This window comes from Scyliorhinus torazame, chromosome 5, assembly GCF_047496885.1.
Source record: "Scyliorhinus torazame isolate Kashiwa2021f chromosome 5, sScyTor2.1, whole genome shotgun sequence".
In the NCBI taxonomy this organism is placed as follows: domain Eukaryota; kingdom Metazoa; phylum Chordata; class Chondrichthyes; order Carcharhiniformes; family Scyliorhinidae; genus Scyliorhinus; species Scyliorhinus torazame.
In genome coordinates this window covers 20,125,575-20,197,663 of record NC_092711.1, presented here as the reverse complement: position 1 = coordinate 20,197,663, position 72,089 = coordinate 20,125,575, and positions in this window count along the sequence as shown.

Sequence of the window (72,089 nt, the reverse complement as noted above, 5' to 3'; positions counted from 1 at the left end):
ACAGCCAGCACTGTCAGTGCTCCCCCACAGAACCAGCACTGTCAGAGCTCCCCCACACAGCCAGCACTGTCAGTCCTCCCCGCACACAGCCAGCGCTGTCTGTGCTCCCACCACACAGCCAGAACTGTCAGTGCTCCCACCACACAGCCAGCACTGTCAGTGCTCCCCCACACAGCCAGCCCTGTCAGTGCTAACCCACACAGCCAGCACTGTCAGTGCTCCCACCAGACACCCAGCACTGTCAGTGCTCCCCCACACAGTCAGCACTGTCAGTGCTCCCACCACACAGCCAGCACTGTCAGTGCTCCCCCCACACAGCCAGCACTGCCCGTGCTCCCACCACACAGCCAGCACTGTCAGTGCTCCCACCACACAGCCAGCACTGTCAGTGCTCCCACCACACAGCCAGCACTGTCAGTGCTCCCACCACACAGCCAGCACTGTCAGTGCTCCCACCACACAGCCAGCACTGTCAGTGCTCCCACCACACAGCCAGCACAGTCAGTGCTCCCCCCACACAGCCAGCACTGTCAGTGCTCCCACCACACAGCCAGCACTGTCAGTGCTCCCACCACACAGCCAGCACTGTCAGTGCTCCCACCACACAGCCAGCACAGTCAGTGCTCCCCCCACACAGCCAGCACTGTCAGTGCTCCCCCACACAGCCAGCCCTGTCAGTGATCCCCGCACACAGCCAGCACTGTCAGTGCTCCCACAACACAGCCAGCACTGTCAGTGCTCCCCCACACAGCCAGCACTCTCAGTGCTCCCCCCACACAGCCAGCACTGTCAGTGCTCCCCCCACACAGCCAGCACTTATCAGTGCTCCCCCCACAAAGCCAGCACTGTCAGTGCTCCCCCACACAACCAGAACTGTCAGTGCTCCCCCACAGAACCAGCACTGTCAGAGCTCCCCCCACACAGCCAGCACTGTCAGTCCTCCCCCACACAGCCAGCACTGTCAGTGCTCCCCCACTGAACCAGAACTGACAGTGCTCCCACCACACAGCCAGCACTGTCAGTGCTCCCCACACAGTCAGCACTGTCAGTGTTCCCACCACACAACCAGCACTGCCGGTGCTACCCCCACACAGCCAGCACTGTCAGTGCTCCCACCAGACACCAGCACTGTCAGTGCTCCCCCACACAGTCAGCACTGTCGGTGCTCCCACCACACAGCCAGCACTGCCGGTGCTCCCCCCACAGAGCCAGCACTGTCAGTGCTCCCACCACAAAGCCAGCACTGTCAGTGCTCCCACCACACAGCCAGCACTGTCAGTGCTTCCACCACACAGCCAGCACTGTCAGTGCTCCCACCACACAGTCAGCACTGTCAGTGCTCCCACCACACAGCCAGCATTGTCAGTGCTCCCCCACACAGCCAGCACTGTCAGTGCTCTCCCACACAGCCAGCACTGACAGTGCTCACCCCACACAGCCAGCACTGTCAGTGATCCCCCCACACAGCCAGCACTGTCAGTGCTCCCACCACACAGCCAGCACTGTCAGTGCTCCCACCACAAAGCTAGCACTGTCAGTGCTCCCACCACACAGCCAGCACTATCACTGCTCCCCCACACAGCCAGCACTCTCAGTGCTCCCCCCACACAGCCAGCACTGTCAGTGCTCCCACCACGCAGCCAGCACTGTCAGTTCTGCCTCCACACAGCCAGCACTGTCAGTGCTCCCCCACACAGCCAGCACTGTCAGTGCTCCCACCACACAGCCAGCACTGTCAGTGCTCCCACCACACAGTCAGCACTGTCAGTGCTCCCACCACACAGTCAGCACTGTCAGTGCTCCCCCCACACAGCCAGCACTGCCAGCGCTCCCCCACACAGCCAGCACTGTCAGTGCTCCCCCACACAGCCAGCACTGTCAGAGCTCCCCCACACAGCCAGCACTGTCAGAGCTCCCCCCACACAGCCAGCACTGTCAGTCCTCCCCCCACACAGCCAGCACTGTCAGTGCTCCAACCACACAGCCAGCACTGTCAGTGCTCCCCCACACAGCCAGCACTGTCAGTCCTCCCCCCACACAACTAGCACTGTCAGTGCTCCCACCACACAGCCAGCACTGTCAGTGCTCCCTACACAGCCAGCACTGTCAGTGCTCCCCCACACAGCCAGCACTGTCAGTGCTCCCCCACAGAGCTGGCACTGTCAGAGCTCCCCCCACACAGCCAGCACTGTCAGTCCTCCCCCCACACAGCCAGCACTGTCAGTGCTCCCACCACACAGCCAGCAATGTCAGTGCTCTCCCACACAGCCAGCACTGTCAGTGCTCCCCCACACAGCCAACACAGTCAGTGCTCCTACCAGACAGTCGGCACTGTCAGTGCTACCCCACACAGTCAGCATTGTCAGTGCTCACACCACACAGCCAGCACTGTCAGTGCCCCCCTCCCACACACAGCCAGCACTGCCAGTGCTCCCACCATACAGCCAGCACTGTCAGTGCTCCCCCCACACAGCCAGCCCTGTCAGTGCTCCCCCCACACAGACAGCACTGACAGGGCTCCCCCCACACAGCCAGCACTGTCAGTGCTCCCTCCACACTGCCAGCACTGTCAGTGCTCCCCCCACACAGACAGCACTGACAGGGCTCCCCCCACACAGCCAGCACTGTCAGTGCTCCCTCCACACAGCCAGCACTGTCAGTGCTCCCTCCACACAGCCAGCACTGTCAGTGCTCTCCCACACAGCCAGCACTGTCAGTGCTCCCCCACACAGCCAACACAGTCAGTGCTCCCACCACACAGCCAGCACTATCAGTGCTCCCCTACACAGCCAGCACTGTCAGTGCTCCCACCACACAGCCAGCACTGTCAGTGCTCCCACCACACAGCCAGCACTGTCAGTGCCCCCCCCCCCCACACACACACACAGCCAGCACTGCCAGTGCTCCCACGATACAGCCAGCACTGTCAGTGCTCCCCCCACACAGCCAGCACTGTCCGTGCTCCCCCCACACAGACAGCACTGACAGGGCTCCCCCTACACAGCCAGCACTGTCAGTGCTCCCTCCACACAGCCAGCACTGTCAGTGTTCCCCACACACTGCCAGCACTGACAGGGCTCCCCCACACAGTCAGCACTGTCAGTGCTCCCCCACACAGCCATCACTGTCAGTGCTCCCCCACACAGCCAGCACTGTCAGTGCTCCCACCCACACAGCCAGCACTGTCAGTGCTCCCCCCCACACGCTCATCACTGTCAGTGCTCCCTCACACAACCAGCACTGTCAGTGCTCCCCCACACAGTCAGCATTGTCCAGAGCAGCCCTTTGGATTTCGGCGGCAGCAGTGCGCAGGGGCCTTCTGGGAGGTGAGTAGTGTATTTAAAACCACTTACCTTTACAGGAGCAGCCCTTTGGATTTCGGCGGCAGCAGTGCGCAGGGGCCTTCTTGGAGGTGAGTAGCGACTTTAAAACCACTTACCTTTACAGGAGCAGCCCTTTGGATTTCGGCGGCAGCAGTGCGCAGGGTCTTCTGGGAGGTGAGTAGCGACTTTAAAACCACTTACCTTTACAGGAGCAGCCCTCTGAATTTCGGCGGCAGCGGTGCGCAGGGGCCTTCTGGGAGGTGAGTAGCGACTTTAAAACCACTTACCTTTACAGGAGCAGCCCTTTGGATTTCGGCGGCAGCAGTGCGCAGGGGCCTTCTGGGAGGTGAGTAGTGTATTTAAAACCACTTACCTTTACAGGAGCAGCCCTTTGGATTTCGGCGGCAGCGGTGCGCAGGGGCCTTCTGGGAGGTGAGTAGCGACTTTAAAACCACTTACCTTTACAGGAGCAGGCTTTTGGATTTCGGCGGCAGCGGTGCGCAGGGGCCTTCTTGGAGGTGAGTAGCGACTTTAAAACCACTTACCTTTACAGGAGCACCCCTTTGGATTTCGGCGGCAGCAGTGCGCAGGGGCCTTCTGGGAGGTGAGTAGTGTATTTAAAACCACTTACCTTTACAGGAGCAGCCCTTTGGATTTCGGCGGCAGCAGTGCGCAGGGGCCTTCTGGGAGGTGAGTAGTGTATTTAAAACCACTTACCTTTACAGGAGCAGCCCTTTGGACTTCGGCGGCAGCAGTGCGCAGGGGCCTTCTTGGAGGTGAGTAGCGACTTTAAAACCACTTACCTTTACAGGAGCAGCCCTTTGGATTTCGGCGGCAGCGGTGCGCAGGGGCCTTCTGGGAGGTGAGTAGCGACTTTAAAACCACTTACCTTTACAGGAGCAGCCCTTTGGATTTCGGCGGCAGCAGTGCGCAGGGGCCTTCTGGGAGGTGAGTAGTGTATTTAAAACCACTTACCTTTACAGGAGCAGGCCTTTGGATTTCGGCGGCAGCGGTGCGCAGGGGCCTTCTTGGAGGTGAGTAGCGACTTTAAAACCACTTACCTTTACAGGAGCAGCCCTTTGGATTTCGGCGGCAGCAGTGCGCAGGGGCCTTCTGGGAGGTGAGTAGCGAATTAAAACCACTTACCTTTACAGGAGCAGCCCTTTGGATTTCGGCGGCAGCAGTGCGCAGGGGCCTTCTTGGAGGTGAGTAGCGACTTTAAAACCACTTACCTTTACAGGAGCAGCCCTTTGGATTTCGGCGGCAGCAGTGCGCAGGGGCCTTCTGGGAGGTGAGTAGTGTATTTAAAACCACTTACCTTTACAGGAGCAGCCCTTTGGATTTCGGCGGCAGCGGTGCGCAGGGGCCTTCTGGGAGGTGAGTAGCGACTTTAAAACCACTTACCTTTACAGGAGCAGCCCTTTGGATTTCGGCGGCAGCAGTGCGCAGGGGCCTTCTGGTAGGTGAGTAGTGTATTTAAAACCACTTACCTTTACAGGAGCAGCCCTTTGGATTTCGGCGGCAGCAGTGCGCAGGGGCCTTCTGGGAGGTGAGTAGTGTATTTAAAACCACTTACCTTTACAGGAGCAGCCCTTTGGATTTCGGCGGCAGCGGTGCGCAGGGGCCTTCTGGGAGGTGAGTTGCGAATTAATACCACTTACCTTTACAGGAGCAGCCCTTTGGATTTCGGCGGCAGCGGTGCGCAGGGGCCTTCTTGGAGGTGAGTAGCGACTTTAAAACCACTTACCTTTACAGGAGCAGCCCTTTGGATTTCGGCGGCAGCAGTGCGCAGGGGCCTTCTGGGAGGTGAGTAGCGACTTTAAAACCACTTACCTTTACAGGAGCACCCCTTTGGATTTCGGCGGCAGCAGTGCGCAGGGGCCTTCTGGGAGGTGAGTAGTGTATTTAAAACCACTTACCTTTACAGGAGCAGCCCTTTGGATTTCGGCGGCAGCAGTGCGCAGGGGCCTTCTGGGAGGTGAGTAGTGTATTTAAAACCACTTCCCTTTACAGGAGCAGCCCTTTGGACTTCGGCGGCAGCAGTGCGCAGGGGCCTTCTTGGAGGTGAGTAGCGACTTTAAAACCACTTACCTTTACAGGAGCAGCCCTTTGGATTTCGGCGGCAGCGGTGCGCAGGGGCCTTCTGGGAGGTGAGTAGCGACTTTAAAACCACTTACCTTTACAGGAGCAGCCCTTTGGATTTCGGCGGCAGCAGTGCGCAGGGGCCTTCTGGGAGGTGAGTAGTGTATTTAAAACCACTTACCTTTACAGGAGCAGGCCTTTGGATTTCGGCGGCAGCGGTGCGCAGGGGCCTTCTTGGAGGTGAGTAGCGACTTTAAAACCACTTACCTTTACAGGAGCAGCCCTTTGGATTTCGGCGGCAGCAGTGCGCAGGGGCCTTCTGGGAGGTGAGTAGCGAATTAAAACCACTTACCTTTACAGGAGCAGCCCTTTGGATTTCGGCGGCAGCAGTGCGCAGGGGCCTTCTTGGAGGTGAGTAGCGACTTTAAAACCACTTACCTTTACAGGAGCAGCCCTTTGGATTTCGGCGGCAGCAGTGCGCAGGGGCCTTCTGGGAGGTGAGTAGTGTATTTAAAACCACTTACCTTTACAGGAGCAGCCCTTTGGATTTCGGCGGCAGCGGTGCGCAGGGGCCTTCTGGGAGGTGAGTAGCGACTTTAAAACCACTTACCTTTACAGGAGCAGCCCTTTGGATTTCGGCGGCAGCAGTGCGCAGGGGCCTTCTGGGAGGTGAGTAGTGTATTTAAAACCACTTACCTTTACAGGAGCAGCCCTTTGGATTTCGGCGGCAGCAGTGCGCAGGGGCCTTCTGGGAGGTGAGTAGTGTATTTAAAACCACTTACCTTTACAGGAGCAGCCCTTTGGATTTCGGCGGCAGCGGTGCGCAGGGGCCTTCTTGGAGGTGAGTAGCGAATTAAAACCACTTACCTTTACAGGAGCAGCCCTTTTGATTTCGGCGGCAGCAGTGCGCAGGGGCCTTCTGGGAGGTGAGTAGTGTATTTAAAACCACTTACCTTTACAGGAGCAGCCCTTTGCATTTAGGCGGCAGCAGTGCGCAGCGGCCTTCTTGGAGGTGAGTAGCGACATTAAAACCACTTACCTTTACAGGAGCAGCCCTTTGGATTTCGGCGGCAGCAGTGCGCAGGGGCCTTCTGGGAGGTTAGTTGCGAATTAAAACCACTTACCTTTACAGGAGCAGCCCTTTGGATTTCGGCGGCAGCAGTGCGCAGGGGCCTTCTGGGAGGTGAGTAGCGACTTTAAAACCACTTACCTTTACAGGAGCAGCCCTTTGGATTTCGGCGGCAGCAGTGCGCAGGGGCCTTCTGGGAGGTGAGTAGTGTATTTAAAACCACTTACCTTTACAGGAGCAGCCCTTTGGATTTCGGCGGCAGCAGTGCGCAGGGGCCTTCTGGGAGGTGAGTAGTGTATTTAAAACCACTTACCTTTACAGGAGCAGCCCTTTGGATTTCGGCGGCAGCGGTGTGCAGGGGCCTTCTTGGAGGTGAGTAGCGACTTTAAAACCACTTACCTTTACAGGAGCAGCCCTTTGGATTTCGGCGGCAGCAGTGCGCAGGGGCCTTCTCGGAGGTGAGGAGTGTATTTAAAACCACTTACCTTTACAGGAGCAGCCCTTTGGATTTCGGCGGCAGCGGTGCGCAGGGGCCTTCTTGGAGGTGAGTAGTGACTTTAAAACCACTTACCTTTACAGGAGCAGCCCTTTGGATTTCGGCGGCAGCAGTGCGCAGGGGCCTTCTGGAAGGTGAGTAGTGTATTTAAAACCACTTACCTTTACAGGAGCAGCCCTTTGGATTTCGGCGGCAGCGGTGTGCAGGGGCCTTCTGGGAGGTGAGTAGCGACTTTAAAACCACTTACCTTTACAGGAGCAGCCCTTTGGATTTCGGCGGCAGCAGTGCGCAGGGGCCTTCTGGGAGGTGAGTAGTGTATTTAAAACCACTTACCTTTACAGGAGCAGCCCTTTGGATTTCGGCGGCAGCGGTGCGCAGGGGCCTTCTGGGAGGTGAGTAGCGACTTTAAAACCACGTACCTTTCCAGGAGCAGCCCTTTGGATTTCGGCGGCAGCAGTGCGCAGGGGCCTTCTCGGAGGTGAGTAGTGTATTTAAAACCACTTACCTTTACAGGAGCAGCCCTTTGGATTTCGGCGGCAGCGGTGCGCAGGGGCCTTCTTGGAGGTGAGTAGTGACTTTAAAACCACTTACCTTTACAGGAGCAGCCCTTTGGATTTCGGCGGCAGCAGTGCGCAGGGGCCTTCTGGGAGGTGAGTAGTGTATTTAAAACCACTTACCTTTACAGGAGCAGCCCTTTGGATTTCGGCGGCAGCGGTGTGCAGGGGCCTTCTTGGAGGTGAGTAGCGACTTTAAAACCACTTACCTTTACAGGAGCAGCCCTTTGGATTTCGGCGGCAGCAGTGCGCAGGGGCCTTCTTGGAGGTGAGTAGCGACTTTAAAACCACTTACCTTTACAGGAGCAGCCCTTTGGATTTCGGCGGCAGCAGTGCGCAGGGGCCTTCTGGGAGGTGAGTAGTGTATTTAAAACCACTTACCTTTACAGGAGCAGCCCTTTGGATTTCGGCGGCAGCGGTGCGCAGGGGCCTTCTGGGAGGTGAGTAGTGTATTTAAAACCACTTACCTTTACAGGAGCAACCCTTTGGATTTCGGCGGCAGCGGTGCGCAGGGGCCTTCTGGGAGGTGAGTAGCGACTTTAAAACCACTTACCTTTACAGGAGCAGCCCTTTGGATTTCGGCGGCAGCAGTGCGCAGGGGCCTTCTGGGAGGTGAGTAGTGTATTTAAAACCACTTACCTTCACAGGAGCAGCCCTTTCGATTTCGGCGGCAGCGGTGCGCAGGGGCCTTCTTGGAGGTGAGTAGCGACTTTAAAACCACTTACCTTTACAGGAGCAGCCCTTTGGATTTCGGCGGCAGCAGTGCGCAGGGGCCTTCTGGGAGGTGAGTAGCGAATTAAAACCACTTACCTTTCCAGGAGCAGCCCTTTGGATTTCGGCGGCAGCAGTGCGCAGGGGCCTTCTTGGAGGTGAGTAGCGACTTTAAAACCACTTACCTTTACAGGAGCAGCCCTTTGGATTTCGGCGGCAGCAGTGCGCAGGGGCCTTCTGGGAGGTGAGTAGTGTATTTAAAACCACTTACCTTTACAGGAGCAGCCTTTTGGATTTCGGCGGCAGCGGTGCGCAGGGGCCTTCTGGGAGGTGAGTAGCGACTTTAAAACCACTTACCTTTACAGGAGCAGCCCTTTGAATTTCGGCGGCAGCAGTGCGCAGGGGCCTTCTGGGAGGTGAGTAGTGTATTTAAAACCACTTACCTTTACAGGAGCAGCCCTTTGGATTTCGGCGGCAGCGGTGCGCAGGGGCCTTCTTGGAGGTGAGTAGCGAATTAAAACCACTTACCTTCACAGGAGCAGCCCTTTTGATTTCGGCGGCAGCAGTGCGCAGGGGCTCTGGGAGGTGAGTAGTGTATTTAAAACCACTTACCTTTACAGGAGCAGCCTTTTGGATTTCGGCGGCAGCGGTGCGCAGGGGCCTTCTGGGAGGTGAGTAGCGACTTTAAAACCACTTACCTTTACAGGAGCAGCCCTTTGGATTTCGGCGGCAGCAGTGCGCAGGGGCCTTCTGGGAGGTGAGTAGTGTATTTAAAACCACTTACCTTTACAGGAGCAGCCCTTTGGATTTCGGCGGCAGCGGTGCGCAGGGGCCTTCTTGGAGGTGAGTAGCGAATTAAAACCACTTACCTTCACAGGAGCAGCCCTTTTGATTTCGGCGGCAGCAGTGCGCAGGGGCTCTGGGAGGTGAGTAGTGTATTTAAAACCACTTACCTTTACAGGAGCAGCCCTTTGGATTTCGGCGGCAGCAGTGCGCAGGGGCCTTCTGGGAGGTGAGTAGCGAATTAAAACCACTTACCTTTCCAGGAGCAGCCCTTTGGATTTCGGCGGCAGCAGTGCGCAGGGGCCTTCTTGGAGGTGAGTAGCGACTTTAAAACCACTTACCTTTACAGGAGCAGCCCTTTGGATTTCGGCGGCAGCAGTGCGCAGGGGCCTTCTGGGAGGTGAGTAGTGTATTTAAAACCACTTACCTTTACAGGAGCAGCCTTTTGGATTTCGGCGGCAGCGGTGCGCAGGGGCCTTCTGGGAGGTGAGTAGCGACTTTAAAACCACTTACCTTTACAGGAGCAGCCCTTTGGATTTCGGCGGCAGCAGTGCGCAGGGGCCTTCTGGGAGGTGAGTAGTGTATTTAAAACCACTTACCTTTACAGGAGCAGCCCTTTGGATTTCGGCGGCAGCGGTGCGCAGGGGCCTTCTTGGAGGTGAGTAGCGAATTAAAACCACTTACCTTCACAGGAGCAGCCCTTTTGATTTCGGCGGCAGCAGTGCGCAGGGGCTCTGGGAGGTGAGTAGTGTATTTAAAACCACTTACCTTTACAGGAGCAGCCCTTTGGATTTAGGCGGCAGCAGTGCGCAGCGGCCTTCTTGGAGGTGAGTAGCGACTTTAAAACCACTTACCTTTACAGGAGCAGCCCTTTGGATTTCGGCGGCAGCAATGCGCAGGGGCCTTCTGGGAGGTGAGTTGCGAATTAATACCACTTACCTTTACAGGAGCAGCCCTTTGGATTTCGGCGGCAGCGGTGCGCAGGGGCCTTCTTGGAGGTGAGTAGCGACTTTAAAACCACTTACCTTTACAGGAGCAGCCCTTTGGATTTCGGCGGCAGCAGTGCGCAGGGGCCTTCTGGGAGGTGAGTAGCGACTTTAAAACCACTTACCTTTACAGGAGCCGCCCTTTGGATTTCGGCGGCAGCAGTGCGCAGGGGCCTTCTGGGAGGTGAGTAGTGTATTTAAAACCACTTACCTTTACAGGAGCAGCCCTTTGGATTTCGGCGGCAGCGGTGTGCAGGGGCCTTCTTGGAGGTGAGTAGCGACTTTAAAACCACTTACCTTTACAGGAGCAGCCCTTTGGATTTCGGCGGCAGCAGTGCGCAGGGGCCTTCTCGGAGGTGAGTAGTGTATTTAAAACCACTTACCTTTACAGGAGCAGCCCTTTGGATTTCGGCGGCAGCGGTGCGCAGGGGCCTTCTCGGAGTGAGTAGCGACTTTAAAACCACTTACCTTTACAGGAGCAGCCCTTTGGATTTCGGCGGCAGCAGTGCGCAGGGGTCTTCTGGGAGGTGAGTAGTGTATTTAAAACCACTTACCTTTACAGGAGCAGCCCTTTGGATTTCGGCGGCAGCGGTGCGCAGGGGCCTTCTGGGAGGTGAGTAGCGACTTTAAAACCACTTACCTTTACAGGAGCAGCACTTTGGATTTCGGCGGCAGCAGTGCGCAGGGGCCTTCTGGGAGGTGAGCAGTGTATTTAAAACCACTTACCTTTACAGGAGCAGCCCTTTGGATTTCGGCGGCACCGGTGCGCCGGGGCCTTCTTGGAGGTGAGTAGCGACTTTAAAACCACTTACCTTTACAGGAGCAGCCCTTTGGATTTCGGCGGCAGCAGTGCGCAGGGGCCTTCTGGGAGGGGAGTAGTGTATTTAAAACCACTTACCTTTACAGGAGCAGCCCTTTGGATTTCGGCGGCAGCGGTGCGCAGGGGCCTTCTTGGAGGTGAGTAGTGAGTTTAAAACCACTTACCTTTACAGGAGCAGCCCTTTGGATTTCGGCGGCAGCGGTGCGCAGGGGCCTTCTTGGAGGTGAGTAGCGACTTTAAAACCACTTACCTTTACAGGAGCAGCCCTTTGGATTTCGGCGGCAGCAGTGCGCAGGGGCCTTCTGGGAGGTGAGTAGTGTATTTAAAACCACTTACCTTTACAGGAGCAGCCCTTTGGATTTCGGCGGCAGCGGTGCGCAGGGGCCTTCTGGGAGGTGAGTAGCGACTTTAAAACCACTTACCTTTACAGGAGCAGCCCTTTGGATTTCGGCGGCAGCAGTGCGCAGGGGCCTTCTGGGAGGTGAGTAGTGTATTTAAAACCACTTACCTTTACAGGAGCAGCCCTTTGGATTTTGGCGGCAGCGGTGCGCAGGGGCCTTCTTGGAGGTGAGTAGCGACTTTAAAACCACTTACCTTTACAGGAGCAGCCCTTTGGATTTCGGCGGCAGCAGTGCGCAGGGGCCTTCTGGGAGGTGAGTAGTGTATTTAAAACCACTTACCTTTACAGGAGCAGCCCTTTGGATTTCGGCGGCAGCGGTGCGCAGGGGCCTTCTTGGAGGTGAGTAGCGACTTTAAAACCACTTACCTTTACAGGAGCAGCCCTTTGGATTTCGGCGGCAGCAGTGCGCAGGGGCCTTCTGGGAGGTGAGTTGCGAATTAAAACCACTTACCTTTACAGGAGCAGCCCTTTGGATTTCGGCGGCAGCGGTGCGCAGGGGCCTTCTCGGAGGTGAGTAGCGACTTTAAAACCACTTACCTTTACAGGAGCAGCCCTTTGGATTTCGGCGGCAGCAGTGCGCAGGGGTCTTCTGGGAGGTGAGTAGTGTATTTAAAACCACTTACCTTTACAGGAGCAGCACTTTGGATTTCGGCGGCAGCAGTGCGCAGGGGCCTTCTGGGAGGTGAGCAGTGTATTTAAAACCACTTACCTTTACAGGAGCAGCCCTTTGGATTTCGGCGGCACCGGTGCGCCGGGGCCTTCTTGGAGGTGAGTAGCGACTTTAAAACCACTTACCTTTACAGGAGCAGCCCTTTGGATTTCGGCGGCAGCAGTGCGCAGGGGCCTTCTGGGAGGTGAGTAGTGTATTTAAAACCACTTACCTTTACAGGAGCAGCCCTTTGGATTTCGGCGGCAGCGGTGCGCAGGGGCCTTCTTGGAGGTGAGTAGTGAGTTTAAAACCACTTACCTTTACAGGAGCAGCCCTTTGGATTTCGGCGGCAGCGGTGCGCAGGGGCCTTCTTGGAGGTGAGTAGCGACTTTAAAACCACTTACCTTTACAGGAGCAGCCCTTTGGATTTCGGCGGCAGCAGTGCGCAGGGGCCTTCTGGGAGGTGAGTAGTGTATTTAAAACCACTTACCTTTACAGGAGCAGCCCTTTGGATTTCGGCGGCAGCGGTGCGCAGGGGCCTTCTGGGAGGTGAGTAGCGACTTTAAAACCACTTACCTTTACAGGAGCAGCCCTTTGGATTTCGGCGGCAGCAGTGCGCAGGGGCCTTCTGGGAGGTGAGTAGTGTATTTAAAACCACTTACCTTTACAGGAGCAGCCCTTTGGATTTTGGCGGCAGCGGTGCGCAGGGGCCTTCTTGGAGGTGAGTAGCGACTTTAAAACCACTTACCTTTACAGGAGCAGCCCTTTGGATTTCGGCGGCAGCAGTGCGCAGGGGCCTTCTGGGAGGTGAGTAGTGTATTTAAAACCACTTACCTTTACAGGAGCAGCCCTTTGGATTTCGGCGGCAGCGGTGCGCAGGGGCCTTCTTGGAGGTGAGTAGCGACTTTAAAACCACTTACCTTTACAGGAGCAGCCCTTTGGATTTCGGCGGCAGCAGTGCGCAGGGGCCTTCTGGGAGGTGAGTTGCGAATTAAAACCACTTACCTTTCCAGGAGCAGCCCTTTGGATTTCGGCGGCAGCAGTGCGCAGGGGCCTTCTTGGAGGTGAGTAGCGACTTTAAAACCACTTACCTTTACAGGAGCAGCCCTTTGGATTTCGGCGGCAGCAGTGCGCAGGGGCCTTCTGGGAGGTGAGTAGTGTATTTAAAACCACTTACCTTTACAGGAGCAGCCCTTTGGATTTAGGCGGCAGCGGTGCGCAGGGGCCTTCTGGGAGGTGAGTAGCGACTTTAAAACCACTTACCTTTACAGGAGCAGCCCTTTGGATTTCGGCGGCAGCAGTGCGCAGGGGCCTTCTGGGAGGCGAGTAGTGTATTTAAAACCACTTACCTTTACAGGAGCAGCCCTTTGGATTTCGGCGGCAGCGGTGCGCAGGGGCCTTCTTGGAAGTGAGTAGCGACTTTAAAACCACTTACCTTTACAGGAGCAGCACTTTGGATTTCGGCGGCAGCAGTGCGCAGGGGCCTTCTGGGAGGTGAGTAGTGTATTTAAAACCACTTGCCTTTACAGGAGCAGCCCTTTGGATTTCGGCGGCAGCGGTGCGCAGGGGCCTTCTGGGAGGTGAGTAGCGACTTTAAAACCACTTACCTTTACAGGAGCAGCCCTTTGGATTTCGGCGGCAGCAGTGCGCAGGGGCCTTCTGGGAGGTGAGTAGTGTATTTAAAACCACTTACCTTTACAGGAGCAGCCCTTTGGATTTCGGCGGCAGCGGTGCGCAGGGGCCTTCTTGGAGGTGAGTAGCGAATTAAAACCACTTACCTTCACAGGAGCAGCCCTTTTGATTTCGGCGGCAGCAGTGCGCAGGGGCTCTGGGAGGTGAGTAGTGTATTTAAAACCACTTACCTTTACAGGAGCAGCCCTTTGGATTTCGGCGGCAGCAGTGCGCAGGGGCCTTCTGGGAGGTGAGTTGCGAATTAAAACCACTTACCTTTACAGGAGCAGCCCTTTGGATTTCGGCGGCAGCGGTGCGCAGGGCCCTTCTTGGAGGTGAGTAGCGACTTTAAAACCACTTACCTTTACAGGAGCAGCCCTTTGGATTTCGGCGGCAGCAATGCGCAGGGGCCTTCTGGGAGGTGAGTTGCGAATTAATACCACTTACCTTTACAGGAGCAGCCCTTTGGATTTCGGCGGCAGCGGTGCGCAGGGGCCTTCTTGGAGGTGAGTAGCGACTTTAAAACCACTTACCTTTACAGGAGCAGCCCTTTGGATTTCGGCGGCAGCAGTGCGCAGGGGCCTTCTGGGAGGTGAGTAGCGACTTTAAAACCACTTACCTTTACAGGAGCAGCCCTTTGGATTTCGGCGGCAGCAGTGCGCAGGGGCCTTCTGGGAGGTGAGTAGTGTATTTAAAACCACTTACCTTTACAGGAGCCGCCCTTTGGATTTCGGCGGCAGCAGTGCGTAGGGGCCTTCTGGGAGGTGAGTAGTGTATTTAAAACCACTTACCTTTACAGGAGCAGCCCTTTGGATTTCGGCGGCAGCGGTGTGCAGGGGCCTTCTTGGAGGTGAGTAGCGACTTTAAAACCACTTACCATTACAGGAGCAGCCCTTTGGATTTCGGCGGCAGCAGTGCGCAGGGGCCTTCTCGGAGGTGAGTAGTGTATTTAAAACCACTTACCTTTACAGGAGCAGCCCTTTGGATTTCGGCGGCAGCGGTGCGCAGGGGCCTTCTTGGAGGTTAGTAGCGACTTTAAAACCACTTACCTTTACAGGAGCAGCCCTTTGGATTTCGGCGGCAGCAGTGCGCAGGGGTCTTCTGGGAGGTGAGTAGTGTATTTAAAACCACTTACCTTTACAGGAGCCGCCCTTTGGATTTCGGCGGCAGCAGTGCGTAGGGGCCTTCTGGGAGGTGAGTAGTGTATTTAAAACCACTTACCTTTACAGGAGCAGCCCTTTGGATTTCGGCGGCAGCGGTGTGCAGGGGCCTTCTTGGAGGTGAGTAGCGACTTTAAAACCACTTACCATTACAGGAGCAGCCCTTTGGATTTCGGCGGCAGCAGTGCGCAGGGGCCTTCTGGGAGGTGAGTAGTGTATTTAAAACCACTTACCTTTACAGGAGCAGCCCTTTGGATTTCGGCGGCAGCGGTGCGCAGGGGCCTTCTTGGAGGTGAGTAGCGACTTTAAAACCACTTACCTTTACAGGAGCAGCCCTTTGGATTTCGGCGGCAGCAGTGCGCAGGGGTCTTCTGGGAGGTGAGTAGTGTATTTAAAACCACTTACCTTTACAGGAGCAGCCCTTTGGATTTCGGCGGCAGCGGTGCGCAGGGGCCTTCTGGGAGGTGAGTAGCGACTTTAAAACCACTTACCTTTACAGGAGCAGCACTTTGGATTTCGGCGGCAGCAATGCGCAGGGGCCTTCTGGGAGGTGAGCAGTGTATTTAAAACCACTTACCTTTACAGGAGCAGCCCTTTGGATTTCGGCGGCACCGGTGCGCAGGGGCCTTCTTGGAGGTGAGTAGCGACTTTAAAACCACTTACCTTTACAGGAGCAGCCCTTTGGATTTCGGCGGCAGCAGTGCGCAGGGGCCTTCTGGGAGGTGAGTAGTGTATTTAAAACCACTTACCTTTACAGGAGCAGCCCTTTGGACTTCGGCGGCAGCGGTGCGCAGGGGCCTTCTGGGAGGTGAGTAGCGACTTTAAAACCACTTACCTTTACAGGAGCAGCCCTTTGGATTTCGGCGGCAGCAGTGCGCAGAGGCCTTCTGGGAGGTGAGTAGTGTACTTAAAACCACTTACCTTTACAGGAGCAGCCCTTTGGATTTCGGCGGCAGCAGTGAGCAGGGGCCTTCTGGGAGGTGAGTAGTGTATTTAAAACCACTTACCTTTACAGGAGCAGCCCTTTGGATTTCGGCGGCAGCGGTGCGCAGGGGCCTTCTGGGAGGTGAGTAGCGACTTTAAAACCACTTACCTTTACAGGAGCAGCCCTTTGGATTTCGGCGGCAGCAGTGCGCAGGGGCCTTCTGGGAGGTGAGTAGTGTATTTAAAACCACTTACCTTTACAGGAGCAGCCCTTTGGATTTCGGCGGCAGCGGTGCGCAGGGGCCTTCTTGGAGGTGAGTAGCGACTTTAAAACCACTTACCTTTACAGGAGCAGCCCTTTGGATTTCGGCGGCAGCAGTGCGCAGGGGCCTTCTGGGAGGTGAGTAGTGTATTTAAAACCACTTACCTTTACAGGAGCAGCCCTTTGGATTTCGGCGGCAGCGGTGCGCAGGGGCCTTCTTGGAGGTGAGTAGCGACTTTAAAACCACTTACCTTTACAGGAGCAGCCCTTTGGATTTCGGCGGGAACCGGAAGTTCGACCTCTGGCAAGTCCCCCCCCCCCCCCCCCCCCCAACCAATAAATTCTGGTGGAGAGGAAACCCGAGACACTACACGTGTAGTGTCTCGCACCCACCCTCCTCCTCTAACCTAATAATAAGACCCATTGGTGTAAGGTAAGTGCCATATTATATTATTATATTATTAGCATTGTGCAGGTCAAGGGTTGGAGGTGGAGGAGCAGTCTCTGTCAGCGAGAGAATCTGAGAACATCTCAGAAGGTAAGCAAGTGATTTTTACTGTTATACCTTTTTTTCAAATTGTGTGTCGGGGGGAAACTGAAGTGACATCACAGAAAAGCTGTGACCTGAGTGGCTGGTTGGGATTCTAACCTAAATTTTTTTGAGTATTTCGGAACTAATTAAACATAATAATTTAATTATAATTTAGAGGATATCTAAGCCAGAGATCGGAGAATATTACAGTTAGCTATCGCATTTCTATTAGAAATCTAGTGCTAGGAAACAGATAGTTGACAGTAACTTTGCAATTTAAAAAAAAAAGTATTAAAAAAAAAAAAAAGACAAATTTTAATTTTAATTAATTGACGCAATGTCAGTTAGAGGGGTGCTGTGCTCTGACTGTGAGATGTGGCAGGTCCGGGAGGCTTCCAGCGTCCCGGATGGCTTCATCTGCAGAAAGTGCACCCAACTGCAGCTCCTCACAGACCGCATGGTTCGGTTGGAGCAGCAATTGGATGCACTTAGGAGCATGCAGGTGGCGGAAAGCGTCATAGATCGCAGTTATGTAAATGTGGTCACACCCAAGGTGCAGGCAGAGAAATGGGTGACCACCAGAAAGGGCAGGCAGTCAGTGCAGGAATCGCCTGTGGTTATCCCCCTCTCGAACAGATATACCCCTTTGGATACTGTCGGGGGGGGGGATAGCCTATCAGGGGAAAACAGCAGCAGCCAGAGCAGTGGCACCACGGCTGGCTCTGATGTTCAGAAGAGAGGGTCAAAGCGCAGAAGAGTAATAGTAAAAGGGGACTCTATAGTCAGGGGCACAGATAGGCGCTTCTGTGGACGTGAAAGAGACTCCAGGATGGTATGTTGCCTCCCTGGTGCCAGGGTCCAGGATGTCTCCAAACGGGTAGAGGGAATCCTGAAGGGGGAGGGCAAACAGGCAGAGGTCGTTGTACATATTGGTACTAACGACATAGGCAGGAAGGGGCATGAGGTCCTGCAGCAGGAGTTCAGGGAGCTAGGCAGAAAGTTAAAAGACAGGACCTCGAGGGTTGTAATCTCGGGATTACTCCCTGTGCCACGTGCCAGTGAGGCTAGAAATAGGAAGATAGAGCAGACAAACACGTGGCTAAACAGCTGGTGTAGGAGGGAGGGTTTCTGTTATCTGGACCACTGGGAGCTCTTCCGGGGCAGGTGTGACCTGTATAAGATGGACGGGTTGCATCTAAACCGGAGAGGCATAAATATCCTGGCCGCGAGGTTTGCTAGTGTCACACGGGAGGGTTTAAACTAGTATGGCAGGGGGGTGGGCACGGGAGCAAAAGGTCAGAAGGTGAGAGCATTGAGGGAGAACTAGGGAATAGGGACAGTGTGGCTCTGAGGCAGAGCAGACGGGGAGAAGTTGCTGAACACAGCGGGTCTGGTGGCCTGAAGTGCATATGTTTTAATGCAAGGAGCATTACGGGTAAGGCATATGAACTTAGAGCTTGGATTACTACTTGGAACTATGATGTTGTTGCCATTACAGAGACCTGGTTGAGGGAAGGGCAGGATTGGCAGCTAAACGTTCCAGGATTTAGATGTTTCAGGCGGGATAGAGGGGGATGTAAAAGGGGAGGCGGAGTTGCGCTACTTGTTCGGGAGAGTATCACAGCTATACAGCGAGAGGACACCTCAGAGGGCAGTGAGGCTATATGGGTAGAGATCAGGAATAAGAAGGGTGCAGTCACAATGTTGGGGGTATACTACAGGCCTCCCAACAGCCAGCGGGAGATAGAGGACCAGATAGGTAGACAGATTTTGGAAAAGAGTAAAAACAACAGGGTTGTGGTGATGGGAGACTTCAACTTCCCCAATATTGAATGGGACTCACTTAGTGCCAGGGGCTTAGACGGGGCAGAGTTTGTAAGGAGCATCCAGGAGGGCTTCTTAAAACAATATGTAAACAGTCCAACTCGGGAAGGGGCGGTACTGGACCTGGTATTGGGGAATGAGCCCGGCCAGGTGGTAGATGTTTCAGTAGGGGAGCATTTCGGTAACAGTGACCACAATTCATTAAGTTTTAAAGTACTGGTGGACAAGGATAAGAGTGGTCCGAGGATGAATGTGCTAAATTGGGGGAAGGCTAATTATAACAATATTAGGCGGGAACTGAAGAACATAGATTGGGGGCGGATGTTTGAGGGCAAATCAACATCTGACATGTGGGAGGCTTTCAAGTGTCAGTTGAAAGGAATACAGGACAGGCATGTTCCTGTGAGGAAGAAAGATAAATACGGCAATTTTCGGGAACCTTGGATGACGAGTGATATTGTCGGCCTCGTCAAAAAGAAAAAGGAGGCATTTGTCAGGGCTAAAAGGCTGGGAACAGACGAAGCCTGTGTGGCATATAAGGAAAGTAGGAAGGAACTTAAGCAAGGAGTCAGGAGGGCTAGAAGGGGTCATGAAAAGTCATTGGCAAATAGGGTTAAGGAAAATCCCAAGGCTTTTTACACGTACATAAAAAGCAAGAGGGTAGCCAGGGAAAGGGTTGGCCCACTGAAGGATAGGCAAGGGAATCTATGTGTGGAGCCAGAGGAAATGGGCGAGGTACTAAATGAATACTTTGCATCAGTATTCACCAAAGAGAAGGAATTGGTAGATGTTGAGTCTGGAGAAGGGGGTGTAGATAGCCTGGGTCACATTGTGATCCAAAAAGACGAGGTGTTGGGTGTCTTAAAAAATATTAAGGTAGATAAGTCCCCAGGGCCGGATGGGATCTACCCCAGAATACTGAAGGAGGCTAGAGAGGAAATTGCTGAGGCCTTGACAGAAATCTTTGGATCCTCACTGTCTTCAGGGGATGTCCCGGAGGACTGGAGAATAGCCAATGTTGTTCCTCTGTTTAAGAAGGGTGGCAGGGATAATCCCGGGAACTACAGGCCGGTGAGCCTTACTTCAGTGGTAGGGAAATTACTGAAGAGAATTCTTCGAGACAGGATCTACTCCCATTTGGAAGCAAATGGATGTATTAGTGAGAGGCAGCACGGTTTTGTGAAGGGGAGGTCGTGTCTCACTAACTTGATAGAGTTTTTCGAGGAGGTCACTAAGATGATTGATGCAGATAGGGCAGTAGATGTTGTCTATGTGGACTTCAGTAAGGCCTTTGACAAGGTCCCTCATGGTAGACTAGTACAAAAGGTGAAGTCACACGGGATCAGGGGTGAACTGGCAAGGTGGATCCAGAACTGGCTGGGCCATAGAAGGCAGAGGGCAGCAATGGAGGGATGCTTTTCTAATTGGAGGGCTGTGACCAGTGGTGTTCCACAGGGATCAGTGCTGGGACCTTTGCTCTTTGTAGTATATATAAATGATTTGGAGGAAAATGTAACTGGTCTGATTAGTAAGTTTGCAGACGACACAAAGGTTGGTGGAATTGCAGATAGCGATGAGGACTAGAACATAGAACATAGAACATAGAACAATACAGCGCAGTACAGGCCCTTCGGCCCACGATGTTGCACCGAAACAAAAGCCATCTAACCTACACTATGCCATTATCATCCATATGTTTATCCAATAAACTTTTAAATGCCCTCAATGTTGGCGAGTTCACTACTATAGCAGGTAGGGCATTCCACGGCCTCACTACTCTTTGCGTAAAGAACCTACCTCTGACCTCTGTCCTATATCTATTACCCCTCAGTTTAAAGTTATGTCCCCTCGTGCCAGCCATATCCATCCGCGGGAGAAGGCTCTCACTGTCCACCCTATCCAACCCCCTGATCATTTTGTATGCCTCTATTAAGTCTCCTCTTAACCTTCTTCTCTCCAACGAAAACAACCTCAAGTCCGTCAGCCTTTCCTCATAAGATTTTCCCTCCATACCAGGCAACATCCTGGTAAATCTCCTCTGCACCCGCTCCAAAGCCTCCACGTCCTTCCTATAATGCGGTGACCAGAACTGTACGCAATACTCCAAATGCGGCCGGACCAGAGTTCTTACAGCTGCAACATGACCTCCCGACTCCGGAACTCAATCCCTCTACCAATAAAGGCCAACACTCCATAGGCCTTCTTCACAACCCTATCAACCTGGGTGGCAACTTTCAGGGATCTATGTACATGGACACCTAGATCCCTCTGCTCAGCCACACTTTCAAGAACTTTACCATTAGCCAAATATTCCGCATTCCTGTTATTCATTCCAAAGTGAATCACCTCACACTTCTCTACATTAAACTCCATTTGCCACTTCTCAGCCCAGCTCTGCAGCTTATCTATATCCCTCTGTAACCTGCTACATCCTTCCACACTATCGACAACACCACCGACTTTAGTATCGTCTGCAAATTTACTCACCCACCCTTCTGCGCCTTCCTCTAGGTCATTGATAAAAATGACAAACAGCAACGGCCCCAGAACAGATCCTTGTGGTACTCCACTTGTGACTGTACTCCATTCTGAACATTTCCCATCAACCACCACCCTCTGTCTTCTTTCAGCTAGCCAATTTCTGATCCACATCTCTAAATCACCCTCAATCCCCAGCCTCCGTATTTTTTGCAATAGCCTACCGTGGGGAACCTTATCAAACGCTTTGCTGAAATCCATATACACCACATCAACTGCTCTACCCTCGTCTACCTGTTCAGTCACCTTCTCAAAGAACTCAATAAGGTTTGTGAGGCATGACCTACCCTTCACAAAGCCATGCTGACTATCCCTGATCATATTATTCCTATCTAGATGATTATAAATCTTGTCCCTTATAATCCCCTCCAAGACTTTACCCACTACAGACGTGAGGCTCACCGGTCTATAGTTGCCGGGGTTGTCTCTGCTCCCCTTTTTGAACAAAGGGACCACATTTAGGACTGTCTGAGGATACAGCAGGATTTAGATTGTCTGGAGACTTGGGCGGAGAGATGGCAGATGGAGTTTAACCTGGACAAATGTGAGGTAATGCATTTTTGAAGGGCTAATGCAGGTAGGGAATATACAGTGAATGGTAGAACACTCAAGAGTATTGAAAGTCAAAGAGATCTGGGAGTACAGGTCCACAGATCACTGAAAGGGGCTACACAGGTGGAGAAGGTAGTCAAGAAGGCATACGGCATGCTTGCCTTCATTGGCCGGGGCATTGAGTATAAGAATTGGCAAGTCATGTTGCAGCTGTATAGAACCTTAGTTAGGCCACACTTGGAGTATAGTGTTCAATTCTGGTCGCCACACTACCAGAAGGATGTGGAGGCTTTAGAGAGGGTGCAGAAGAGATTTACCAGAATGTTGCCTGGTATGGAGGGCATAAGCTATGAGGAGCGATTGAATAAACTCGGTTTGTTCTCACTGGAACGAAGGAGGTTGAGGGGCGACCTGATAGAGGTATACAAAATTATGAGGGGCATAGACAGAGTGGATAGTCAGAGGCTTTTCCCCAGGGTAGAGGGGTCAATTACTAGGGGGCATAGGTTTAAGGTGAGAGGGGCAAAGTTTAGAGTAGATGTACGAGGCAAGTTTTTTACGCAGAGGGTAGTGGGTGCCTGGAACTCACTACCGGAGGAGGTAGTGGAAGCAGGGACGATAGGGACATTTAAGGGGCATCTTGACAAATATATGAATAGGATGGGAATAGAAGGATACGGACCCAGGAAGTGTAGAAGATTGTAGTTTAGTCGGGCAGTATGGTCGGCACGGGCTTGGAGGGCCGAAGGGCCTGTTCCTGTGCTGTACATTTCTTTGTTCTTTGTTCTTTGTCAGTGCTCCCACCACACAGCCAGCACTGTCAGTGCTCCCACCACACAGCCAGCACTGTCAGTGCTCCCACCACACAGCCAGCACTGTCAGTGCTCAACCACACAGCCAGCACTCTCAGTGCTCCCACCACACAGCCAGCACTATCAGTGCTCCCACCACACAGCCAGCCGTGTCAGTGCTCCCTCCACACAGCCAGCACTGTCAGTGCTCCCACCACACAGCCAGCAATGTCAGTTCTCCCACCACACAGCCAGCACTGTCAGTGCTCCCCCACACAGCCAGCACTGTCATTGCTCCCACCACAGAGCCAGCACTGTAAGTGCGCCCCCACACAGCCAGCACTGTCAGTGCTCCCACCACAAAGCCAGCACTGTCAGTGCTCCCACCACACAGCCAGCACTGTCAGTGCTCCCACATCACAGCCAGCACTGTCAGTGCTCCCACCGCACAGCCAGCACTGTCAGTGCTCCCCCACACAGCCAGCACTGTCAGTGCTCCCCCCACACATCCAGCATTGTCAGTGCTCCCCCCACACAGCCAGCACTGTCAGTGCTCCCACCAAACAACCAGCACTGTCAGTGCTCCCAACACACAGCCAGCACTGTCAGTGCTCCCACCACACAGCCAGCAGTGTCAGTGCTCCCCCACACAGCCAGCACTGTCAGTGCTCCCACCACACAGCCAGCCCTGTCAGTGCTCCCACAACACAGCCAGCACTGTCAGTGCTCACACCACACAGCCAGCACTCTCAGTGCTCCCACCACACAGCCAGCATTGTCAGTGCTCCCCCACACAGCCAGCACTGTCAGTGCTCCCACAACACAGCCAGCACTGTCAGTGATCCCACCACACAGCCAGCACTGTCAGTGCTCCCACCACACAGCCAGCACCGTCAGTGCTCCCCCACACAGCTAGCACTGTCAGTGCTCCCCCCCACACAGCCAGCACTGTCAGTGCTCCCCCCACACAGTCAGCACTGTCATTGCTCCCCCACACAGCCAGCACTGTCAGTGCACCCACCGCACAGCCAGCAATGTCAGTTCTCCCACCACACAGCCAGCACTGTCAGTGCTCCCCCACACAGCCAGCACTGTCAGTGCTCCCACCACAGAGCCAGCAGTGTAAGTGCGCCCCCACACAGCCAGCACTGTCAGTGCTCCCAACACACAGCCAGCACTGTCAGTGCTCCCACCACACAGCCAGCACTGTCAGTGATCCCACATCACAGCCAGCACTGTCAGTGCTCCCACCACACAGCCAGCACTGTCAGTGCTCCCCCACACAGCCAGCACTGTCAGTGCTCCCCCCACACAGCCAGCATTGTCAGTGCTCCCCCCACACAGCCAGCACTGTCAGTGCTCCCACCAAACAACCAGCACTGTCAGTGCTCCCCACACACAGCCAGCACTGTCAGTGCTGCCACCACACAGCCAGCAGTGTCAGTGCACCCCCACACAGCCAGCACTGTCAGTGCTCCCACCACACAGCCAGCCCTGTCAGTGCTCCCACAACACAGCCAGCACTGTCAGTGCTCACACCACACAGCCAGCACTCTCAGTGCTCCCACCACACAGCAAGCACTGTCAGTGCTCCCACCACACAGCCAGCACTGTCAGTGCTCCTCCACAAAGCCAGCACTGTCAGTGCTCCCACCACACAGCCAGCACTTTCAGTGCTCCCACCACACAGCCAGCACGGCCAGTGCTCACACCACACAGCCAGCACTCTCAGTGCTCCCACCACACAGCAAGCACTGTCAGTGCTCCCACCACACAGCCAGCACTGTCAGTGCTCCTCCACACAGCCAGCCGTGTCAGTGCTCCCTCCACACAGCCAGCACTGTCAGTGCTCCCACCACACAGCCAGCAATGTCAGTTCTCCCACCACACAGCCAGCACTGTCAGTGCTCCCCCACACAGCCAGCACTGTCAGTGCTCCCACCACAGAGCCAGCAGTGTAAGTGCGCCCCCACACAGCCAGCACTGTCAGTGCTCCCACCACACAGCCAGCACTGTCAGTGCTCCCACCACACAGCCAGCACTGTCAGTGCTCCCACATCACAGCCAGCACTGTCAGTGCTCCCACCGCACAGCCAGCACTGTCAGTGCTCCCCCACACAGCCAGCACTGTCAGTGCTCCCCCCACACAGCCAGCATTGTCAGTGCTCCCCCCACACAGCCAGCACTGTCAGTGCTCCCACCAAACAACCAGCACTGTCAGTGCTCCCCACACACAGCCAGCACTGTCAGTGCACCCACCGCACAGCCAGCACCGTCAGTGCTCCCACCAAACAACCAGCACTGTCATTGCTCCCCCACACAGCCAGCACTGTCAGTGCACCCACCGCACAGCCAGCACCGTCAGTGCTCCCACCACACAACCAGCACTGTCAGTGCTCCCACCACACAGCCAGCACTGTCAGTGCTCCCCCACACAGCCAGCACTGTCAGTGCTCCCACCCCACAGCCAGCACTATCAGTGCTCCCACCACACAGCCAGCCGTGTCAGTGCTCCCTCCACACAGCCAGCACTGTCAGTGCTCCCACCACACAGCCAGCAATGTCAGTTCTCCCACCACACAGCCAGCACTGTCAGTGCTCCCCCACACAGCCAGCACTGTCAGTGCTCCCACCACAGAGCCAGCAGTGTACGTGCGCCCCCACACAGCCAGCTCTGTCAGTGCTCCCACCACACAGCCAGCACTGTCAGTGCTCCCACCACACAGCCAGCACTGTCAGTGATCCCACATCACAGCCAGCACTGTCAGTGCTCCCACCACACAGCCAGCACTGTCAGTGCTCCCCCACACAGCCAACACTGTCAGTGCTCCCCCACACAGCCAGCATTGTCAGTGCTCCCCCCACACAGCCAGCACTGTCAGTGCTCCCACCAAACAAGCAGCACTGTCAGTGCTCCCCACACACAGCCAGCACTGTCAGTGCTCCCACCACACAGCCAGCAGTGTCAGTGCTCCCCCACACAGCAAGCACTGTCAGTGCTCCCACCACACAGCCAGCCCTGTCAGTGCTCCCACAACACTGCCAGCACTGTCAGTGCTCACACCACACAGCCAGCACTCTCAGTGCTCCCACCACACAGCCAGCATTGTCAGTGCTCCCCCACACAGCCAGCACTGTCAGTGCTCCCACAACACAGCCAGCACTGTCAGTGATCCCACCACACAGCCAGCACTGTCAGTGCTCCCACCACACAGCCAGCACCGTCAGTGCTCCCCCACACAGCTAGCACTGTCAGTGCTCCCACCCACACAGCCAGCACTGTCAGTGCTCCCCCACACAGTCAGCACTGTCAGTGCTCCCACCACACAGCGAGCACTGTGATTGCTCCCGCACACAGCAAGCACTGTCAGTGCTCCCCCCACACAGTCAGCACTGCCGGTGCCCCCCCTCCCCCCGCCCAGCCAGCACTGTCAGTGCTCCCACCCCACACAGCCAGCACTGTCTGTGCTCCCCCCACACAGCCAGCACTGTCAGTGCTCCCCCACACAGCCAGCACTGTCAGTGCTCCCACCAAACAGCCAACTCTGTCCGTGCTCCCCCACACAGCCAGCACTGTCAGTGCTCCCACCACACAGCCAGCACTGTCAGTGCTCCCACCACACAGCCAGCACTGTCAGTGCTCCCACCACACAGCCAGCACTGTGAGTGCCCCCTCCCCCCACACAGCAAGCACTGTCAGTGCTCCCCCCACACAGTCAGCACTGCCGGTGCCCCCACCCCCACACAGCACGCACTGTCACTGCTCCCCCCACCCAGTCAGCACTGCCGGTGCCCCCAACCCCACACAGCCAGCACTGTCAGTGCTCCCAACCCACACAGCCAGAAACGTCTGTGCTCCCCCACACAACCAGCACTGTCAGTGCTCCCCCACACAGCCAGCACTGTCAGTGCTCCCCCACACAGCCAGCTCTGTCAGTGCTCCCCACACAGCCAGCACTGTCAGTGCTCCCCAACACAGCCAGCACTGTCAGTGCTCCCACCACACAGACAGCACTGTCAGTGCTCCCACAACACAGCCAGCACTGTCAGTGCTCCCACCACACAGCCAGCATTGTCAGTGCTCCGCCACACAGCCAGCACTGTCAGTGCACCCATCACACAGCCAGCACTGTGAGTGCCCCCCCCACACAGCAAGCACTGTCAGTGCTCCCCCCACACAGTCAGCACTGACGGTGACCCCCCCCCACACAGCCAGCACTGTCAGTGCTCCCAACCCACACAGCCAGAAACGTCTGTGCTCCCCCACACAACCAGCACTGTCAGTGCTCCCCCACACAGCCAGCACTGTCAGTGCTCCCCCACACAGCCAGCACTGTCAGTGCTCCCCCACACAGCCAGCACTGTCAGTGCTCCCCCACACAGCCAGCACTGTCAGTGCTCCCCCACACAGCCAGCACTGTCAGTGCTCCCCCACACAGCCAGCACTGTCAGCGCACCCCCCGCACAGCCAGCACCGACAGTGCTCCCACCACACAACCAGCACTGTCAGTGCTCCCACCACACAGCCAGCACTGTCAGTGCTCCCACCACACAGCCAGCACTGTCAGTGCTCCCCCACACAGCCAGCACTGTCAGTGCTCCCACCACACAGCCAGCACTATCAGTGCTCCCACCACACAGCCAGCCGTGTCAGTGCTCCCTCCACACAGCCAGCACTGTCAGTGCTCCCACCACACAGCCAGCAATGTCAGTTCTCCCACCACACAGCCAGCACTGTCAGTGCTCCCCCACACAGCCAGCACTGTCAGTGCTCCCACCACAGAGCCAGCAGTGTAAGTGCGCCCCCACACCATCAGCACTGTCAGTGCTCCCACCACACAGCCAGCACTGTCAGTGCTCCCACCACACAGCCAGCACTGTCAGTGCTCCCACATCACAGCCAGCACTGTCAGTGCTCCCACCACACAGCCAGCACTGTTAGTGCTCCCCCACACAGCCAGCACTGTCAGTGCTCCCCCCACACAGCCAGCACTGTCAGTGCTCCCACCAAACAACCAGCACTGTCAGTGCTCCCCACACACAGCCAGCACTGTCAGTGCTCCCACCACACAGCCAGCAGTGTCAGTGCTCCCCCACACAGCCAGCACTGTCAGTGCTCCCACAACACAGCCAGCACTGTCAGTGCTCACACCACACAGCCAGCACTCTCAGTGCTCCCACCACACAGCCAGCATTGTCAGTGCTCCCCCACATAGCCAGCACTGTCAGTGCTCCCACAACACAGCCAGCACTGTCAGTGATCCCACCACACAGCCAGCAGTGTCAGTGCTCCCACCACACAGCCAGCACCGTCAGTGCTCCCCCACACAGCCAGCACTGTCAGTGATCCCACCACACAGCCAGCAGTGTCAGTGCTCCCACCACACAGCCAGCACTGTCAGTGCTCCCCCACACACAGCCAGCATTGTCAGTGCTCCCCCACACATTCAGCACTGTCATTGCTCCCACCACACTGCCGGTGCCCCCACCCCCACACAGCAAGCACTGTCAGTGCTCCCCCACACAGTCAGCACTGCCGGTGCCCCCACCCCCACACAGCCAGCACTGTCAGTGCTCCCAACCCACACAGCCAGAAACGTCTGTCCTCCCCCACACAACCAGCACTGTCAGTGCTCCCACCACACAGCCAGCCCTGTCAGTGCTCCCACAACACAGCCAGCACTGTCAGTGCTCCCACCACACAGCCAGCATTGTCAGTGCTCCCCCACACAGCCAGCACTGTCAGTGCTCCCCCCACACAGTCAGCACTGTCAGTGCACCCACCACACAGTCAGCACTGCCGGTGCCCCCGCCCCCACACAGCAAGCACTGTCAGTGCTCCCCCCACACAGTCAGCACTGCCGGTGCCCCCACCCCACACAGCCAGCACTGTCAGTGCTCCCCCACACAGCCAGCACTGTCAGTGCGCCCCCACACAGCCAGCACTGTCAGTGCTCCCCCACACAGCCAGCACTGTCGGTGCTCCCACGACAGGGCCAGCACTGTGAGTGCTGCCCCCACACAGCCAGCACTGTCAGTGCTCCCACACTCAGCCAGCACTGTCAGTGCACCCCCCGCACAGCCAGCACTGTCAGTGCCCCCCCACACAGCAAGCACTGTCAATGCTCCCCCCACACAGTCAGCACTGCCGGTGACCCCCCCCCCCCACACAGCCAGCACTGTCAGTGCTCCCAACCCACACAGCCAGAAACGTCTGTGCTCCCTCACACAACCAGCACTGTCAGTGCTCACGCACACAGCCAGCACTGTCAGTGCTCCCCCACACAGCCAGCACTGTCAGTGCTCCCACCACACAGCCAGCACTGACAGTGCTCCCACCACACAACCAGCACTGTCAGTGCTCCCACCACACAGCCAGCACTGTCAGTGCTCCCACCACACAGCCAGCACTGTCAGTGCTCCCACCACACAGCCAGCACTGTCAGTGCTCCCACACACAGCCAGCACTGTCAGTGCTCCCACCACACAGCCAGCACTATCAGTGCTCCCACCACACAGCCAGCCGTGTCAGTGCTCCCTCCACACAGCCAGCACTGTCATTGCTCCCACCACACAGCCAGCACTGTGATTGCTCCCGCACACAGCAAGCACTGTCATTGCTCCCCCCACACAGTCAGCACTGCCGGTGCCCCCCCCTCCCCCCGCCCAGCCAGCACTGTCAGTGCTCCCACCCCACACAGCCAGCACTGTCTGTGCTCCCCCCACACAGCCAGCACTGTCAGTGCTCCCCCACACAGCCAGCACTGTCAGTGCTCCCACCACACAGCCAACTCTGTCAGTGCTCCCCCACACAGCCAGCACTGTCAGTGCTCCCACCACACAGCCAGCACTGTCAGTGCTCCCACCACACAGCCAGCACTGTCAGTGCTCCCACCACACAGCCAGCACTGTGAGTGCCCCGCCCCCACACAGCAAGCACTGTCAGTGCTCCCCCCACACATTCAGCACTGCCGGTGCCCCACCCCCACACAGCAAGCACTGTCAGTGCTCCCCCCACACAGTCAGCACTGCCGGTGCCCCCACCCCCAAACAGCCAGCACTGTCAGTGCTCCCAACCCACACAGCCAGAAATGTCTGTCCTCCCCCACACAACCAGCACTGTCAGTGCTCCCCCACACAGCCAGCACTGTCAGTGCTCCCCCACACAGCCAGCACTGTCAGTGCTCCCCCACACAGCCAGCACTGTCAGTGCTCCCACCACAGGGCCAGCACTGTCAGTGCTCCCCCCACACAGCCAGCACTGTCAGTGCTCCCACAAACAGCCAGCACTGTCAGTGCACCCCCCGCACAGCCAGCACTGTCAGTGCCCCCCCACACAGCAAGCACTGTCAGTGCTCCCCCCACACAGTCAGCACTGTCAGTGCTCCCACCAAACAGCCAGCACTGTCAGTGCTCCCACCAAACAGCCAGCACTGTGATTGCTCCCGCACACAGCAAGAACTGTCAGTGCTCCCCCCACACAGTCAGCACTGCCGGTGCCCCCCCCCCCCACACAGCCAGCACTGTCAGTGCTCCCAACCCACACAGCCAGCACTGCCTGTGCTCCTCCCACACAGCCAGCACTGTCAGTGCACCCCACACAGCCAGCTCTGTCAGTGCTCCCCCACACAGCCAGCACTGTCAGTGCTCCCCAACACAGCGAGCACTGTCAGTGCTCCCACCACACAGCCAGCAGTGTCAGTGCTCCCTCACACAGCCAGCACTGTCAGTGCTCCCACCACACAGCCAGCCCTGTCAGTGCTCCCACAACACAGCCAGCACTGTCAGTGCTCCCACCACACAGCCAGCACTCTCAGTGCTCCCACCACACAGCCAGCATTGTCAGTGCTCCCCCACATAGCCAGCACTGTCAGTGCTCCCACAACACAGCCAGCACTGTCAGTGATCCCACCACACAGCCAGCAGTGTCAGTGCTCCCACCACACAGCCAGCACCGTCAGTGCTCCCCCACACAGCCAGCACTGTCAGTGATCCCACCACACAGCCAGCAGTGTCAGTGCTCCCACCACACAGCCAGCACTGTCAGTGCTCCCCCACACACAGCCAGCATTGTCAGTGCTCCCCCACACATTCAGCACTGTCATTGCTCCCACCACACTGCCGGTGCCCCCATCCCCACACAGCAAGCACTGTCAGTGCTCCCCCACACAGTCAGCACTGCCGGTGCCCCCACCCCCACACAGCCAGCACTGTCAGTGCTCCCAACCCACACAGCCAGAAACGTCTGTCCTCCCCCACACAACCAGCACTGTCAGTGCTCCCACCACACAGCCAGCCCTGTCAGTGCTCCCACAACACAGCCAGCACTGTCAGTGCTCCCACCACACAGCCAGCATTGTCAGTGCTCCCCCACACAGCCAGCACTGTCAGTGCTCCCCCCACACAGTCAGCACTGTCAGTGCACCCACCACACAGTCAGCACTGCCGGTGCCCCCGCCCCCACACAGCAAGCACTGTCAGTGCTCCCCCCACACAGTCAGCACTGCCGGTGCCCCCACCCCACACAGCCAGCACTGTCAGTGCTCCCCCACACAGCCAGCACTGTCAGTGCGCCCCCACACAGCCAGCACTGTCAGTGCGCCCCCACACAGCCAGCACTGTCGGTGCTCCCACGACAGGGCCAGCACTGTGAGTGCTGCCCCCACACAGCCAGCACTGTCAGTGCTCCCACACTCAGCCAGCACTGTCAGTGCACCCCCCGCACAGCCAGCACTGTCAGTGCCCCCCCACACAGCAAGCACTGTCAATGCTCCCCCCACACAGTCAGCACTGCCGGTGACCCCCCCCCCCCACACAGCCAGCACTGTCAGTGCTCCCAACCCACACAGCCAGAAACGTCTGTGCTCCCTCACACAACCAGCACTGTCAGTGCTCACGCACACAGCCAGCACTGTCAGTGCTCCCCCACACAGCCAGCACTGTCAGTGCTCCCACCACACAGCCAGCACTGACAGTGCTCCCACCACACAACCAGCACTGTCAGTGCTCCCACCACACAGCCAGCACTGTCAGTGCTCCCACCACACAGCCAGAACTGTCAGTGCTCCCACCACACAGCCAGCACTGTCAGTGCTCCCACCACACAGCCAGCCGTGTCAGTGCTCCCTCCACACAGCCAGCACTGTCATTGCTCCCACCACACAGCCAGCACTGTGATTGCTCCCGCACACAGCAAGCACTGTCAGTGCTCCCCCCACACAGTCAGCACTGCCGGTGCCCCCCCCTCCCCCCGCCCAGCCAGCACTGTCAGTGCTCCCACCCCACACAGCCAGCACTGTCTGTGCTCCCCCCACACAGCCAGCACTGTCAGTGCTCCCCCACACAGCCAGCACTGTCAGTGCTCCCACCACACAGCCAACTCTGTCAGTGCTCCCCCACACAGCCAGCACTGTCAGTGCTCCCACCACACAGCCAGCACTGTCAGTGCTCCCACCACACAGCCAGCACTGTCAGTGCTCCCACCACCCAGCCAGCACTGTGAGTGCCCCGCCACCACACAGCAAGCACTGTCAGTGCTCCCCCCACACATTCAGCACTGCCGGTGCCCCACCCCCACACAGCAAGCACTGTCAGTGCTCCCCCCACACAGTCAGCACTGCCGGTGCCCCCACCCCCAAACAGCCAGCACTGTCAGTGCTCCCAACCCACACAGCCAGAAATGTCTGTCCTCCCCCACACAACCAGCACTGTCAGTGCTCCCCCACACAGCCAGCACTGTCAGTGCTCCCCCACACAGCCAGCACTGTCAGTGCTCCCCCACACAGCCAGCACTGTCAGTGCTCCCACCACAGGGCCAGCACTGTCAGTGCTCCCCCCACACAGCCAGCACTGTCAGTGCTCCCACAAACAGCCAGCACTGTCAGTGCACCCCCCGCACAGCCAGCACTGTCAGTGCCCCCCCCACACAGCAAGCACTGTCAGTGCTCCCCCCACACAGTCAGCACTGTCAGTGCTCCCACCAAACAGCCAGCACTGTCAGTGCTCCCACCAAACAGCCAGCACTGTGATTGCTCCCGCACACAGCAAGAACTGTCAGTGCTCCCCCCACACAGTCAGCACTGCCGGTGCCCCCCCCACCCCCCACACAGCCAGCACTGTCAGTGCTCCCAACCCACACAGCCAGCACTGCCTGTGCTCCTCCCACACAGCCAGCACTGTCAGTGCACCCCACACAGCCAGCTCTGTCAGTGCTCCCCCACACAGCCAGCACTGTCAGTGCTCCCCAACACAGCCAGCACTGTCAGTGCTCCCACCACACAGCCAGCAGTGTCAGTGCTCCCTCACACAGCCAGCACTGTCAGTGCTCCCACCACACAGCCAGCCCTGTCAGTGCTCCCACAACACAGCCAGCACTGTCAGTGCTCCCACCACACAGCCAGCATTGTCAGTGCACCCCCACACAGCCAGCACTGTCAGTGCTCCCCCCACACAGTCAGCACTGTCAGTGCACCCACCACACAGTCAGCACTGCCGGTGCCCCCGCCCCCACACAGCAAGCACTGTCAGTGCTCCCCCACACAGTCAGCACTGCCGGTGCCCCCACCCCCACACAGCCAGCACTGTCAGTGCTCCCCACATAGACAGCACTGTCAGTGCTCCCCAACACAGCCAGCACTGTCAGTGCTCCCACCACACAGCCAGCAGTGTCAGTGCTCCCCCACACAGCCAGCACTGTCAGTGCTCCCACCACACAGCCAGCCCTGTCAGTGCTCCCACAACACAGCCAGCACTGTCAGTGCTCCCACCACACAGCCAGCATTGTCAGTGCTCCCCCACACAGCCAGCACTGTCAGTGCTCCCCCCACACAGTCAGCACTGTCAGTGCACCCACCACACAGCCAGCACTGTGAGTGCCCCCCCCCCCACACAGCAAGCACTGTCAGTGCTCCCCCCACACAGTCAGCACTGCCGGTGACCCCCCCCCACACAGCCAGCACTGTCAGTGCTCCCAACCCACACAGCCAGAAACGTCTGTGGTCCCCCACACAACCAGCACTGTCACTGCTCCCCCACACAGCCAGCACTGTCAGTGCTCCCCCACACAGCCAGCACTGTCAGTGCTCCCACCACACAGCCAGCACTGTCAGTGCTCCCCCACACAGCCAGCACTGTCAGTGCTCCCCCACACAGCCAGCACTGTCAGTGCACCCCCCGCACAGCCAGCACCGTCAGTGCTCCCACCACACAACCAGCACTGTCAGTGCTCCCACCACACAGCCAGCACTGTCAGTGCTCCCACCACACAGCCAGCACTGTCAGTGCTCAACCACACAGCCAGCACTCTCAGTGCTCCCACCACACAGCCAGCACTATCAGTGCTCCCACCACACAGCCAGCCATGTCAGTGCTCCCTCCACACAGCCAGCACTGTCAGTGCTCCCACCACACAGCCAGCAATGTCAGTTCTCCCACCACACAGCCAGCACTGTCAGTGCTCCCCACACAGCCAGCACTGTCATTGCTCCCACCACAGAGCCAGCAGTGTAAGTGCGCCCCCACACAGCCAGCACTGTCAGTGCTCCCACCACACAGCCAGCACTGTCAGTGCTCCCACCACACAGCCAGCACTGTCAGTGCTCCCACATCACAGCCAGCACTGTCAGTGCTCCCACCGCACAGCCAGCACTGTCAGTGCTCCCCCACACAGCCAGCACTGTCAGTGCTCCCCCCACACATCCAGCATTGTCAGTGCTCCCCCCACACAGCCAGCACTGTCAGTGCTCCCACCAAACAATCAGCACTGTCAGTGCACCCCACACACAGACAGCACTGTCAGTGCTCCCACCACACAGCCAGCAGTGTCAGTGCTCCCCCACACAGCCAGCACTGTCAGTGCTCCCACCACACAGCCAGCACTGTCAGTGCTCCCACCACACAGCCAGCACTGTCAGTGATCCCACCACACAGCCAGCAGTGTCAGTGCTCCCACCACACAGCCAGCACCGTCAGTGCTCCCCCACACAGCCAGCACTGTCAGTGATCCCACCACACAGCCAGCAGTGTCAGTGCTCCCACCACACAGCCAGCACTGTCAGTGCTCCCCCACACACAGCCAGCATTGTCAGTGCTCCCCCACACATTCAGCACTGTCATTGCTCCCACCACACTGCCGGTGCCCCCATCCCCACACAGCAAGCACTGTCAGTGCTCCCCCACACAGTCAGCACTGCCGGTGCCCCCACCCCCACACAGCCAGCACTGTCAGTGCTCCCAACCCACACAGCCAGAAACGTCTGTCCTCCCCCACACAACCAGCACTGTCAGTGCTCCCACCACACAGCCAGCCCTGTCAGTGCTCCCACAACACAGCCAGCACTGTCAGTGCTCCCACCACACAGCCAGCATTGTCAGTGCTCCCCCACACAGCCAGCACTGTCAGTGCTCCCCCACACAGTCAGCACTGTCAGTGCACCCACCACACAGTCAGCACTGCCGGTGCCCCCGCCCCCACACAGCAAGCACTGTCAGTGCTCCCCCCACACAGTCAGCACTGCCGGTGCCCCCACCCCACACAGCCAGCACTGTCAGTGCTCCCCCACACAGCCAGCACTGTCAGTGCGCCCCCACACAGCCAGCACTGTCAGTGCTCCCCCACACAGCCAGCACTGTCGGTGCTCCCACGACAGGGCCAGCACTGTGAGTGCTGCCCCCACACAGCCAGCACTGTCAGTGCTCCCACACTCAGCCAGCACTGTCAGTGCACCCCCCGCACAGCCAGCACTGTCAGTGCCCCCCCACACAGCAAGCACTGTCAATGCTCCCCCCACACAGTCAGCACTGCCGGTGACCCCCCCCCCACACAGCCAGCACTGTCAGTGCTCCCAACCCACACAGCCAGAAACGTCTGTGCTCCCTCACACAACCAGCACTGTCAGTGCTCACGCACACAGCCAGCACTGTCAGTGCTCCCCCACACAGCCAGCACTGTCAGTGCTCCCACCACACAGCCAGCACTGACAGTGCTCCCACCACACAACCAGCACTGTCAGTGCTCCCACCACACAGCCAGCACTGTCAGTGCTCCCACCACACAGCCAGCACTGTCAGTGCTCCCACACACAGCCAGCACTGTCAGTGCTCCCACCACACAGCCAGCACTGTCAGTGCTCCCACCACACAGCCAGCCGTGTCAGTGCTCCCTCCACACAGCCAGCACTGTCATTGCTCCCACCACACTGCCAGCACTGTGATTGCTCCCGCACACAGCAAGCACTGTCAGTGCTCCCCCCACACAGTCAGCACTGCCGGTGCCCCCCCCTCCCCCCGCCCAGCCAGCACTGTCAGTGCTCCCACCCCACACAGCCAGCACTGTCTGTGCTCCCCCCACACAGCCAGCACTGTCAGTGCTCCCCCACACAGCCAGCACTGTCAGTGCTCCCACCACACAGCCAACTCTGTCAGTGCTCCCCCACACAGCCAGCACTGTCAGTGCTCCCACCACACAGCCAGCACTGTCAGTGCTCCCACCACACAGCCAGCACTGTCAGTGCTCCCACCACCCAGCCAGCACTGTGAGTGCCCCGCCCCCACACAGCAAGCACTGTCAGTGCTCCCCCCACACATTCAGCACTGCCGGTGCCCCACCCCCACACAGCAAGCACTGTCAGTGCTCCCCCCACACAGTCAGCACTGCCGGTGCCCCCACCCCCAAACAGCCAGCACTGTCAGTGCTCCCAACCCACACAGCCAGAAATGTCTGTCCTCCCCCACACAACCAGCACTGTCAGTGCTCCCCCACACAGCCAGCACTGTCAGTGCTCCCCCACACAGCCAGCACTGTCAGTGCTCCCCCACACAGCCAGCACTGTCAGTGCTCCCACCACAGGGCCAGCACTGTCAGTGCTCCCCCCACACAGCCAGCACTGTCAGTGCTCCCACAAACAGCCAGCACTGTCAGTGCACCCCCCGCACAGCCAGCACTGTCAGTGCCCCCCCACACAGCAAGCACTGTCAGTGCTCCCCCCACACAGTCAGCACTGTCAGTGCTCCCACCAAACAGCCAGCACTGTCAGTGCTCCCACCAAACAGCCAGCACTGTGATTGCTCCCGCACACAGCAAGAACTGTCAGTGCTCCCCCCACACAGTCAGCACTGCCGGTGCCCCCCCCACCCCCCACACAGCCAGCACTGTCAGTGCTCCCAACCCACACAGCCAGCACTGCCTGTGCTCCTCCCACACAGCCAGCACTGTCAGTGCACCCCACACAGCCAGCTCTGTCAGTGCTCCCCCACACAGCCAGCACTGTCAGTGCTCCCCAACACAGCCAGCACTGTCAGTGCTCCCACCACACAGCCAGCAGTGTCAGTGCTCCCTCACACAGCCAGCACTGTCAGTGCTCCCACCACACAGCCAGCCCTGTCAGTGCTCCCACAGCACAGCCAGCACTGTCAGTGCTCCCACCACACAGCCAGCATTGTCAGTGCTCCCCCACACAGCCAGCACTGTCAGTGCTCCCCCCACACAGTCAGCACTGTCAGTGCACCCACCACACAGTCAGCACTGCCGGTGCCCCCGCCCCCACACAGCAAGCACTGTCAGTGCTCCCCCACACAGTCAGCACTGCCGGTGCCCCCACCCCCACACAGCCAGCACTGTCAGTGCTCCCCACATAGACAGCACTGTCAGTGCTCCCCAACACAGCCAGCACTGTCAGTGCTCCCACCACACAGCCAGCAGTGTCAGTGCTCCCCCACACAGCCAGCACTGTCAGTGCTCCCACCACACAGCCAGCCCTGTCAGTGCTCCCACAACACAGCCAGCACTGTCAGTGCTCCCACCACACAGCCAGCATTATCAGTGCTCCCCCACACAGCCAGCACTGTCAGTGCTCCCCCCACACAGTCAGCACTGTCAGTGCACCCACCACACAGCCAGCACTGTGAGTGCCCCCCCCCCCCCACACAGCAAGCACTGTCAGTGCTCCCCCCACACAGTCAGCACTGCCGGTGACCCCCCCCCCCCCCACACAGCCAGCACTGTCAGTGCTCCCAACCCACACAGCCAGAAACGTCTGTGCTCCCCCACACAACCAGCACTGTCACTGCTCCCCCACACAGCCAGCACTGTCAGTGCTCCCCCACACAGCCAGCACTGTCAGTGCTCCCACCACACAGCCAGCACTGTCAGTGCTCCCCCACACAGCCAGCACTGTCAGTGCTCCCCCACACAGCCAGCACTGTCAGTGCACCCCCCGCACAGCCAGCACCGTCAGTGCTCCCACCACACAACCAGCACTGTCAGTGCTCCCACCACACAGCCAGCACTGTCAGTGCTCCCACCACACAGCCAGCACTGTCAGTGCTCAACCACACAGCCAGCACTCTCAGTGCTCCCACCACACAGCCAGCACTATCAGTGCTCCCACCACACAGCCAGCCATGTCAGTGCTCCCTCCACACAGCCAGCACTGTCAGTGCTCCCACCACACAGCCAGCAATGTCAGTTCTCCCACCACACAGCCAGCACTGTCAGTGCTCCCCACACAGCCAGCACTGTCATTGCTCCCACCACAGAGCCAGCAGTGTAAGTGCGCCCCCACACAGCCAGCACTGTCAGTGCTCCCACCACACAGCCAGCACTGTCAGTGCTCCCACCACACAGCCAGCACTGTCAGTGCTCCCACATCACAGCCAGCACTGTCAGTGCTCCCACCGCACAGCCAGCACTGTCAGTGCTCCCCCACACAGCCAGCACTGTCAGTGCTCCCCCCACACATCCAGCATTGTCAGTGCTCCCCCCACACAGCCAGCACTGTCAGTGCTCCCACCAAACAATCAGCACTGTCAGTGCTCCCCACACACAGACAGCACTGTCAGTGCTCCCACCACACAGCCAGCAGTGTCAGTGCTCCCCCACACAGCCAGCACTGTCAGTGCTCCCACCACACAGCCAGCCCTGTCAGTGCTCCCACAACACAGCCAGCACTGTCAGTGCTCACACCACACTGCCAGCACTCTCAGTGCTCCCACCACACAGCCAGCATTGTCAGTGCTCCCCACACAGCCAGCACTGTCAGTGCTCCCACAACACAGCCAGCACTGTCAGTGATCCCACCACACAGCCAGCACTGTCAGTGCTCCCACCACACAGCCAGCACCGTCAGTGCTCCCCCACACAGCTAGCACTGTCAGTGCTCCCCCCCACACAGCCAGCACTGTCAGTGCTCCCACCAAACAACCAGCACTGTCATTGCTCCCCCACACAGCCAGCACTGTCAGTGCACCCACCGCACAGCCAGCACCGTCAGTGCTCCCACCACACAACCAGCACTGTCAGTGCTCCCACCACACAGCCAGCACTGTCAGTGCTCCCACCACACAGCCAGCACTGTCAGTGCTCCCCCACACAGCCAGCACTGTCAGTGCTCCCACCACACAGCCAGCACTATCAGTGCTCCCACCACACAGCCAGCCGTGTCAGTGCTCCCTCCACACAGCCAGCACTGTCAGTGCTCCCACCACACAGCCAGCAATGTCAGTTCTCCCACCACACAGCCAGCACTGTCAGTGCTCCCCCACACAGCCAGCACTGTCAGTGCTCCCACCACAGAGCCAGCAGTGTAAGTGCGCCCCCACACAGCCAGCACTGTCAGTGCTCCCAACACACAGCCAGCACTGTCAGTGCTCCCACCACACAGCCAGCACTGTCAGTGATCCCACATCACAGCCAGCACTGTCAGTGCTCCCACCACACAGCCAGCACTGTCAGTGCTCCCCCACACAGCCAGCACTGTCAGTGCTCCCCCCACACAGCCAGCATTGTCAGTGCTCCCCCCACACAGCCAGCACTGTCAGTGCTCCCACCAAACAACCAGCACTGTCAGTGCTCCCCACACACAGCCAGCACTGTCAGTGCTCCCACCACACAGCCAGCAGTGTCAGTGCACCCCCACACAGCCAGCACTGTCAGTGCTCCCACCACACAGCCAGCCCTGTCAGTGCTCCCACAACACAGCCAGCACTGTCAGTGCTCACACCACACAGCCAGCACTCTCAGTGCTCCCACCACACAGCAAGCACTGTCAGTGCTCCCACCACACAGCCAGCACTGTCAGTGCTCCTCCACACAGCCAGCACTGTCAGTGCTCCCACCACACAGCCAGCACTTTCAGTGCTCCCCCCACACAGCCAACCGTGTCAGTGCTCCCTCCACACAGCCAGCACTGTCAGTGCTCCCACCACACAGCCAGCAATGTCAGTTCTCCCACCACACAGCCAGCACTGTCAGTGCTCCCCCACACAGCCAGCACTGTCAGTGCTCCAACCACAGAGCCAGCAGTGTAAGTGCGCCCCCACACAGCCAGCACTGTCAGTGCTCCCACCACACAGCCAGCACTGTCAGTGCTCCCACCACACAGCCAGCACTGTCAGTGCTCCCACATCACAGCCAGCACTGTCAGTGCTCCCACCGCACAGCCAGCACTGTCAGTGCTCCCCCACACAGCCAGCACTGTCAGTGCTCCCCCCACACAGCCAGCATTGTCAGTGCTCCCCCCACACAGCCAGCACTGTCAGTGCTCCCACCAAACAACCAGCACTGTCAGTGCTCCCCACACACAGCCAGCACTGTCAGTGCTCCCACCACACAGCCAGCAGTGTCAGTGCTCCCCCACACAGCCAGCACTGTCAGTGCTCCCACCACACAGCCAGCCCTGTCAGTGCTCCCACAACACAGCCTGCACTGTCAGTGCTCACACCACACAGCCAGCACTCTCAGTGCTCCCACCACACAGCCAGCATTGTCAGTGCTCCCCCACACAGCCAGCACTGTCAGTGCTCCCACAACACAGCCAGCACTGTCAGTGATCCCACCACACAGCCAGCACTGTCAGTGCTCCCACCACACAGCCAGCACCGTCAGTGCTCCCCCACACAGCTAGCACTGTCAGTGCTCCCCCCCACACAGCCAGCACTGTCAGTGCTCCCCCCAGACAGTCAGCACTGTCATTGCTCCCCCACACAGCCAGCACTGTCAGTGCACCCACCGCACAGACAGCACCGTCAGTGCTCCCACCACACAACCAGCACTGTCAGTGCTCCCACCACACAGCCAGCACTGTCAGTGCTCCCACCACACAGCCAGCACTGTCAGTGCTCCCCCACACAGCCAGCACTGTCAGTGCTCCCACCCCACAGCCAGCACTATCAGTGCTCCCACCACACAGCCAGCCGTGTCAGTGCTCCCTCCACACAGCCAGCACTGACAGTGCTCCCACCACACAGCCAGCAATGTCAGTTCTCCCACCACACAGCCAGCACTGTCAGTGCTCCCCCACACAGCCAGCACTGTCAGTGCTCCCACCACACAGCCAGCAGTGTAGGTGCGCCCCCACACAGCCAGCACTGTCAGTGCTCCCACCAAACAAGCAGCACTGTCAGTGCTCCCCACACACAGCCAGCACTGTCAGTGCTCCCACCACACAGCCAGCAGTGTCAGTGCTCCCCCACACAGCCAGCAATGTCAGTGCTCCCAACACACAGCCAGCACTGTCAGTGCTCCCACCACACAACCAGCACTGTCAGTGCTCCCACCACACAGCCAGCACTGTCAGTGCTCCCACCACACAGCCAGCACTGTCAGTGCTCCCACCCACAGCCAGCACTGTCAGTGCTCCCACCACACAGCCAGCACTATCAGTGCTCCCACCACACAGCCAGCCGTGTCAGTGCTCCCTCCACACAGCCAGCACTGTCATTGCTCCCACCACACAGCCAGCACTGTGATTGCTCCCGCACACAGCAAGCACTGTCAGTGCTCCCCCCACACAGTCAGCACTGCCGGTGCCCCCCCCTCCCCCCGCCCAGCCAGCACTGTCAGTGCTCCCACCCCACACAGCCAGCACTGTCTGTGCTCCCCCCACACAGCCAGCACTGTCAGTGCTCCCCCACACAGCCAGCACTGTCAGTGCTCCCACCACACAGCCAACTCTGTCAGTGCTCCCCCACACAGCCAGCACTGTCAGTGCTCCCACCACACAGCCAGCACTGTCAGTGCTCCCACCACACAGCCAGCACTGTGAGTGCCCCGCCCCCACACAGCAAGCACTGTCAGTGCTCCCCCCACACATTCAGCACTGCCGGTGCCCCACCCCCACACAGCAAGCACTGTCAGTGCTCCCCCCACACAGTCAGCACTGCCGGTGCCCCCACCCCCAAACAGCTAGCACTGTCAGTGCTCCCAACCCACACAGCCAGAAATGTCTGTCCTCCCCCACACAACCAGCACTGTCAGTGCTCCCCCACACAGCCAGCACTGTCAGTGCTCCCCCACACAGCCAGCACTGTCAGTGCTCCCCCACACAGCCAGCACTGTCAGAGCTCCCACCACAGGGCCAGCACTGTCAGTGCTCCCCCCACACAGCCAGCACTGTCAGTGCTCCCACCACAGGGCCAGCACTGTCAGTGCTCCCCCCACACAGCCAGCACTGTCAGTGCTCAAACAAACAGCCAGCACTGTCAGTGCCCCCCCACACAGCAAGCACTGTCAGTGCTCCCCCCACACAGTCAGCACTGTCAGTGCTCCCACCAAACAGCCAGCACTGTCAGTGCTCCCACCAAACAGCCAGCACTGTGATTGCTCCCGCACACAGCAAGAACTGTCAGTGCTCCCCCCACACAGTCAGCACTGCCGGTGCCCCCCCCCCCCCACACAGCCAGCACTGTCAGTGCTCCCAACCCACACAGCCAGCACTGCCTGTGCTCCTCCCACACAGCCAGCACTGTCAGTGCACCCCACACAGCCAGCTCTGTCAGTGCTCCCCCACACAGCCAGCACTGTCAGTGCTCCCCAACACAGCCAGCACTGTCAGTGCTCCCACCACACAGCCAGCAGTGTCAGTGCTCCCCCACACAGCCAGCACTGTCAGTGCTCCCACCACACAGCCAGCCCTGTCAGTGCTCCCACAACACAGCCAGCACTGTCAGTGCTCCCACCACACAGCCAGCATTGTCAGTGCTCCCCCACACAGCAGGCACTGTCAGTGCTCCCCCCACACAGTCAGCACTGTCAGTGCACCCACCACACAGTCAGCACTGCCGGTGCCCCCGCCCCCACACAGCAAGCACTGTCAGTGCTCCCCCACACAGTCAGCACTGCCGGTGCCCCCACCCCCACACAGCCAGCACTGTCAGTGCTCCCCACATAGACAGCACTGTCAGTGCTCCCCAACACAGCCAGCACTGTCAGTGCTCCCACCACACAGCCAGCAGTGTCAGTGCTCCCCCACACAGCCAGCACTGTCAGTGCTCCCACCACACAGCCAGCCCTGTCAGTGCTCCCACAACACAGCCAGCACTGTCAGTGCTCCCACCACACAGCCAGCATTGTCAGTGCTCCCCCACACAGCCAGCACTGTCAGTGGTCCCCCCACACAGTCAGCACTGTCAGTGCACCCACCACACAGCCAGCACTGTGAGTGCCCCCCCCCCACACAGCAAGCACTGTCAGTGCTCCCCCCACACAGTCAGCACTGCCGGTGACCCCCCCCCCCACACAGCCAGCACTGTCAGTGCTCCCAACCCACACAGCCAGAAACGTCTGTGCTCCCCCACACAACCAGCACTGTCAGTGCTCCCCCACACAGCCAGCACTGTCAGTGCTCCCCCACACAGCCAGCACTGTCAGTGCTCCCACCACACAGCCAGCACTGTCAGTGCTCCCCCACACAGCCAGCACTGTCAGTGCTCCCCCACACAGCCAGCACTGTCAGTGCACCCCCCGCACAGCCAGCACCGTCAGTGCTCCCACCACACAACCAGCACTGTCAGTGCTCCCACCACACAGCCAGCACTGTCAGTGCTCCCACCACACAGCCAGCACTGTCAGTGCTCAACCACACAGCCAGCACTCTCAGTGCTCCCACCACACAGCCAGCACTATCAGTGCTCCCACCACACAGCCAGCCGTGTCAGTGCTCCCTCCACACAGCCAGCACTGTCAGTGCTCCCACCACACAGCCAGCAATGTCAGTTCTCCCACCACACAGCCAGCACTGTCAGTGCTCCCCACACAGCCAGCACTGTCATTGCTCCCACCACAGAGCCAGCAGTGTAAGTGCGCCCCCACACAGCCAGCACTGTCAGTGCTCCCACCACACAGCCAGCACTGTCAGTGCTCCCACCACACAGACAGCACTGTCAGTGCTCCCACATCACAGCCAGCACTGTCAGTGCTCCCACCGCACAGCCAGCACTGTCAGTGCTCCCCCACACAGCCAGCACTGTCAGTGCTCCCCCACACATCCAGCATTGTCAGTGCTCCCCCCACACAGCCAGCACTGTCAGTGCTCCCACCAAACAACCAGCACTGTCAGTGCTCCCCACACACAGCCAGCACTGTCAGTGCTCCCACCACACAGCCAGCAGTGTCAGTGCTCCCCCACACAGCCAGCACTGTCAGTGCTCCCACCACACAGCCAGCCCTGTCAGTGCTCCCACAACACAGCCAGCACTGTCAGTGCTCACACCACACAGCCAGCACTCTCAGTGCTCCCACCACACAGCCAGCATTGTCAGTGCTCCCCACACAGCCAGCACTGTCAGTGCTCCCACAACACAGCCAGCACTGTCAGTGATCCCACCACACAGCCAGCACTGTCAGTGCTCCCACCACACAGCCAGCACCGTCAGTGCTCCCCCACACAGCTAGCACTGTCAGTGCTCCCCCCCACACAGCCAGCACTGTCAGTGCTCCCCCCACACAGTCAGCACTGTCATTGCTCCCCCACACAGCCAGCACTGTCAGTGCACCCACCGCACATCCAGCACCGTCAGTGCTCCCACCACACAACCAGCACTGTCAGTGCTCCCACCACACAGCCAGCACTGTCAGTGCTCCCACCACACAGCCAGCACTGTCAGTGCTCCCCCACACAGCCAGCACTGTCAGTGCTCCCACCACACAGCCAGCACTATCAGTGCTCCCACCACACAGCCAGCCGTGTCAGTGCTCCCTCCACACAGCCAGCACTGTCAGTGCTCCCACCACACAGCCAGCAATGTCAGTTCTCCCACCACACAGCCAGCACTGTCAGTGCTCCCCCACACAGCCAGCACTGTCAGTGCTCCCACCACAGAGCCAGCAGTGTAAGTGCGCCCCCACACAGCCAGCACTGTCAGTGCTCCCAACACACAGCCAGCACTGTCAGTGCTCCCACCACACAGCCAGCACTGTCAGTGATCCCACTTCACAGCCAGCACTGTCAGTGCTCCCACCACACAGCCAGCACTGTCAGTGCTCCCCCACACAGCCAGCACTGTCTGTGCTCCCCCCACACAGCCAGCATTGTCAGTGCTCCCCCCACACAGCCAGCACTGTCAGTGCTCCCACCAAACAACCAGCACTGTCAGTGCTCCCCACACACAGCCAGCACTGTCAGTGCTCCCACCACACAGCCAGCAGTGTCAGTGCACCCCCACACAGCCAGCACTGTCAGTGCTCCCACCACACAGCCAGCCCTGTCAGTGCTCCCACAACACAGCCAGCACTGTCAGTGCTCACACCACACAGCCAGCACTCTCAGTGCTCCCACCACACAGCAAGCACTGTCAGTGCTCCCACCACACAGCCAGCACTGTCAGTGCTCCTCCACACAGCCAGCACTGTCAGTGCTCCCACCACACAGCCAGCACTTTCAGTGCTCCCACCACACAGCCAACCGTGTCAGTGCTCCCTCCACACAGCCAGCACTGTCAGTGCTCCCACCACACAGCCAGCAATGTCAGTTCTCCCACCACACAGCCAGCACTGTCAGTGCTCCCCCACACAGCCAGCACTGTCAGTGCTCCCACCACAGAGCCAGCAGTGTAAGTGCGCCCCCACACAGCCAGCACTGTCAGTGCTCCCACCACACAGCCAGCACTGTCAGTGCTCCCACCACACAGCCAGCACTGTCAGTGCTCCCACATCAAAGCCAGCACTGTTAGTGCTCCCACCGCACAGCCAGCACTGTCAGTGCTCCCCCACACAGCCAGCACTGTCAGTGCTCCCCCCACACAGCCAGCATTGTCAGTGCTCCCCCCACACAGCCAGCACTGTCAGTGCTCCCACCAAACAACCAGCACTGTCAGTGCTCCCCCACACAGCCAGCCCTGTCAGTGCTCCCACCACACAGCCAGCCCTGTCAGTGCTCCCACAACACAGCCAGCACTGTCAGTGCTCACACCACACAGCCAGCACTCTCAGTGCTCCCACCACACAGCCAGCATTGTCAGTGCTCCCCCACACAGCCAGCACTGTCAGTGCTCCCACAACACAGCCAGCACTGTCAGTGATCCCACCACACAGCCAGCACTGTCAGTGCTCCCACCACACAGCCAGCACCGTCAGTGCTCCCCCACACAGCTAGCACTGTCAGTGCTCCCCCCACACAGCCAGCACTGTCAGTGCTCCCCCCACACAGTCAGCACTGATCTTGCTCCCCCACACAGCCAGCACTGTCAGTGCACCCACCGCACAGACAGCACCGTCAGTGCTCCCACCACACAACCAGCACTGTCAGTGCTCCCACCACACAGCCAGCACTGTCAGTGCTCCCACCACACAGCCAGCACTGTCAGTGCTCCCCCACACAGCCAGCACTGTCAGTGCTCCCACCCCACAGCCAGCACTATCAGTGCTCCCACCACACAGCCAGCCGTGTCAGTGCTCCCTCCACACAGCCAGCACTATCAGTGCTCCCACCACACAGCCAGCAATGTCAGTTCTCCCACCACACAGCCAGCACTGTCAGTGCTCCCCCACACAGCCAGCACTGTCAGTGCTCCCACCACACAGCCAGCAGTGTAGGTGCGCCCCCACACAGCCAGCACTGTCAGTGCTCCCAACACACAGCCAGCACTGTCAGTGCTCCCACCACACAGCCAGCACTGTCAGTGATCCCACTTCACAGCCAGCACTGTCAGTGCTCCCACCACACAGCCAGCACTGTCAGTGCTCCCCCACACAGCCAGCACTGTCTGTGCTCCCCCCACACAGCCAGCATTGTCAGTGCTCCCCCCACACAGCCAGCACTGTCAGTGCTCCCACCAAACAACCAGCACTGTCAGTGCTCCCCACACACAGCCAGCACTGTCAGTGCTCCCACCACACAGCCAGCAGTGTCAGTGCACCCCCACACAGCCAGCACTGTCAGTGCTCCCACCACACAGCCAGCCCTGTCAGTGCTCCCACAACACAGCCAGCACTGTCAGTGCTCACACCACACAGCCAGCACTCTCAGTGCTCCCACCACACAGCAAGCACTGTCAGTGCTCCCACCACACAGCCAGCACTGTCAGTGCTCCTCCACACAGCCAGCACTGTCAGTGCTCCCACCACACAGCCAGCACTTTCAGTGCTCCCACCACACAGCCAACCGTGTCAGTGCTCCCTCCACACAGCCAGCACTGTCAGTGCTCCCACCACACAGCCAGCAATGTCAGTTCTCCCACCACACAGCCAGCACTGTCAGTGCTCCCCCACACAGCCAGCACTGTCAGTGCTCCCACCACAGAGCCAGCAGTGTAAGTGCGCCCCCACACAGCCAGCACTGTCAGTGCTCCCACCACACAGCCAGCACTGTCAGTGCTCCCACCACACAGCCAGCACTGTCAGTGCTCCCACATCAAAGCCAGCACTGTTAGTGCTCCCACCGCACAGCCAGCACTGTCAGTGCTCCCCCACACAGCCAGCACTGTCAGTGCTCCCCCCACACAGCCAGCATTGTCAGTGCTCCCCCCACACAGCCAGCACTGTCAGTGCTCCCACCAAACAACCAGCACTGTCAGTGCTCCCCCACACAGCCAGCCCTGTCAGTGCTCCCACCACACAGCCAGCCCTGTCAGTGCTCCCACAACACAGCCAGCACTGTCAGTGCTCACACCACACAGCCAGCACTCTCAGTGCTCCCACCACACAGCCAGCATTGTCAGTGCTCCCCCACACAGCCAGCACTGTCAGTGCTCCCACAACACAGCCAGCACTGTCAGTGATCCCACCACACAGCCAGCACTGTCAGTGCTCCCACCACACAGCCAGCACCGTCAGTGCTCCCCCACACAGCTAGCACTGTCAGTGCTCCCCCCACACAGCCAGCACTGTCAGTGCTCCCCCCACACAGTCAGCACTGATCTTGCTCCCCCACACAGCCAGCACTGTCAGTGCACCCACCGCACAGACAGCACCGTCAGTGCTCCCACCACACAACCAGCACTGTCAGTGCTCCCACCACACAGCCAGCACTGTCAGTGCTCCCACCACACAGCCAGCACTGTCAGTGCTCCCCCACACAGCCAGCACTGTCAGTGCTCCCACCCCACAGCCAGCACTATCAGTGCTCCCACCACACAGCCAGCCGTGTCAGTGCTCCCTCCACACAGCCAGCACTATCAGTGCTCCCACCACACAGCCAGCAATGTCAGTTCTCCCACCACACAGCCAGCACTGTCAGTGCTCCCCCACACAGCCAGCACTGTCAGTGCTCCCACCACACAGCCAGCAGTGTAGGTGCGCCCCCACACAGCCAGCACTGTCAGTGCTCCCACCACACAGCCAGCACTGTCAGTGCTCCCACCACACAGCCAGCACTGTCAGTGATCCCACATCACAGCCAGCACTGTCAGTGCTCCCACCACACAGCCAGCACTGTCAATGCTCCCCCACACAGCCAGCACTGTCAGTGCTCCCCCCACACAGTCAGCATTGTCAGTGCTCCCCCCACACAGCCAGCACTGTCAGTGCTCCCACCAAACAAGCAGCACTGTCAGTGCTCCCCACACACAGCCAGCACTGTCAGTGCTCCCACCACACAGCCAGCAGTGTCAGTGCTCCCACAACACAGCCAGCACTGTCAGTGCTCACACCACACAGCCAGCACTCTCAGTGCTCCCACCACACAGCCAGCATCGTCAGTGCTCCCCCACACAGCCAGCACTCTCAGTGCTCCCACAACACAGCCAGCACTGTCAGTGATCCCACCACACAGCCAGCACTGTCAGTGCTCCCACCACACAGCCAGCACCGTCAGTGCTCCCCCACACAGCTAGCACTGTCAGTGCTCCCCCCCACACAGCCAGCACTGTCAGTGCTCCCCCCACACAGTCAGCACTGTCATTGCTCCCCCACACAGCCAGCACTGTCAGTGCACCCACCGCACAGACAGCACCGTCAGTGCTCCCACCACACAACCAGCACTGTCAGTGCTCCCACCACACAGCCAGCACTGTCAGTGCTCCCACCACACAGCCAGCACTGTCAGTGCTCCCCCACACAGCCAGCACTGTCAGTGCTCCCACCCCACAGCCAGCACTATCAGTGCTCCCACCACACAGCCAGCCGTGTCAGTGCTCCCTCCACACAGCCAGCACTATCAGTGCTCCCACCACACAGCCAGCAATGTCAGTTCTCCCACCACACAGCCAGCACTGTCAGTGCTCCCCCACACAGCCAGCACTGTCAGTGCTCCCACCACACAGCCAGCAGTGTAGGTGCGCCCCCACACAGCCAGCACTGTCAGTGCTCCCACCACACAGCCAGCACTGTCAGTGCTCCCACCACACAGCCAGCACTGTCAGTGATCCCACATCACAGCCAGCACTGTCAGTGCTCCCACCACACAGCCAGCACTGTCAATGCTCCCCCACACAGCCAGCACTGTCAGTGCTCCCCCCACACAGTCAGCATTGTCAGTGCTCCCCCCACACAGCCAGCACTGTCAGTGCTCCCACCAAACAAGCAGCACTGTCAGTGCTCCCCACACACAGCCAGCACTGTCAGTGCTCCCACCACACAGCCAGCAGTGTCAGTGCTCCCACAACACAGCCAGCACTGTCAGTGCTCACACCACACAGCCAGCACTCTCAGTGCTCCCACCACACAGCCAGCATCGTCAGTGCTCCCCCACACAGCCAGCACTCTCAGTGCTCCCACAACACAGCCAGCACTGTCAGTGTTCCCACCACACAGCCAGCACTGTCAGTGCTCCCACCACACAGCCAGCACCGTCAGTGCTCCCCCACACAGCTAGCACTGTCAGTGCTCCCACCCACACAGCCAGCACTGTCAGTGCTCCCCCACACAGCCAGCACTGTCAGTGCTCCCACCACACAGCCAGCACTGTGATTGCTCCCGCACACAGCAAGCACTGTCAGTGCTCCCCCCACACAGTCAGCACTGCCGGTGCCCCCCCCCTCCCCCCGCCCAGCCAGCACTGTCAGTGCTCCCACCCCACACAGCCAGCACTGTCTGTGCTCCCCCCACACAGCCAGCACTGTCAGTGCTCCCCCACACAGCCAGCACTGTCAGTGCTCCCAACAAACAGCCAACTCTGTCCGTGCTCCCCCACACAGCCAGCACTGTCAGTGCTCCCACCACACAGCCAGCACTGTCAGTGCTCCCACCACACAGCCAGCACTGTCAGTGCTCCCACCACACAGCCAGCACTGTGAGTGCCCCCCCCCCCACACAGCAAGCACTGTCAGTGCTCCCCCCACACAGTCAGCACTGCCGGTGCCCCCACCCCCACACAGCACGCACTGTCACTGCTCCCCCCACACAGTCAGCACTGCCGGTGCCCCCAACCCCACACAGCCAGCACTGTCAGTGCTCCCAACCCACACAGCCAGAAACGTCTGTGCTCCCCCACACAACCAGCACTGTCAGTGCTCCCCCACACAGCCAGCACTGTCAGTGCTCCCCCACACAGCCAGCTCTGTCAGTGCTCCCCACACAGCCAGCACTGTCAGTGCTCCCCAACACAGCCAGCACTGTCAGTGCTCCCACCACACAGACAGCACTGTCAGTGCTCCCACCACACAGCCAGCACTGTCAGTGCTCCCACCACACAGCCAGCATTGTCAGTGCTCCGCCACACAGCCAGCACTGTCAGTGCACCCATCACACAGCCAGCACTGTGAGTGCCCCCCCCCCCACACAGCAAGCACTGTCAGTGCTCCCCCCACACAGTCAGCACTGCCGGTGACCCCCCCCACACAGCCAGCACTGTCAGTGCTCCCAACCCACACAGCCAGAAACGTCTGTGCTCCCCCACACAACCAGCACTGTCAGTGCTCCCCCACACAGCCAGCACTGTCAGTGCTCCCCACACAGCCAGCACTGTCAGTGCTCCCACCACACAGCCAGCACTGTCAGTGCTCCCCCACACAGCCAGCACTGTCAGTGCTCCCCCACACAGCCAGCACTGTCAGTGCTCCCCCACACAGCCAGCACTGTCAGCGCACCCCCCGCACAGCCAGCACCGTCAGTGCTCCCACCACACAACCAGCACTGTCAGTGCTCCCACCACACAGCCAGCACTGTCAGTGCTCCCACCACACAGCCAGCACTGTCAGTGCTCCCACCACACAGCCAGCACTATCAGTGCTCCCACCACACAGCCAGCCGTGTCAGTGCTCCCTCCACACAGCCAGCACTGTCACTGCTCCCACCACACAGCCAGCAATGTCAGTTCTCCCACCACACAGCCAGCACTGTCAGTGCTCCCCCACACAGCCAGCACTGTCAGTGCTCCCACCACAGAGCCAGCAGTGTAAGTGCGCCCCCACACCATCAGCACTGTCAGTGCTCCCACCACACAGCCAGCACTGTCAGTGCTCCCACCACACAGCCAGCACTGTCAGTGCTCCCACATCACAGCCAGCACTGTCAGTGCTCCCACCACACAGCCAGCACTGTCAGTGCTCCCCCACACAGCCAGCACTGTCAGTGCTCCCCCCACACATTCAGCACTGTCATTGCTCCCACCACACTGCCGGTGCCCCCACCCCCACACAGCAAGCACTGTCAGTGCTCCCCCACACAGTCAGCACTGCCGGTGCCCCCACCCCCACACAGCCAGCACTGTCAGTGCTCGCAACCCACACAGCCAGAAACGTCTGTCCTCCCCCACACAACCAGCACTGTCAGTGCTCCCCCACACAGCCAGCACTGTCAGTGCTCCCCCAGACAGCCAGCACTGACAGTGCTCCCCCACACAGCCAGCACTGTCAGTGCTCCCACCACAGGGCCAGCACTGTCAGTGCTCCCCCCCACACATCCAGCACTGTCAGTGCTCCCACACTCAGCCAGCACTGACAGTGCTCCCCCCACACAGTCAGCACTGTCAGTGCTCCCACCAAACAGCCAGCACTGTGATTGCTCCCGCACACAGCAAGCACTGTCAGTGCTCCCCCACACAGTCAGCACTGCCGGTGCCCCCGCCCCCACACAGCCAGCACTGTCAGTGCTCCCAACCCACACAGCCAGCACTGTCTGTGCTCCTCCCACACAGCCAGCACTGTCAGTGCTCCCCACACAGCCAGCTCTGTCAGTGCTCCCCCACACAGCCAGCACTGTCAGTGCTCCCCAACACAGCCAGCACTGTCAGTGCTCCCACCACACAGCCAGCAGTGTCAGTGCTCCCCCACACAGCCAGCACTGTCAGTGCTCCCACCACACAGCCAGCCCTGTCAGTGCTCCCACAACACAGCCAGCACTGTCAGTGCTCCCACCACACAGCCAGCATTGTCAGTGCTCCCCCACACAGCCAGCACTGTCAGTGCTCCCCCCACAAAGTCAGCACTGTCAGTGCACCCACCACACAGTCAGCACTGCCGGTGCCCCCGCCCCCACACAGCAAGCACTGTCAGTGCTCCCCCACACTGTCAGCACTGCCGGTGCCCCCACCCCACACAGCCAGCACTGTCAGTGCTCCCCCACACAGCCAGCACTGTCAGTGCGCTCCCACACAGCCAGCACTGTCAGTGCTCCCCCACACAGCCAGCACTGTCAGTGCTCCCACGACAGGGCCAGCACTGTCAGTGCTGCCCCCACACAGCCAGCACTGTCAGTGCTCCCACACTCAGCCAGCACTGTCAGTGCACCCCCCGCACAGCCAGCACTGTCAGTGCCCCCCCACACAGCAAGCACTGTCAATGCTCCCCCCACACAGTCAGCACTGCCGGTGACCCCCCCCCCCCACACACAGCCAGCACTGTCAGTGCTCCCAACCCACACAGCCAGAAACGTCTGTGCTCCCTCACACAACCAGCACTGTCAGTGCTCACCCACACAGCCAGCACTGTCAGTGCTCCCCCACACAGCCAGCACTGTCAGTGCTCCCACCACACAGCCAGCACTGTCAGTGCTCCCACCACACAACCAGCACTGTCAGTGCTCCCACCACACAGCCAGCACTGTCAGTGCTCCCACCACACAGCCAGCACTGTCAGTGCTCCCACACACAGCCAGCACTGTCAGTGCTCCCACCACACAGCCAGCACTATCAGTGCTCCCACCACACAGCCAGCCGTGTCAGTGCTCCCTCCACACAGCCAGCACTGTCAGTGCTCCCACCACACAGCCAGCAATGTCAGTTCTCCCACCACACAGCCAGCACTGTCAGTGCTCCCCCACACAGCCAGCACTGTCAGTGCTCCCACCACAGTGCCAGCAGTGTCAGTGCTCCCCACACAGCCAGCACTGTCAGTGCTCCCACCACACAGCCAGCCCTGTCAGTGCTCCCACAATACAGCCAGCACTTTCAGTGCTCACACCACACAGCCAGCACTCTCAGTGCTCCCACCACACAGCCAGCATTGTCAGGGCTCCCCACACAGCCAGCACTGTCAGTGCTCCCACAACACAGCCAGCACTGTCAGTGATCCCACCACACAGCCAGCACTGTCAGTGATCCCACCACACAGCCAGCACCGTCAGTGCTCCCCCACACAGCTAGCACTGTCAGTCCTCCCCCCCCCCCCCCCACACAGCCAGCACTGTCAGTGCTCCACCACACAGTCAGCACTGTCAGTGCTCCCACCACACAGCCAGCACTGTGATTGCTCCCGCACACAGCAAGCACTGTCAGTGCTCCCCCCACACAGTCAGCACTGCCGGTGCCCCCCCCCCTCCCCCCGCCCAGCCAGCACTGTCAGTGCTCCCACCCCACACAGCCAGCACTGTCTGTGCTCCCCCCACACAGCCAGCACTGTCAGTGCTCCCCCACACAGCCAGCACTGTCAGTGCTCCCACCACACAGCCAACTCGGTCAGTGCTCCCCCACACAGCCAGCACTGTCAGTGCTCCCACCACTCAGCCAGCACTGTGAGTGCCCCCCCCCACACAGCAAGCACTGTCAGTGCTCCCCCCCACACAGTCAGCACTGCCGGTGCCCCCGCCCCCACACCGCAAGCACTGTCAGTGCTCCCCCCACACAGTCAGCACTGCCGGTGCCCCCACCCCCCACACAGCAAGCACTGTAAGTGCTCCCCCCACACAGTCAGCACTGCCGGTGCCCCCACTCCCACACAGCCAGCACTGTCAGTGCTCCCAACCCACACAGCCTGAAACGTCTGTCCTCCCCCACACAACCAGCACTGTCAGTGCTCCCCCACACAGCCAGCACTGTCAGTGCTCCCCCACACAGCCAGCACTGTAGTGCTCCCCCACACAGCCAGCACTGTAAGTGCTCCCACCACAGGGCCAGCACTGTCAGTACTCCCCCCACACAGCCAGCACTGTCAGTGCTCCCACACTCAGCCAGCACTGTCAGTGCACCCCTCGCACAGCCAGCACTGTCAGTGCCCCCCCACACAGTAAGCACTGTCAGTGATCCCCCCACACAGTCAGCACTGTCAGTGCTCCCACCAAACAGCCAGCACTGTGATTGCTCCCGCACACAGCAAGCACTGTCAGTGCTCCCCCCACACAGTCAGCACTGCCGGTGCCCCCCCCTACACAGCCAGCACTGTCAGTGCTCCCAACCCACACAGCCAGCACTGTCTGTGCTCCTCCCACACAGCCAGCACTGTCAGTGCTCCCCACACAGCCAGCTCTGTCAGTGCTCCCCCACACAGCCAGCACTGTCAGTGCTCCCCAACACAGCCAGCACTGTCAGTGCTCCCACCACACAGCCAGCAGTGTCAGTGCTCCCCCACACAGCCAGCACTGTCAGTGCTCCCACCACACAGCCAGCGCTGTCAGTGCTCCCACAACACAGCCAGCACTGTCAGTGCTCCCACCACACAGCCAGCATTTTAAGTGCTCCCCCACACAGCCAGCACTGTCAGTGCTCCCCCCACACAGTCAGCACTGTCAGTGCACCCACCACACAGCCAGCACTGTGAGTGCCCCCCCCCCACACACAGCCAGCACTGTCAGTGCTCCCAACCCACACAGCCAGAAACGTCTGTGCTCCCCCACACAACCAGCACTGTCAGTGCTCCCCCACACAGCCAGCACTGTCAGTGCTCCCCCACACAGCCAGCACTGTCAGTGCTCCCACCACACAGCCAGCACTGTCAGTGCTCCCGCCACACAGCCAGCACTGTCAGTGCTCCCCCACACAGCCAGCACTGTCAGTGCACCCCCCGCACAGCCAGCACCGTCAGTGCTCCCACCACACAACCAGCACTGTCAGTGCTCCCACCACACAGCCAGCACTGTCAGTGCTCCCACCACACAGCCAGCACTGTCACTGCTCCCACACACAGCCAGCAATGTCAGTGCTCCCACCACACAGCCAGCACTATCAGTGCTCCCACCACACAGCCAGCCGTGTCAGTGCTCCCTCCACACAGCCAGCACTGTCAGTGCTCCCACCACACAGCCAGCAATGTCAGTGCTCCCACCACACAGCCAGCAATGTCAGTGCTCCCCCCACACAGTCAGCACTGCTGGTGCCCCCACCCCCATACAGCCAGCACTGTCAGTGCTCCCAACCCACACAGCCAGAAACGTCTGTCCTCCCCCACACAACCAGCACTGTCAGTGCTCCCCCACACAGCCAGCACTGTCAGTGCTCCCCCACACAGCCAGCACTGTCAGTGCTCCCCCACACAGCCAGCACTGTCAGTGCTCCCACCACAGGGCCAGCACTGTCAGTGCTCCCCCCGCACAGCCAGCACTCTCAGTGCTCCCACACTCAGCCAGCACTGTCAGTTCACCCCCCGCAATGCCAGCACTGTCAGTGCCCCCCCACACAGCAAGCACTGTCAGTGCTCCCCCCACACAGTCAGCACTGTCAGTGCTCCCACCAAACAGCCAGCACTGTGATTGCTCCCGCACACAGCAAGCACTGTCAGTGCTCCCCCCACACAGTCAGCACTGCCGGTGCCCCCCCCCCCTACACAGCCAGCACTGTCAGTGCTCCCAACCCACACAGCCAGCACTGTCTGTGCTCCTCCCACACAGCCAGCACTGTCAGTGCTCCCCACACAGCCAGCTCTGTCAGTGCTCCCCCACACAGCCAGCACTGTCAGTGCTCCAAAACACAGCCAGCACTGTCAGTGCTCCCACCACACAGCCAGCAGTGTCAGTGCTCTACCACACAGCCAGCACTGTCAGTGCTCCCACCACACAGCCAGCGCTGTCAGTGCTCCCACAACACAGCCAGCACTGTCAGTGCTCCCACCACACAGCCAGCATTGTCAGTGCTCCCCCACACAGCCAGCACTGTCAGTGCTCCCCCCACACAGTCAGCACTGTCAGTGCACCCACCACACAGCCAGCACTGTGAGTGCCCCCCCCCACACAGCAAGCACTGTCAGTGCTCCCCCCACACAGTCAGCACTGCCGGTGACCCCCCACACACACAGCCAGCACTGTCAGTGCTCCCAACCCACACAGCCAGAAACGTCTGTGCTCCCCCACACAACCAGCACTGTCAGTGCTCCCCCACACAGCCAGCACTGTCAGTGCTCCCCCACACAGCCAGCTCTGTCAGTGCTCCCCCACACAGCCAGCTCTGTCAGTGCTCCCCCACACAGCCAGCACTGTCAGTGCTCCCCAACACAGCCAGCACTGTCAGTGCTCCCACCACACAGCCAGCAGTGTCAGTGCTCCCCCACACAGCCAGCACTGTCAGTGCTCCCACCACACAGCCAGCGCTGTCAGTGCTCCCACAACACAGCCAGCACTGTCAGTGCTCCCACCACACAGCCAGCATTTTAAGTGCTCCCCCACACAGCCAGCACTGTCAGTGCTCCCCCCACACAGTCAGCACTGTCAGTGCACCCACCACACAGCCAGCACTGTGAGTGCCCCCCCCCCCCACACACAGCCAGCACTGTCAGTGCTCCCAACCCACACAGCCAGAAACGTCTGTGCTCCCCCACACAACCAGCACTGTCAGTGCTCCCCCACACAGCCAGCACTGTCAGTGCTCCCCCACACAGCCAGCACTGTCAGTGCTCCCACCACACAGCCAGCACTGTCAGTGCTCCCGCCACACAGCCAGCACTGTCAGTGCTCCCCCACACAGCCAGCACTGTCAGTGCACCCCCCGCACAGCCAGCACCGTCAGTGCTCCCACCACACAACCAGCACTGTCAGTGCTCCCACCACACAGCCAGCACTGTCAGTGCTCCCACCACACAGCCAGCACTGTCACTGCTCCCACACACAGCCAGCAATGTCAGTGCTCCCACCACACAGCCAGCACTATCAGTGCTCCCACCACACAGCCAGCCGTGTCAGTGCTCCCTCCACACAGCCAGCACTGTCAGTGCTCCCACCACACAGCCAGCAATGTCAGTGCTCCCACCACACAGCCAGCAATGTCAGTGCTCCCCCCACACAGTCAGCACTGCTGGTGCCCCCACCCCCATACAGCCAGCACTGTCAGTGCTCCCAACCCACACAGCCAGAAACGTCTGTCCTCCCCCACACAACCAGCACTGTCAGTGCTCCCCCACACAGCCAGCACTGTCAGTGCTCCCCCACACAGCCAGCACTGTCAGTGCTCCCCCACACAGCCAGCACTGTCAGTGCTCCCACCACAGGGCCAGCACTGTCAGTGCTCCCCCCGCACAGCCAGCACTCTCAGTGCTCCCACACTCAGCCAGCACTGTCAGTTCACCCCCCGCAATGCCAGCACTGTCAGTGCCCCCCCACACAGCAAGCACTGTCAGTGCTCCCCCCACACAGTCAGCACTGTCAGTGCTCCCACCAAACAGCCAGCACTGTGATTGCTCCCGCACACAGCAAGCACTGTCAGTGCTCCCCCCACACAGTCAGCACTGCCGGTGCCCCCACCCCCACACAGCACGCACTGTCACTGCTCCCCCCACACAGTCAGCACTGCCGGTGCCCCCAACCCCACACAGCCAGCACTGTCAGTGCTCCCAACCCACACAGCCAGAAACGTCTGTGCTCCCCCACACAACCAGCACTGTCAGTGCTCCCCCACACAGCCAGCACTGTCATTGCTCCCCCACACAGCCAGCTCTGTCAGTGCTCCCCACACAGCCAGCACTGTCAGTGCTCCCCAACACAGCCAGCACTGTCAGTGCTCCCACCACACAGACAGCACTGTCAGTGCTCCCACCACACAGCCAGCACTGTCAGTGCTCCCACCACACAGCCAGCATTGTCAGTGCTCCGCCACACAGCCAGCACTGTCAGTGCACCCATCACACAGCCAGCACTGTGAGTGCCCCCCCCCCACACAGCAAGCACTGTCAGTGCTCCCCCCACACAGTCAGCACTGCCGGTGACCCCCCCCACACAGCCAGCACTGTCAGTGCTCCCAACCCACACAGCCAGAAACGTCTGTGCTCCCCCACACAACCAGCACTGTCAGTGCTCCCCCACACAGCCAGCACTGTCAGTGCTCCCCACACAGCCAGCACTGTCAGTGCTCCCACCACACAGCCAGCACTGTCAGTGCTCCCCCACACAGCCAGCACTGTCAGTGCTCCCCCACACAGCCAGCACTGTCAGCGCACCCCCCGCACAGCCAGCACCGTCAGTGCTCCCACCACACAACCAGCACTGTCAGTGCTCCCACCACACAGCCAGCACTGTCAGTGCTCCCACCACACAGCCAGCACTGTCAGTGCTCCCCCCCACAGCCAGCACTGTCAGTGCTCCCACCACACAGCCAGCACTATCAGTGCTCCCACCACACAGCCAGCCGTGTCAGTGCTCCCTCCACACAGCCAGCACTGTCACTGCTCCCACCACACAGCCAGCAATGTCAGTTCTCCCACCACACAGCCAGCACTGTCAGTGCTCCCCCACACAGCCAGCACTGTCAGTGCTCCCACCACAGAGCCAGCAGTGTAAGTGCGCCCCCACACCATCAGCACTGTCAGTGCTCCCACCACACAGCCAGCACTGTCAGTGCTCCCACCACACAGCCAGCACTGTCAGTGCTCCCACATCACAGCCAGCACTGTCAGTGCTCCCACCACACAGCCAGCACTGTCAGTGCTCCCCCACACAGCCAGCACTGTCAGTGCTCCCCCCACACATTCAGCACTGTCATTGCTCCCACCACACTGCCGGTGCCCCCACCCCCACACAGCAAGCACTGTCAGTGCTCCCCCACACAGTCAGCACTGCCGGTGCCCCCACCCCCACACAGCCAGCACTGTCAGTGCTCGCAACCCACACAGCCAGAAACGTCTGTCCTCCCCCACACAACCAGCACTGTCAGTGCTCCCCCACACAGCCAGCACTGTCAGTGCTCCCCCAGACAGCCAGCACTGACAGTGCTCCCCCACACAGCCAGCACTGTCAGTGCTCCCACCACAGGGCCAGCACTGTCAGTGCTCCCCCCCACACATCCAGCACTGTCAGTGCTCCCACACTCAGCCAGCACTGACAGTGCTCCCCCCACACAGTCAGCACTGTCAGTGCTCCCACCAAACAGCCAGCACTGTGATTGCTCCCGCACACAGCAAGCACTGTCAGTGCTCCCCCACACAGTCAGCACTGCCGGTGCCCCCGCCCCCACACAGCCAGCACTGTCAGTGCTCCCAACCCACACAGCCAGCACTGTCTGTGCTCCTCCCACACAGCCAGCACTGTCAGTGCTCCCCACACAGCCAGCTCTGTCAGTGCTCCCCCACACAGCCAGCACTGTCAGTGCTCCCCAACACAGCCAGCACTGTCAGTGCTCCCACCACACAGCCAGCAGTGTCAGTGCTCCCCCACACAGCCAGCACTGTCAGTGCTCCCACCACACAGCCAGCCCTGTCAGTGCTCCCACAACACAGCCAGCACTGTCAGTGCTCCCACCACACAGCCAGCATTGTCAGTGCTCCCCCACACAGCCAGCACTGTCAGTGCTCCCCCCACAAAGTCAGCACTGTCAGTGCACCCACCACACAGTCAGCACTGCCGGTGCCCCCGCCCCCACACAGCAAGCACTGTCAGTGCTCCCCCCACACTGTCAGCACTGCCGGTGCCCCCACCCCACACAGCCAGCACTGTCAGTGCTCCCCCACACAGCCAGCACTGTCAGTGCGCTCCCACACAGCCAGCACTGTCAGTGCTCCCCCACACAGCCAGCACTGTCAGTGCTCCCACGACAGGGCCAGCACTGTCAGTGCTGCCCCCACACAGCCAGCACTGTCAGTGCTCCCACACTCAGCCAGCACTGTCAGTGCACCCCCCGCACAGCCAGCACTGTCAGTGCCCCCCCACACAGCAAGCACTGTCAATGCTCCCCCCACACAGTCAGCACTGCCGGTGACCCCCCCCCCACACACAGCCAGCACTGTCAGTGCTCCCAACCCACACAGCCAGAAACGTCTGTGCTCCCTCACACAACCAGCACTGTCAGTGCTCACCCACACAGCCAGCACTGTCAGTGCTCCCCCACACAGCCAGCACTGTCAGTGCTCCCACCACACAGCCAGCACTGTCAGTGCTCCCACCACACAACCAGCACTGTCAGTGCTCCCACCACACAGCCAGCACTGTCAGTGCTCCCACCACACAGCCAGCACTGTCAGTGCTCCCACACACAGCCAGCACTGTCAGTGCTCCCACCACACAGCCAGCACTATCAGTGCTCCCACCACACAGCCAGCCGTGTCAGTGCTCCCTCCACACAGCCAGCACTGTCAGTGCTCCCACCACACAGCCAGCAATGTCAGTTCTCCCACCACACAGCCAGCACTGTCAGTGCTCCCCCACACAGCCAGCACTGTCAGTGCTCCCACCACAGTGCCAGCAGTGTCAGTGCTCCCCACACAGCCAGCACTGTCAGTGCTCCCACCACACAGCCAGCCCTGTCAGTGCTCCCACAATACAGCCAGCACTTTCAGTGCTCACACCACACAGCCAGCACTCTCAGTGCTCCCACCACACAGCCAGCATTGTCAGGGCTCCCCACACAGCCAGCACTGTCAGTGCTCCCACAACACAGCCAGCACTGTCAGTGATCCCACCACACAGCCAGCACTGTCAGTGATCCCACCACACAGCCAGCACCGTCAGTGCTCCCCCACACAGCTAGCACTGTCAGTCCTCCCCCCCCCCCCCCCACACAGCCAGCACTGTCAGTGCTCCACCACACAGTCAGCACTGTCAGTGCTCCCACCACACAGCCAGCACTGTGATTGCTCCCGCACACAGCAAGCACTGTCAGTGCTCCCCCCACACAGTCAGCACTGCCGGTGCCCCCCCCCCCTCCCCCCGCCCAGCCAGCACTGTCAGTGCTCCCACCCCACACAGCCAGCACTGTCTGTGCTCCCCCCACACAGCCAGCACTGTCAGTGCTCCCCCACACAGCCAGCACTGTCAGTGCTCCCACCACACAGCCAACTCGGTCAGTGCTCCCCCACACAGCCAGCACTGTCAGTGCTCCCACCACTCAGCCAGCACTGTGAGTGCCCCCCCCCCACACAGCAAGCACTGTCAGTGCTCCCCCCCACACAGTCAGCACTGCCGGTGCCCCCGCCCCCACACCGCAAGCACTGTCAGTGCTCCCCCCACACAGTCAGCACTGCCGGTGCCCCCACCCCCACACAGCAAGCACTGTAAGTGCTCCCCCCACACAGTCAGCACTGCCGGTGCCCCCACTCCCACACAGCCAGCACTGTCAGTGCTCCCAACCCACACAGCCTGAAACGTCTGTCCTCCCCCACACAACCAGCACTGTCAGTGCTCCCCCACACAGCCAGCACTGTCAGTGCTCCCCCACACAGCCAGCACTGTAGTGCTCCCCCACACAGCCAGCACTGTAAGTGCTCCCACCACAGGGCCAGCACTGTCAGTACTCCCCCCACACAGCCAGCACTGTCAGTGCTCCCACACTCAGCCAGCACTGTCAGTGCACCCCTCGCACAGCCAGCACTGTCAGTGCCCCCCCACACAGTAAGCACTGTCAGTGATCCCCCCACACAGTCAGCACTGTCAGTGCTCCCACCAAACAGCCAGCACTGTGATTGCTCCCGCACACAGCAAGCACTGTCAGTGCTCCCCCCACACAGTCAGCACTGCCGGTGCCCCCCCCTACACAGCCAGCACTGTCAGTGCTCCCAACCCACACAGCCAGCACTGTCTGTGCTCCTCCCACACAGCCAGCACTGTCAGTGCTCCCCACACAGCCAGCTCTGTCAGTGCTCCCCCACACAGCCAGCACTGTCAGTGCTCCCCAACACAGCCAGCACTGTCAGTGCTCCCACCACACAGCCAGCAGTGTCAGTGCTCCCCCACACAGCCAGCACTGTCAGTGCTCCCACCACACAGCCAGCGCTGTCAGTGCTCCCACAACACAGCCAGCACTGTCAGTGCTCCCACCACACAGCCAGCATTTTAAGTGCTCCCCCACACAGCCAGCACTGTCAGTGCTCCCCCCACACAGTCAGCACTGTCAGTGCACCCACCACACAGCCAGCACTGTGAGTGCCCCCCCCCCCCACACACAGCCAGCACTGTCAGTGCTCCCAACCCACACAGCCAGAAACGTCTGTGCTCCCCCACACAACCAGCACTGTCAGTGCTCCCCCACACAGCCAGCACTGTCAGTGCTCCCCCACACAGCCAGCACTGTCAGTGCTCCCACCACACAGCCAGCACTGTCAGTGCTCCCGCCACACAGCCAGCACTGTCAGTGCTCCCCCACACAGCCAGCACTGTCAGTGCACCCCCCCGCACAGCCAGCACCGTCAGTGCTCCCACCACACAACCAGCACTGTCAGTGCTCCCACCACACAGCCAGCACTGTCAGTGCTCCCACCACACAGCCAGCACTGTCACTGCTCCCACACACAGCCAGCAATGTCAGTGCTCCCACCACACAGCCAGCACTATCAGTGCTCCCACCACACAGCCAGCCGTGTCAGTGCTCCCTCCACACAGCCAGCACTGTCAGTGCTCCCACCACACAGCCAGCAATGTCAGTGCTCCCACCACACAGCCAGCAATGTCAGTGCTCCCCCCACACAGTCAGCACTGCTGGTGCCCCCACCCCCATACAGCCAGCACTGTCAGTGCTCCCAACCCACACAGCCAGAAACGTCTGTCCTCCCCCACACAACCAGCACTGTCAGTGCTCCCCCACACAGCCAGCACTGTCAGTGCTCCCCCACACAGCCAGCACTGTCAGTGCTCCCCCACACAGCCAGCACTGTCAGTGCTCCCACCACAGGGCCAGCACTGTCAGTGCTCCCCCCGCACAGCCAGCACTCTCAGTGCTCCCACACTCAGCCAGCACTGTCAGTTCACCCCCCGCAATGCCAGCACTGTCAGTGCCCCCCCACACAGCAAGCACTGTCAGTGCTCCCCCCACACAGTCAGCACTGTCAGTGCTCCCACCAAACAGCCAGCACTGTGATTGCTCCCGCACACAGCAAGCACTGTCAGTGCTCCCCCCACACAGTCAGCACTGCCGGTGCCCCCCCCCCTACACAGCCAGCACTGTCAGTGCTCCCAACCCACACAGCCAGCACTGTCTGTGCTCCTCCCACACAGCCAGCACTGTCAGTGCTCCCCACACAGCCAGCTCTGTCAGTGCTCCCCCACACAGCCAGCACTGTCAGTGCTCCAAAACACAGCCAGCACTGTCAGTGCTCCCACCACACAGCCAGCAGTGTCAGTGCTCTACCACACAGCCAGCACTGTCAGTGCTCCCACCACACAGCCAGCGCTGTCAGTGCTCCCACAACACAGCCAGCACTGTCAGTGCTCCCACCACACAGCCAGCATTGTCAGTGCTCCCCCACACAGCCAGCACTGTCAGTGCTCCCCCCACACAGTCAGCACTGTCAGTGCACCCACCACACAGCCAGCACTGTGAGTGCCCCCCCCACACAGCAAGCACTGTCAGTGCTCCCCCCACACAGTCAGCACTGCCGGTGACCCCCCACACACACAGCCAGCACTGTCAGTGCTCCCAACCCACACAGCCAGAAACGTCTGTGCTCCCCCACACAACCAGCACTGTCAGTGCTCCCCCACACAGCCAGCACTGTCAGTGCTCCCCCACACAGCCAGCACTGTCAGTGCTCCCCCACACAGCCAGCACTGTCAGTGCTCCCACCACACAGCCAGCACTGTCAGTGCTCCCCCCACACAGCCAGCACTGTCAGTGCTCCCCCACACAGCCAGCACTGTCAGTGCACCCCCCGCACAGCCAGCACCGTCAGTGCTCCCACCACACAACCAGCACTGTCAGTGCTCCCACCACACAGCCAGCACTGTCAGTGGTCCCACCACACAGCCAGCACTGTCAGTGCTCCCACCACACAGCCAGCAGTGTCAGTGCTCCCCCACACAGCCAGCACTGCCGGTGACCCCCCACACACACAGCCAGCACTGTCAGTGCTCCCACCACACAGCCAGCGCTGTCAGTGCTCCCACAACACAGCCAGCACTGTCAGTGCTCCCACCACACAGCCAGCATTGTCAGTGATCCCCCACACAGCCAGCACTGTCAGTGCTCCCCCCACACAGTCAGCACTGTCAGTGCACCCACCACACAGCCAGCAATGTGAGTGCCCCCCCCCACACAGCAAGCACTGTCAGTGCTGCCCCCACACAGTCAGCACTGCCGGTGACCCCCCACACACACAGCCAGCACTGTCAGTGCTCCCAACCCACACAGCCAGAAAGGTCTGTGCTCCCCCACACAACCAGCACTGTCAGTGCTCCCCACACAGCCAGCACTGTCAGTGCTCCCCCACACAGCCAGCACTGTCAGTGCTCCCCCCACACAGCCAGCACTGTCAGTGCTCCCCCCACACAGCCAGCACTGTCAGTGCTCCCCCACACAGCCAGCACTGTCAGTGCACCCCCCGCACAGCCAGCACCGTCAGTGCTCCCACCACACAACCAGCACTGTCAGTGCTCCCACCACACAGCCAGCACTGTCAGTGGTCCCACCACACAGCCAGCACTGTCAGTGCTCCCACACACAGCCAGCAATGTCAGTGCTCCCACCACACAGCCAGCACTATCAGTGCTCCCACCACACAGCCAGCCGTGTCAGTGCTCCCTCCACACAGCCAGCATTGTCAGTGCTCCCACCACACAGCCAGCAATGTCAGTTCTCCCACCACACAGCCAGCACTGTCAGTGCTCCCCCACACAGCCAGCACTGTCAGTGCTCCCACCACAGAGACAGCAGTGTAAGTGCGCCCCCACACAGCCAGCACTGTCAGTGCTCCCACCTCACAGCCAGCACTGTCAGTGCTCCCACCGCACAGCCAGCACTGTCAGTGCTCCCACATCACAGCCAGCACTGTCAGTGCTCCCACCACACAGCCAGCACTGCCAGTGCTCCCCCACACAGCCAGCACTGTCAGTGCTCCCCCACACAGCCAGCATTGTCAGTGCTCCCCCCACACAGCCAGCACTGTCAGTGCTCCCACCAAACAACCAGCACTGTCAGTGCTCCCCACACACTGCCAGCACTGTCAGTGCTCCCACCACACAGCCAGCAATGTCAGTGCTCCCCCACACAGCCAGCACTGTCAGTGCTCCCACCACACAGCCAGCCCTGTCAGTGCTCCCACAACACAGCCAGCACTGTCAGTGCTCACACCACACAGCCAGCACTCTCAGTGCTCCCACCACACAGCCAGCATTGTCAGTGCTCCCCACACAGCCAGCACTGTCAGTGCTCCCACAACACCCAGCACTGTCAGTGATCCCACCACACAGCCAGCACTGTCAGTGATCCCACCACACAGCCAGCACCGTCAGTGCTTCCCCACACAGCCAGCACTGTCAGTGCTCCCACCACAGGGCCAGCACTGTCAGTGCTCCCCCCACACAGCCAGCACTGTCAGTGCTCCCACACTCAGCCAGCACTGTCAGTGCAACCCCCACACAGCCAGCACTGTCAGTGCTCCCACACACAGCCAGCACTGTCAGGGCTCCCCCCACACAGCCAGCACTGTCAGTGCTCCCAGACACAGCCAGCACTGTCAGTGCTCCCCCCACACAGCCAGCACTGTCAGTGCTCTCCCACACAGCCAGCACTGTCAGTGCTCCCACCACACAGCCAGCAGTGTCAGTGCTCTACCACACAGCCAGCACTGTCAGTGCTCCCACCACACAGCCAGCGCTGTCAGTGCTCCCACAACACAGCCAGCACTGTCAGTGCTCCCACCACACAGCCAGCATTGTCAGTGCTCCCCCACACAGCCAGCACTGTCAGTGCTCCCCCCACAGAGCCGGCACTGTCAGTGCACCCACCACACAGCCAGCACTGTGAGTGCCCCCCCCACACAGCAAGCACTGTCAGTGCTCCCCCCACACAGTCAGCACTGCCGGTGACCCCCCACACACACAGCCAGCACTGTCAGTGCTCCCACCACACAGCCAGCATTGTCAGTGCTCCCCCACACAGCCAGCACTGTCAGTGCTCCCCCCACACAGTCAGCACTGTCAGTGCACCCACCACACAGCCAGCACTGTGAGTGCCCCCCCCCCACACACAGCCAGCACTGTCAGTGCTCCCAACCCACACAGCCAGAAACGTCTGTGCTCCCCCACACAACCAGCACTGTCAGTGCTCCCCCACACAGCCAGCACTGTCAGTGCTCCCCCACACAGCCAGCACTGTCAGTGCTCCCACCACACAGCCAGCACTGTCAGTGCTCCCGCCACACAGCCAGCACTGTCAGTGCTCCCCCACACAGCCAGCACTGTCAGTGCACCCCCCGCACAGCCAGCACCGTCAGTGCTCCCACCACACAACCAGCACTGTCAGTGCTCCCACCACACAGCCAGCACTGTCAGTGCTCCCACCACACAGCCAGCACTGTCACTGCTCCCACACACAGCCAGCAATGTCAGTGCTCCCACCACACAGCCAGCACTATCAGTGCTCCCACCACACAGCCAGCCGTGTCAGTGCTCCCTCCACACAGCCAGCACTGTCAGTGCTCCCACCACACAGCCAGCAATGTCAGTGCTCCCACCACACAGCCAGCAATGTCAGTGCTCCCCCCACACAGTCAGCACTGCTGGTGCCCCCACCCCCATACAGCCAGCACTGTCAGTGCTCCCAACCCACACAGCCAGAAACGTCTGTCCTCCCCCACACAACCAGCACTGTCAGTGCTCCCCCACACAGCCAGCACTGTCAGTGCTCCCCCACACAGCCAGCACTGTCAGTGCTCCCCCACACAGCCAGCACTGTCAGTGCTCCCATCACAGGGCCAGCACTGTCAGTGCTCCCCCCGCACAGCCAGCACTCTCAGTGCTCCCACACTCAGCCAGCACTGTCAGTTCACCCCCCGCAATGCCAGCACTGTCAGTGCCCCCCCACACAGCAAGCACTGTCAGTGCTCCCCCCACACAGTCAGCACTGTCAGTGCTCCCACCAAACAGCCAGCACTGTGATTGCTCCCGCACACAGCAAGCACTGTCAGTGCTCCCCCCACACAGTCAGCACTGCCGGTGCCCCCCCCCCCTACACAGCCAGCACTGTCAGTGCTCCCAACCCACACAGCCAGCACTGTCTGTGCTCCTCCCACACAGCCAGCACTGTCAGTGCTCCCCACACAGCCAGCTCTGTCAGTGCTCCCCCACACAGCCAGCACTGTCAGTGCTCCAAAACACAGCCAGCACTGTCAGTGCTCCCACCACACAGCCAGCAGTGTCAGTGCTCTACCACACAGCCAGCACTGTCAGTGCTCCCACCACACAGCCAGCGCTGTCAGTGCTCCCACAACACAGCCAGCACTGTCAGTGCTCCCACCACACAGCCAGCATTGTCAGTGCTCCCCCACACAGCCAGCACGGTCAGTGCTCCCCCCACACAGTCAGCACTGTCAGTGCACCCACCACACAGCCAGCACTGTGAGTGCCCCCCCCCCACACAGCAAGCACTGTCAGTGCTCCCCCCCACACAGTCAGCACTGCCGGTGACCCCCCACACACTCAGCCAGCACTGTCAGTGCTCCCAACCCACACAGCCAGAAACGTCTGTGCTCCCCCACACAACCAGCACTGTCAGTGCTCCCCCACACAGCCAGCACTGTCAGTGCTCCCCCACACAGCCAGCACTGTCAGTGCTCCCACCACACAGCCAGCACTGTCAGTGCTCCCCCCACACAGCCAGCACTGTCAGTGCTCCCCCACACAGCCAGCACTGTCAGTGCACCCCCCGCACAGCCAGCACCGTCAGTGCTCCCACCACACAACCAGCACTGTCAGTGCTCCCACCACACAGCCAGCACTGTCAGTGGTCCCACCACACAGCCAGCACTGTCAGTGCTCCCACCACACAGCCAGCAGTGTCAGTGCTCCCCCACACAGCCAGCACTGCCGGTGACCCCCCACACACACAGCCAGCACTGTCAGTGCTCCCACCACACAGCCAGCGCTGTCAGTGCTCCCACAACACAGCCAGCACTGTCAGTGCTCCCACCACACAGCCAGCATTGTCAGTGATCCCCCACACAGCCAGCACTGTCAGTGCTCCCCCCACACAGTCAGCACTGTCAGTGCACCCACCACACAGCCAGCACTGTGAGTGCCCCCCCCCACACAGCAAGCACTGTCAGTGCTCCCCCCACACAGTCAGCACTGCCGGTGACCCCCCACACACACAGCCAGCACTGTCAGTGCTCCCAACCCACACAGCCAGAAACGTCTGTGCTCCCCCACACAACCAGCACTGTCAGTGCTCCCCACACAGCCAGCACTGTCAGTGCTCCCCCACACAGCCAGCACTGTCAGTGCTCCCACCACACAGCCAGCACTGTCAGTGCTCCCCCCACACAGCCAGCACTGTCAGTGCTCCCCCACACAGCCAGCACTGTCAGTGCACCCCCCGCACAGCCAGCACCGTCAGTGCTCCCACCACACAACCAGCACTGTCAGTGCTCCCACCACACAGCCAGCACTGTCAGTGGTCCCACCACACAGCCAGCACTGTCAGTGCTCCCACACACAGCCAGCAATGTCAGTGCTCCCACCACACAGCCAGCACTATCAGTGCTCCCACCACACAGCCAGCCGTGTCAGTGCTCCCTCCACACAGCCAGCATTGTCAGTGCTCCCACCACACAGCCAGCAATGTCAGTTCTCCCACCACACAGCCAGCACTGTCAGTGGTCCCACCACACAGCCAGCACTGTCAGTGCTCCCACACACAGCCAGCAATGTCAGTGCTCCCACCACACAGCCAGCACTATCAGTGCTCCCACCACACAGCCAGCAGTGTCAGTGCTCCCCCACACAGCCAGCACTGTCAGTGCTCCCACCACACAGCCAGCGCTGTCAGTGCTCCCACAACACAGCCAGCATTGTCAGTGATCCCCCACACAGCCAGCACTGTCAGTGCTCCCCCCACACAGTCAGCACTGTCAGTGCACCCACCACACAGCCAGCACTGTGAGTGCCCCCCCCCCACACAGCAAGCACTGTCAGTGCTCCCCCCACACAGGCAGCACTGCCGGTGACCCCCCACACACACAGCCAGCACTGTCAGTGCTCCCAACCCACACAGCCAGAAACGTCTGTGCTCCCCCACACAACCAGCACTGTCAGTGCTCCCCACACAGCCAGCACTGTCAGTGCTCCCCCACACAGCCAGCACTGTCAGTGCTCCCACCACACAGCCAGCACTGTCAGTGCTCCCCCCACACAGCCAGCACTGTCAGTGCTCCCCCCACACAGCCAGCACTGTCAGTGCTCCCCCACACAGCCAGCACTGTCAGTGCACCCCCCGCACAGCCAGCACCGTCAGTGCTCCCACCACACAACCAGCACTGTCAGTGCTCCCACCACACAGCCAGCACTGTCAGTGGTCCCACCACACAGCCAGCACTGTCAGTGCTCCCACACACAGCCAGCAATGTCAGTGCTCCCACCACACAGCCAGCACTATCAGTGCTCCCACCACACAGCCAGCCGTGTCAGTGCTCCCTCCACACAGCCAGCATTGTCAGTGCTCCCACCACACAGCCAGCAATGTCAGTTCTCCCACCACACAGCCAGCACTGTCAGTGCTCCCCCACACAGCCAGCACTGTCAGTGCTCCCACCACAGAGCCAGCAGCGTAAGTGCGCCCCCACACAGCCAGCACTGTCAGTGCTCCCACCTCACAGCCAGCACTGTCAGTGCTCCCACCGCACAGCCAGCACTGTCAGTGCTCCCACATCACAGCCAGCACTGTCAGTGCTCCCACCACACAGCCAGCACTGCCAGTGCTCCCCCACACAGCCAGCACTGTCAGTGCTCCCCCACACAGCCAGCATTGTCAGTGCTCCCCCCACACGGCCAGCACTGTCAGTGCTCCCACCAAACAACCAGCACTGTCAGTGCTCCCCACACACTGCCAGCACTGTCAGTGCTCCCACCACACAGCCAGCAATGTCAGTGCTCCCCCACACAGCCAGCACTGTCAGTGCTCCCACCACACAGCCAGCCCAGTCAGTGCTCCCACAACACAGCCAGCACTGTCAGTGCTCACACCACACAGCCAGCACTCTCAGTGCTCCCACCACACAGCCAGCATTGTCAGTGCTCCCCACACAGCCAGCACTGTCAGTGCTCCCACAACACCCAGCACTGTCAGTGATCCCACCACACAGCCAGCACTGTCAGTGATCCCACCACACAGCCAGCACCGTCAGTGCTTCCCCACACAGCCAGCACTGTCAGTGCTCCCACCACAGGGCCAGCACTGTCAGTGCTCCCCCACACAGCCAGCACTGTCAGTGCTCCCACACTCAGCCAGCACTGTCAGTGCAACCCCCACACAGCCAGCACTGTCAGTGCTCCCACACACAGCCAGCACTGTCAGGGCTCCCCCCACACAGCCAGCACTGTCAGTGCTCCCAGACACAGCCAGCACTGTCAGTGCTCCCCCCACACAGCCAGCACTGTCAGTGCTCTCCCACACAGCCAGCACTGTCAGTGCTCCCACCACCCAGCCAGCACTGTCAGTGCTCCCACCACCCAGCCAGCACTGTCAGTGCTCCCCCCACACAGCCAGCACTGTCAGTGCACCCCCCGCACAGCCAGCACCGTCAGTGCTCCCACCACACAACCAGCACTGTCAGTGCTCCCACCACACAGCCAGCACTGTCAGTGCTCCCACCACACAGCCAGCACTGTCAGTGCTACCCCACACAGCCAGCACTGTCAGTGCTCCCACCACACAGCCAGCACTATCAGTGCTCCCACCACACAGCCAGCCGTGTCAGTGCTCCCTCCACACAGCCAGCACTGTCAGTGCTCCCACCACACAGCCAGCAATGTCAGTTCTCCCACAACACAGCCAGCACTGTCAGTGCTCCCCCACACAGCCAGCACTGTCAGTGCTCCCAACACAGAGCCAGCCGTGTAAGTGCGCCCCCACACAGCCAGCACTGTCAGTGCTCCCACCACACAGCCAGCACTGTCAGTGCTCCTGCTACACAGCCAGCACTGTCAGTGCTCCCACATTACAGCCAGCACTGTCAGTGCTCCCACCACACAGCCATCACTGTCAGTGCTCCCCACACAGCCAGCACTGTCAGTGCTCCCCCCACACAGCCAGCATTGTCAGTGCTCCCCCCACACAGCCAGCACTGTCAGTGCTCCCACCACACAACCAGCACTGTCAGTGCTCCCCCCACACAGCGAGCACTGTCAGTGCTCCCACCACACAGCCAGCAGTATCAGTGCTCCCCCACACAGCCAGCACTGTCAGTGCTCCCACCACACAGCCAGCCCTGTCAGTGCTCCCACAACACAGCCAGCACTGTCAGTGCTCCCACCACACAGCCAGCACTCTCAGTGCTCCCTCCACACAGCCAGCATTGTCAGTGCTCCCCCACACAGCCAGCACTCTCAGTGCTCCCACAACACAGCCAGCACTGTCAGTGCTACCACACACAGCCAGCACTGTCAGTGCTCCCCCACACAGCCTTCACTGTCAGTGCTCCCCACATAGCCAGCACTGTCAGTGATCCCACCACACAGACAGCACTGTCAATGCTCCCACCACACAGCCAGCACCGTCAGTGCTCCCCCACACAGCTAGCACTGTCAGTGCTCCCCCCACACAGCCAGCACTGTCAGTGCTCCCACCACACAGTCAGCACTGTCAGTGCTCCCACCAGACAGCCAGCACTGTGATTGCTCCAGCACACAGCAAGCACTGTCAGTGCTCCCCCACACAGCCAGCACTGTCAGTGCACCCCCCACACAGTCAGCACTGCCGGTGCCCCCCCCACACACAGCCAGCACTGTCAGTGCTCCCCCACACAGCCAGCACTGTCAGTGCTCCCACCACACAGCCAGCACTGTCAGTGCTCCCCCACACAGCCAGCACTGTCAGTGCTCCCCCACACAGCCAGCACTGTCAGTGCACCCCCCGCACAGCCAGCACTGTCAGTGCTCCCACCACACAGCCAGCACTGTCTGTGCTCCCCCACACAGCCAGCACTGTCAGTGCTCCCACCACACAGCCAGCCCTGTCAGTGCTCCCACAACACAGCCAGCACTGTCAGTGCTCACACCACACAGCCAGCACTCTCAGTGCTCCCACCACACAGCCAGCATTGTCAGTGCTCCCCACACAGCCAGCACTGTCAGTGCTCCCACAACACCCAGCACTGTCAGTGATCCCACCACACAGCCAGCACTGTCAGTGATCCCACCACACAGCCAGCACCGTCAGTGCTCCCCCACACAGCTAGCACTGTCAGTGCTCCCCCACACACAGCCAGCACTGTCAGTGCTCCACCACACAGTCAGCACTGTCAGTGCTCCCACCACACAGCCAG